The sequence below is a fragment of the Lynx canadensis genome, chromosome B1 (genome assembly GCF_007474595.2).
Source record: "Lynx canadensis isolate LIC74 chromosome B1, mLynCan4.pri.v2, whole genome shotgun sequence".
Taxonomy (NCBI): Eukaryota; Metazoa; Chordata; class Mammalia; order Carnivora; family Felidae; genus Lynx; species Lynx canadensis.
The window spans coordinates 205,496,331-205,564,725 of NC_044306.2; the positions used below are offsets into that span (position 1 = coordinate 205,496,331).

General features: G+C 63.9%; 3 protein-coding genes across 6 annotated transcripts; 1 reads left to right on the forward strand and 2 right to left on the reverse strand.

The window, feature by feature from the left end:
- Positions 1–11,653: 11,653 nt before the first annotated feature.
- On the reverse strand, positions 11,654–28,948 carry FGFRL1 (fibroblast growth factor receptor like 1). The gene is made up of 9 exons (XM_030314407.2): positions 28,874–28,948; positions 28,034–28,160; positions 27,290–27,425; positions 26,615–26,709; positions 15,091–15,363; positions 13,886–13,966; positions 13,509–13,790; positions 13,080–13,433; positions 11,654–12,965 (listed from the first exon to the last, which is right to left on the reverse strand). The coding sequence occupies exons 1-9, from the start codon at positions 28,946–28,948 to the stop codon at positions 12,523–12,525; spliced, it is 1,866 nt and encodes a 621-aa protein (XP_030170267.2). The 3' UTR covers positions 11,654–12,522.
- A 15,508-nt stretch (positions 28,949–44,456) lies between these two features.
- IDUA (alpha-L-iduronidase) lies at positions 44,457–65,437 on the reverse strand. 4 transcript variants are annotated; one of them, XM_030314417.1, is made up of 14 exons: positions 65,131–65,437; positions 58,366–58,506; positions 48,067–48,152; positions 47,770–47,877; positions 47,405–47,500; positions 47,106–47,308; positions 46,805–46,984; positions 46,486–46,702; positions 45,941–46,153; positions 45,739–45,860; positions 45,537–45,662; positions 45,375–45,451; positions 44,867–44,967; positions 44,457–44,718 (listed from the first exon to the last, which is right to left on the reverse strand). In XM_030314417.1, exons 2-14 carry the CDS (start codon positions 58,443–58,445, stop codon positions 44,612–44,614), a joined length of 1,716 nt encoding a protein of 571 aa, XP_030170277.1. In that variant the 5' UTR covers positions 58,446–58,506; positions 65,131–65,437; the 3' UTR covers positions 44,457–44,611. The 4 variants fall into 4 exon arrangements, with proteins under 4 accessions (XP_030170277.1, XP_030170276.1, XP_030170278.1 ...); XM_030314416.1 differs by lacking the exon at positions 65,131–65,437 and adding an exon at positions 59,261–59,503; XM_030314418.1 differs by lacking the exons at positions 58,366–58,506; positions 65,131–65,437 and adding an exon at positions 53,570–55,140.
- SLC26A1 (solute carrier family 26 member 1) lies at positions 54,228–64,277 on the forward strand. The gene is given in 4 exon segments (XM_030314421.1): positions 54,228–54,279; positions 54,772–55,370; positions 64,053–64,083; positions 64,086–64,277. Coding segments are annotated over 3 exon segments (672 nt in total). The 5' UTR covers positions 54,228–54,279; positions 54,772–54,782; the 3' UTR covers positions 64,139–64,277.
- Positions 65,438–68,395: the final 2,958 nt, after the last annotated feature.

The following is a 68,395-nucleotide window of genomic DNA, read 5'->3' on the forward strand; positions in this document are numbered from 1 at the left end:
GGAGGCGCGGGACACCCACACACGCGCGCACACACACACACACGCACACCGCACACTCACGTGTGCACACCGAGCCCCCTCCACACACGCAACTGCAGGTGACAGCTAGGGAGGGCCCCGGAGTCAGCCGCCACCTCGTGGCCCCGACACCCCAGAAGCCTGGGTTTGCTCCGTCTCCAGCCGCACCTGAGTGTGTGGCACGCACAGGGCTCAGTAGCACGTGGCAGTCGGTGGCCACACACCTTGGCCCCAGGGTGCGGCCTGACACAGCCCTGCGTGGTGGGGAGGTGGCCACTCCCCGAACCTCGGCCTGCGCCCTGTGTCCCTCTGGGTGCCAGGGGCCCGGTAACCCCGGGCCAGGCCAGCCGAGGCGCCCCCCGGAGCTGCGGGCCGGCCCCGCCCACCTGGCCCCAGCCTGTGGCTGCGACTGGGCCAGGCGCCCCCCCTCGGTGGGCCCGGCAGAAACAGCCAAGTTCACTTGGTGAGCGCTCGTCTGGAAACTGGATATATTTGCAATTTTTTAAAAGCTCGGAGCCAATGTTCAGAATGGGGCTGTTTTCCAGTGGAAACTGTAACGTGAGCCCAGAACCGCTCCCGCCCGCTCGCCGCACACAGACGCCCCGACGCCCCTGCACTCGAGACTGGCGCCCGGCTCTGCCACCGTGCCCGGCCAGCTCCCGCACCCCGCCAAGGGTGGCCCCCGCGGCGGCACCCGCCCGGCCCTGCACACGCCCAGAGCCCCCTCCTGCCCACAGACGCGCCAGGCCAGGCGGGGGGGTGGAGGGTGAGGGCGGGGAAGACTCCGAAGACGCCCCGGCAGAGTCTCTGCTCCCTGCCCGAGTGAGCCCCCCTCGTGCGCCCCCAGCCCTCTGCCAGGCCAGGCTGGTCCCTCAGCGCCCCGGCCGGCCGGCGGGGGACGCGAGAAGAGGAACCCACCACAGGGGCTCTGGCTTCAGGCAGCTCCTGACAGACAGATGCCTGTTCCTCCAAGGACACCCTCGAGGCCGTGACCCCAGACCACCGGGTAGTGGGCGTCTGAGCCGTGAGCCTGGCGGGGGGGGGGGGGGGGGGGTCAGGCTCCCCAGGGGCCGAGGGCCCTGAGGCTGCCAGGCTGGGCTCCCCGGCAGCCTCGTCCTCCCCGGAAGACACTGCAGGTGACAGACAAGTTACCGGCTTTGCGGCCCGGAGACCTTCCGGGAGGCAGGGGCCCGCGGTGTTTTGTCCGTGTCGGTGGATCAAGCAGATAAGTGGTGGCCCTTTGGAACCTCAGTTGCAGCCCTGCAGCCTCTGGAAGGAGAAGCTTCCCCGAGACTCGCCAGCGGGGTCTGCCCTGCCCCCACCCTTCCTGATCCCCGGCAGGGCTGTCCTCACCAACGTTCCCTTTAGGAACCTCGGTCCCAAGGGAGGACTGAGAGCCCCGGCCCGCTGCCCTGACACCCCGCTGGGGGGCGTCTGTTCCCACCCACCTGGACGCGCAGCCCCAGGCCCCGGTGCAAACGTGTCTAGAAGACAGAGCCCCCCCTACTAGCCGTGGACGGAGCACCCCTGAGCATGCGTGCAGGCCGCCGGGGCCCCTGGTGCTGCGGCTGCAGGGGTGCAGAGGTGGGTCCCTGCCGCACGGACCGCATCCCCAGGCTGCTGCCCCGCCCACCTCCCAGAAGGACACGAACAAACCACGGTCGGTTGGCCTCTGGAGGTGAGCACTGGGGGAGGCGTGTGACCTTTGGACACCCGACCTGCGCTGAGGACTCCTTGCCAGACCCAGCGGCGGCCCCCCTCCGGGCCCAGAGGGTCCTGGGGCTACACGCCAGCACACCTGACTCCAGGTGACCCCCGGGGACAGCGTCTCTGCAGAGGCAGCCTGTCACCTGCTCACCATCCCGGCTTCCTTGGTACACGCCTTCTTGGCAATACTTTTTTACGGATTTTATTATTTTTTTTAAGTAACCTCTACACTCAACGTGGGGTTCGACCCCAAGATCGAGAGTCGCATGCTTCACCAACGCCAAGGCCACCCCTTGGCAAAATTGTTCACCTGTCACATGAAAGTGTAGTCCTGTACACAGTGTGGCCCCACCAGAGGGACATGTGCCACTCCCCTGCCTCACCGAGTCCGTGGGGAGAGAACAGAGCCAGACCTGCTGTGGGATGATCGGCAGCGGGGGGGGAGGGTCCCCTGAATTGGAGGACGTGCTCCTGGGTCCTGAGTCTGCAGTCCGCCTGACCTTCCGCGCCCAGCAGCGGAAGGGGACATTGCCAGGGGAGACCTCATCGGGTTAGGGGGTCGGGCTGGCATTCGACTCAGCTCTGACAGACTCCTGGATAAGCACTGGGCACCAGGGGCTCGACGGGGCCTGAAGGCCACAGTAGGTCAGCCTCGCCTCGGGAGCACTTGGTGCCGTAGCTCCAGCTGCCATGTCACAGCTCGGGCTGCCCGCCCCCCCCCCCGCCCCCCGGCCTCAAGACGGAAGCGTCTGCCGTGGGCCAGGACCCCAGCCCTGGGACCCCCCCTCCATCTGGGCGAGCTCCCTGTGGCCAGCAGGAGGCTGGGGGAAAGTCTGGGGGACCCAGCAGTTGGGAGAGCCAGGGTGAGGCCAGACTGGCCCGGCCGCCCTGAAAACAGAGGCGGGGCCCCTTCTCAGGCGTGGGGAAGGCAGGCCGCGTTGTTTGAGGCCCCAGCCTTCCAAGCAGCGGTCGCCACCTCAGCCCAAGGCCACGGGGCTGTTTGGGCGGGTGTGCGCAGACCCTGGTGCGTGGCAGTTGGCAGGGTCCTTACACACATGCGTGTCCACGCACGTCGACACGTGGCCCACAGGAGTGGGCTCAGGTCTGCTATTGGGTGAGAACTGTAGGCCAGCTGCCACCCGCCCTCCCCGAGGTGGGCGTCCAGGCACCCCTGACGGCGGTGCCACCCAGTTAGGGAGCCAGCTCGTCCGGGACCCCCTGGCTGAGCCTGGACCTTGGGGATACGGCGATCTCCCCTGCTCTGCCCTGGGACAGGCCCTCTCGCCCCCCAGAGCCTTTGCCACTTCTGGGCGGCCTTCAGACCCCAGGCCTCCCAGAGGGCCCGCACCCAGACCCTGAGGGTGGGCACGGTGGCCGTGGGGTTTGCCCCCGGGACCCGCTCCCTGGTGACCCGAACGCTGCCGTGCCCCCGGTGAGGGGCCGCAGGCCAGGGCTCGGGTTCCCGGTGGCACCTGATAAGGCCCCCTCGGGGCCAGCTTGCTGGGCTGCCCAGCCCTGATGGGGACTGCGGCCCGTGAAGATCAAAGCCGGGCCCGGCTGGGCAGAGTCAGCTCTTCCCAGGGGAGAGAAGGGTCATGGCGCCACAAAGGGGCGTGGGGGTCACTTTCAGCCTCTACACAGGTTCAGGCAAAGGCTGCCACGCACCCCGAGACAGATCGGGCGGCCTCGGGCCTCCTCACGGCTCCCCTGAGACCCCAAGGGAGACCCCACCAGCAGCCTCCTGAACGAGGCCCCAGCAGGGGTGCATGCAGTTTGAGGAGGGGAAGGGATGCAAGGGGTCTCGAGCCCCACACACCCGCCCCCCCCCCACTAGTACACATGCCCACGTGTGCACACACTCCCATCCGAGGCCTCGTACCGTCCCTGGGTGAGACGGGGCAGGGCGCTGGCCCTCCCGGGCGCCCCCTCCCCACGGGCAAGGCAGCAAACCCAGCCTGCCACGGGACGGACGGCGGACCCCTTCGCTCGCGTCCGAGGGCGCGCGGCCTCCGCCACCCTCAGCCAGCCCGGCCGCCGGTGCCTGGGAGCGGAGGGGGCGGGCAGGGGAGAGGGCTGGGGTGCACAGAGCCGGCTGCCCAGTCGGGGCACAGGAGGCCGCGGCCCGGGACTCCAGGCCCCTCGCAGACGCCCCTCTGTGCCGGGCCGGAGGGTGGCGAGGCGGGCAGCCGGCCCCTGCCTGGAGCAGCCCCTCCAACCCTCCGCTGGGCCCTGCCCTGGCGTCCGCCAGCCTCTGGCCGCCGGGCCTGCCGGGCGGGTGAGGGCTGCTGGCTGGCTCTCCCTCATTTCCTCTTGGCCCGCAGGCTCCAGCAGCCGCAGGAACAAAGGGTGGATTGTGCCTCGTTCTGGGCCCGCTCCCTGGCCGGGCCACTGCCCTTGCCGGGCCCCGTAGGCCGCGCTCATGTCTGTAGCCACGGCTCCTCCAGCCTGCGAGGGCCCAGTGAGCAGAGGGCCGTGGGCACCAGCTACAGGCCCGGGAGCCTGGGAGTCTGTCCCGGGCCGTCCTCTCCAGTGGCCACCGCACGACCACCGCACGACCACCGCACATCCGGGGACATCAGCCGGGATGTTCTCGGCCGTGCCCTCCCCACGCCTTTCCCTATGCAGACCCTTCCGGTCGCCAGGCCGTGGCTCATGGCTGTCCAGCCTCGCCCCCCCGCCCCCAGCCTGGGTTCCCCGTGGCCTGTGACGGCTGCTGGGCCAGGAGGAAAGCCCCTGTTGTCTGTCTACGGCCAGGTCTCCTGGGTCACTGGAGGAGAGGAGGGAGGCAGACACACTCTGTCTGGTGCCACACCCCACGACATTCTGGGCCCGATCGCTGCTTCTCCCACCAGCATTTAATGAGTGCCACTGTGTGCAGTTGTGGGCACCAGAACCACAGCCTTCCTGAGCCCGAGGTTGGGGGACATCTGGCAGGGGACAGACAACCTAAGGCAGCCAACACCCCTTCTCCCAGGCGGTTCCAGGGTCCTGGGGCTGCGCGCTGCCTCGACAGGCAGTCCGGCCCTGCTGGCCAGACACCCGCGCTTGGGACACTGGCGGGGCCGGGGGACGTGCTCCAAGGCCTCCCCCAGAACACCCGGGGCCAGCGCTGACCGTGTCTGAGCCCCAACCAGAGGAGCCGGAGGGGAGGGGAGGCGGGGAGCCTGGCCACAGCCAGCTCGGCCGGCAGAGCCCGGGGCCCCGGGCACAGCACCACCCCGCCGGGCCGCACAGCCTCCGTGAGGCCTCGGGCGCCCTGCCACCAGCCCCCGCCCCACTGTTGGTTTAGCGCCACCACACCACCACCGTCAAAGGAGCTCTGTGGCTGCCCCGCGGAGCCGGGTGCCGATGGTCTTGGAGGAGCTCCAGGAACGAACAGTGGAGAACGGCTTTTAGAAGAGAGTGGAAACAAAATAGAGGAAAAAGCTGTGAAGGAATAAGGAATTCGCCTCTGCGGAGCCCTGCCCATCCCGCCCCCCTCCGTGCCCAAGGCTGAGTCAGAGCCCTGGGGTAGCGGCCAGGCGCGGGGTGGTGGGCGGTGCTTCCCCGGGGCCACGCGGGGGTGGGGTTGTGACCCGGGACTCCCACCTTCCTGCCCACACGTCAGAGGGTCAGAGCCAGACACCGGCTCACAGAGAGGCTCCGAGAGGGCAGGGGCTCGCGACCCCCAGAGCCCGTTGCCCCGTGCCCCCGGGGGCCTGCCCAAAGCTAGGTGGTCCCCAAGTTCCGGGGTGACCCCCCCCCAAACCAGGGCCCCGGGGCATGGCCCAGAGGACGGTCCGGGCCAGGCAGTCGCAGCAGCCCTGGTGCCGCCCCAGTTGGGGGTCTTCCTGGGAGGCTGCTGGGTTGATGCTGGGAAGGGTCTGGGGGGACAGGGACAGTCATCCCAGGGAAGAGTCACACGGGTCTCCAGGAACCGGCAGAGGCTCATGGTTTTCCAGGAAGGTCGAGAATCTGGGTAGGACCCGCTGCCCCCACCCCCTTATCTCAAGCTTGGGGAGCTGGGCGCCCAGAGCCGGAGTCGGGCTTCCTCTCTTGCCAGGGCCTCCCCCTCCCCCCAGTAGCTCACCTTCTCTGTCTCCCTCCGGGGGCGGGGGGGGGGGTGGGTGGGGGGACACTGCCTTCCAGCAAAGACATCTGCCCACTGCCCAGCCTCCTCCATTCCCTCACCTCCCCTGCTCTGCCACCCTCGCCCCTCCCTTCAGGAAGCCCCCAGACTCTGCGCCCCCGCAAGAGGCAGATGGAACCTCCTGGAGTCCTCAGCCCATGCGCACGGGCCGAGACACCCCTTCCGGCTCCCCTTCTGGAGCCCAGGGCCCGGCTAGGCGGGAGCACAGCAGCTCGGCCTTCTCTAGGACCGCGCAACCCCCTTCCACGGCGACACGGCCCGGCTCCCTGAGGGCCCAGCAAAACCCACCACCCACCCCACCCCCGCCCCTGCGATTCAGGAAAAGGCCGGCGCCCGCCCCTCCGGCCAGCTGTTGGCAGCTGTCACCACCTGCCGGCCGAGGGCCAGATGCCCCCCGCTCCCGGCTGTCGCAGGCAGTGGGAGTGGGCACACAGCTGTCTGGGGGTGTGGGAGCCTCAGGCCCCACCACTCCCTTACCTGGGGTTAGTGCAGACCCTTCGGGGGTCCCCGAGCCCCGCCTGGGATTGTGCGTTTCAGCTCAGCCACTGTGGGGGATGGACATCTGGCCCGGTCCGGTCCCCTCCCTAGAGTCACCCCCACCCCCCCCCCCCCGCCCAGGTCCCTCCACAGCACACTGACCCCCCTTTGAGATGCCCGCCAGGCCAGTGCACTCCTCCCCGGGGCTTGGCTCTCCCCTCGGCCTTTCCCGGAACCCCAAAGGTACACTGCGGGCAGGGGTCACTGCAGCCTCTGGGGGTGAGCCCTCCCCGGCCAGAGGAGGGAGCAAGTCTCCAGCCAGCAGGCACGGCCAGCTGGACCCAGCCCGAGTGGGAGCGAGAGGTGATGCGTGTGCCCGGCGCAGAACCTCGGCTTCGGGGTTCCGGCTCCCAGGAAGCCTCGGGCCCCTGTGCGGGCCACAGGGCCCGACCCAAACACGCTGCCTTGTCCTCCCAGACGAACGGCAGACTCAAGACCCCCCCGAGAGGAACCAGGCGGCACCCTGAGAGGCAGACGTGTGCGGAGGGGCCCCTGACCCCAAGCTGATGCTGAATTTGTGCTGAGTCCCCACCCACCCACGCCCTGAGCTGACCGAGATTCCCAGGGTGGGGGCACAGGAAGCCTGGCTGGCAGGGGACACGTGGTAGACGGGCGGGGGCTAGTGCACGTCCTGGCTCAGCGGCTCCCGCCCGCAAAGCAGCGGTGCTAGGACACGAGCAGCCGGCCAGGCCTCAGCGGCCACAGCATCTGGGCCAGGCTGCTGCCCTGCAGAGGCAGTTTTGGGGGTGAGCTCCTGAGCCCACCGGGCGGGACCCCAGGCCGACCCCGACCCCGGGAAGTGCAGAGGACTGGGTCTGTGAGGCCGGGACAAGCCATCAGGAGTGGCTCCGTGGGGGCTGGCCCTGGGCGGTCTCCACAGGAGGAGCCCAGGTGGGAGGCAGGTTCAGTACTCCAGACCCCCTTGGGCCCGGGGGCGGGCACCAGCTCCTCCCCAGGGTCCCAAAGCACATGGGCCTGTGCAGGGTGGGGGGGTGCTGAGTCTCATGTGCAGGCAGCCGCGTTCGGGGGTCAGAGAGGTGGGGCTGTGCGGCTGCAGTGGATCTGTGGAGAGCTCAGCAGGGCAGACATGGGCCGGGGGGCGGAGTGTGCCCTGGGTGGGGCCTCAGGAAGGACAGAACAGACCTTCACAACGTCCAGCAGGCAGAGCCGGGCCATCAGTGCGGGAGGCTGGGGCCGCCCACGGGTCAGGCCCAGGCTGGGGAGCGGACACCTGAGGGACTGCACCAGGGGCCACGGTGAGGGGCTGGCCCAGAAGCCCCCACCAGGCCTCGTGAGCGTCGTCCGTGTCATGGTGACCACACCCACCTGCGAGGGAGCCAGACAGCACGAGGGCTCGGTGCGGAGCCTGTGGCCCGGAGGCCTTGCACATGCACGGCAGTCCTGCTAGGCCCCCAGACGCCCAGGGGGACGGGCCTTTCCCCAGGGGGTGGCCCTGCCTCCACCAGGTGGGGGGGGGGGTGCGGCCGCCTGCAGACCAGGTCTGTCCCTCCTTCACTTCTGCGGCAAACCGGCCCTGCTCCACCCCGGGGAGCACTCGGACCCGCCCCCTGTTCCAGAGGCCACGCCCACCGGGAGCCCAGGGTGGGGGTTGGAGGTCCGGCAGCGAGCGGGGTCCTCCCTGGGTCCTGCCTGCCCACCAGGGCTGGCTACCGGCGACAGTGGGGATAGGGCCCCCCATCAGCACCCCAGCCACCGCCCTGGGCAGGACCAGTACCCCTGAAGCAAATATTTCCTCAGAGACACCTCATGAGGCCTAAAGATAAACCTTGGACCCGAGGACCCTACATCACCCAGGCCCCCCCAGGAGAGTTTCTAGGCCCCGGGTTCCCCCAGGCCTGGGTGGCCGTGTCCAGCTGGGCACATGCTGAGGTCAGCACGGGGCACAGAGGGCGCCCCTGCCCAACAGGCCCCACCCCCGCCCCAGGCCCCGCCCCTGCCCAACAGGTCCCACCCCCGTCCCGCCCCCAGGGCCAGCTCCCCCACGTGATGAGCAGCCTGCCCTCCCCCCCCCCCACCCGGCCCTGGTCTCCTAGGACTCCCAGGAGGTTCTCACGCCCTGTGCTGGTGCCGGGTGTGGGGCAGGGTCTGCTCCCCTCCCCCCAGCCCAGCTGGGGGACCCAGCTCCCTGAACAGCCTTGGCCCTGTCTGTACCTCACCTCACAGCCGCCCCTGCCCCACAGGCCAGCCTGTCCCTGGGTGGCCTGGCCTTGTGCCCTGGGCCTGGGCCGACATGCAGCCCCTGGTGAGGCCGGCCCCTGCAGCGGGTCCGCGACCTCAGAAGCCCTGCACAGCTCAGCCTCAGAGGCCGGCAGCCTGGCCGTCACCTGTGGGCCCCTAACCCTGAGCCCTGAGTCCCAGGCCAAGGCTGGTCTGTCCCCATCCTGTGTCCTGACTGTATATCCCCATGTTCCCGACGCCTCTCCTGCGTCCCGGATCCTGCATTCCTGTCCCCGGTCCCCTGGCCTGACCCCAGGACAAGGCTCTGATCTCCTGCCAGGCCCTCCCGACCCATCCTTGTCAGCCTGAGGCCCCCACTCTGGACAGCTGTGGGATGAGACTCCCCTTTGAAGCCAGAATGGTGGGAAGAATGCGGCGGGGGGGGGGGGTCACACCCAAAGTGTTAGAGCGCGAGCTGCCCTTTCAAGGTCTCTGGCTTCACGGGAACCGGCTTATCACCACACAGGAACGGATCAGAGGGAAGGGTGACTGGCCCGGCTCAGTACTCAGGCCCCGCCTACCCAGTACACCGGCACCCCCACCCAGAATGCCGGGAGCGTCCTCCCGAAATGGCCCGTCACAAGTCCTCATCCAGCCTGGCTCGGCCGGGGGTCACTCTGAGGGTGCGCCTGCTTGCAGACGGGGCCCCAGAGAGCCCCACAGAGCTGGGGGCACCAGGCATCGTGTTCTTGTAGTGGTCCCCATGGCTTTGGCAGTTGCCCACTGCCTTTCTGGCCGTGCAGGGGTGGGCAGAAGGGGCGGGGGAAGCCCGCTTCCGCACCCACCCCTTCTCTCTGTTCCCAGGGCCCCATCCTGGGTGGGGGACCCCATCCTTAGCACCAACCGAGTCTCCTCCGTCTGCATCAGGCTTGGGAGTCCCCAGAGGGCCATAGGACCCCTGCAGAGACACAGGTGTGGGCTCGGCTGTAAGGGGAGGGGGGCGGAACGGCCAGGCTCCCAGAGAAGCCCACTGCTGGCCAGTCAGCAAACGTCTGCTTGATGAGGCCCGGCCCTGGGACCCCCGGGCTTGTGAGGCTGCGCCCTGTCTTTCACACGCTCTGCAAGCCACAGCCCCCGCACCCGGGACCAGTGCCTACTGTCCCCAGCCCCCCCCCCCACCCTTGACCTACCGGTCTATCCCCACTGCTGTCCCATCGGCTGTCCCTGCATGGGAGAGGACACCAAATGGAGGGGACAGTAGCCGGGGTCAAGGGGCATCCAGGTGGGCACTGATGTCCTCCCAGGAGTGGTGCGACATAGAGCTGGAGGCAGCCCCGGGGCGGGGGAGGGGCGCCCATGGCGGGGGCTGGGGGTGGGCGAGGTGGCCCCCGAGAAAGGCATGGAGGGGGGGTCTGGAGCCACACGGTTGCCTCAAGAGCTGGCAGCTGAAAGGCCCCAGGCCACGGCGCACACGAGATGTGGACACGGGCTTTGGGTTGACAGGGCGGGATCCCCTGCCCAGCCCAGCTTCCCCACGTGTCACAGAGCCAGCAGCCCATCATCAGTGCCTGCCTGGCCTCGGAAGCCCCGAAAGGGCCCTTGGGGTTGGGGAGCCCGGGGCTGCTGGTCCCCGTGAGAGGGGACAGCAGGGTCAGGCAGGTAGTTAGCCCCCAGAACTCCCTGGAGCAGATGACAAGGGCAGTTCCTCTGGGAGCCCCAGGCTGGGAAGCACATGGACACTTTTGGCGGTCCTGGGGGTTGCACCCTCACTGGTGCCAGGGTGGGACTACTCACCCCCGGGGCCTGTGGGTGTCCCGTAGCCTGAGTTCTCCCCACCGCCCAGGGTCCACTCTTTCCATGCCTCCCCTGCCCCCCGCCCCGAAACCCACCCAGGTGACGGCCCCCACTGCCCCCCCCATCAGGGGAACATCTGTTGTCACCAGCTGTGGTTGTCTGAAGCCCCCACGGTTCCCCTCTGGTTGTTACAGCTGGGCTCCCACAGCCGGCTTTCCTCGGTCACCCAGAGGCCACTAGTCCTGCCCCAGCCTCCATCACTGCCTGGGAATCAGGATCAGCCCGGTGGGTCTTCCTTCAGGGCTAGGCCCCCTTGGGGACAGAAGGAGTGGGGTCCATCCTCGGGAGGCCAAGGGACTGGGTGACATCGAGGGCAGGAGGCCCCATCCTGCACCGTTGGGGTCCTAGTGGAGAAGGGCCAGAGGATGGGGCCTAGCCCTGGGATGCTAGAGAAGAGGGGCCCCAGAACCGCCTTTGGCTGGGGAAGGGGGAGGGGAGATGGGGCAGGCTTGGCCCTGACTTCGGGGGGGGGTCCAGCCGCAGGGAGCCGGCGGTACCTGGGCGGGGTGGCAGGTGCCCGGCCCGCAGGGCAGGGCAGAGTTTGCTCTTTGCTCTCTGTAGCACCTTGGACACCGGCGAGGCCTCGTTCCTCCTGCCACACCTTCCAAGGAGCACAAAGCACCTGACACGGGTGCCTTTTCCTGAGAAGGTACAGAAGCCCTGGGCCAGAGGCAGCGAGTCCCAGCCTCGGTTTCCCCATCTGGAGAACGAGACCATTGTTCACAACCTGGCGGTGGCTGGCGGACTCGGGACTGTGCCCGATAGGCAGCGGGCACCCAGACGGAGGTGACGAGGCCCCGGCCCCCCAAGGCCACCAGCTGAGCCCCCAGAGCATAAGCCAGAGGGCCACAGGGGCCACACTGGCAGAGGGGATGCTCCCCGGGCCAGGAATGCAGGACTCCAGCTCCCCAAGGAGGCACCTGCAGGCGTGAGGCAGTCAACGCTGCAGACACGCAGCCAGAGTTCCGGTCGGGGGAGCTGGTGAGAGGCCCCAGGGACCCCACAGTGTCGGCCCCAGAGCCTCAGGCCAACTCGGGGACTCCCGAGAACCTTCTTTGCTCCTGCTTCTGCGGCCCAAGCCTGGTGCACGGACACACGTGCGTGAACGCGGACACACGTGCACAGAGACGCAGACCTACACACAGCTGCACACACTCAGACACACACCTGCACACGTGCTCAGGCCCACAGACGTGCAGACACACACATGCCAAGGACAGAAACGCCAGCTTAGGGGAAAGGATGCACCTTTTCTTGTTTAACAAAATAAATTAAATATACGAAGCTTCAGCTCAAAATCTATATAAAATTACAGAGGTCTGGGGCTGCCACCGGCAGTGGGACATGGGTGTGTGGCCCCCCGAGGTCGGGCCATTGGGTTGGCCATCAGGCCAGGTGCATCCCGGCCCAGGGACAGGCCGGGTCTGTGGCACCACCTTCCTTCCAGCATTAATATTATTAATTTCTTAAATATAAATATCGAGGGCCCTTATCTCTGGCAGTGTGAGGCCGGGCGGGGCAGGGTCACCCCGGGGCCGGGCTCCGGCCTCTCGGGACGCGGCGGGGACCGCTGTGCCTGACCTCCTGGCCCAGGGTCCCCGGGGTGGGGGGTGGGGAGGGGGACTCCCGGACACCCAGACGCGTGGTGGCAGAAATAGCCCCCCCCCCCCCCCCCCCGCGGAGGCCTGGGCAGGGACGCAGGCGGCAGGCACAGGGCAGGGGGCGGGAAGTCTCGGTTCGCGAAGCCAGGGTGCCTCAGATCTCCTGCCAGGCGCGGGGAGGGGTGGCTTGACCATGGTCCCTGTGAAATCCTCACAGGAGCCAAGGGATTCCTTCATCAACGAGCACGCCGCTACATGCACACTGCAAAGTTACAAACACGGGCCTTCCCCAAAGCGTCTCGGTCTGAGGGTGTGTGTGTGTGTGTGTGTGTGTGTCCAGAGCCAGGTCATACGTGTGTGTGTGTCCTACACACCGGGCACCCGGGATGCTGGCCGCGCCTCCTGCCTGTGGTCCGTCTCCCTCGGTGGCCCTCTCCCCCAGCCTGCCCACCTTGACCTCCACGTGCCCACCCCCACGGCACCGAGAGGTGTCGCCGTCTAGCACTGGTAGTGGATGTGCTGGTGCTGGTGAACCTTGCCCTCCACGTGAGAGTGCGTGTGCGTGTGCGTGTGCGTGTGCACGTCCGTGTAGAGCTTGGGGTAGAGTCTGGGACCGGCAGACGGGCCGGGGCCCAGCAGGTGTTGGGGCCCCGCCGGAGGCCCCAGCTCCTCACACGGCCCCACACCGGGGGCGGTGCCGAGGGCGGAGGGCACAGGAAGGTCCTTGTCCCCACCACGGTCGCGGGCAGTCGCGGGCAGACGGTGTGCGGGCAGAGGAGGGGCAGGCACGGGCGCACACGGCTTCTTCTTGGCCTGGCAGAGCCACAGGAGCACGGTGCCCAGGATGAAGACGGCGCCGGCCGGGATGCCGATAACCACGGGCCACGGCAAGCTAGCGGTCGAGGACGAGGGGGCCACGGGCGGCCCTGGTGGCTTGGGGTCTGCAAGAGGGACCGAGGAGGGGGGTGGGGAGGGGAACGGCGCCACGGGTCCCAGCGACGGGAGGCCGGCCCGCGGCACGGAGGGGCCCCGGGGCCGGGAGCAGGCGCACGCACCTGGCAGCACGGTGAGGAAGGCGCTGCGGAAGCTGTAGCCCATGGTGTTGGCGCCCAGGCAGATGTACATGCCCGCGTCGTCCTGGCGGGCGCGGGTGATGAGCAGCTTGTTGAGGTAGGAGCCGTCGGGCCGCGACCACACGTCGCCCGTGGGCAGCACCACGAACTTCTGGCCGCCCACATCGATGGTGGAGTTGTAGCGGCCCTCGGTGCCGTACTCCACGCGCTTCAGCCACTGGATCACCGGCTTCACGTCGCTGCGCACTTTGCACTGGAAGGACGTGGTGCCCCCGAAGTCCACCGTCGTGTTCACGGGGTGCGTGCCCGTGAGGACAGGCTTGGAGCGCGTCCGCTCTGCGCGAGGACGCAGCGCGTCGGCACTCGCCCCGGGCACCGCCAGCTCCCCGCCCCCCCGGGCCTGGCACTCACGGATCACGTCCACCTTGTAGGTTGCGTTGATGGCGCCCGCCCGGTTCGACACGCGACACGTGTACTTGCCGCTGTCCTCGGGACGCAGGTTTTTCAGGCTCAGCGTCCACTTCTTCCTGTGCTCGCCGGCCTCCGAGCCCGTCAAGGCCTGGTCATCCTTCATCCACATGATGTCGGGCCGTGGGTGCCCACTGGCCACGCACTTGAGCCGCACGGAGCTGCCCACCGGCCGCGCGATCACCCGGCGCCTCATCTTGGAGGGCTGTGTGAAGCGGGGCCGTGCTGCGGGACGGGGCGGCACCGAGGTCAGCAAGGCACCGGGCGGGCCAGGCCCCCGCCCGCGCCGGAGGGGAAGGGAGACGCCGGCCCCATCTCACCCCACTGCTTGCCGGCCGGGTCCTCCTGGCCCCCAGAAGGGCCGTCGTGCCCCAGATGCTCCCTTGCCGGGCCAGTGTCATCTGCAGAGACGAGGGCACGTGAGAAGGGCCCCGGCCTTGGGCCCGGCTGGGAAAGTTCTAGAAACACAACTGGGAGCCCTTGGGAGCACACCCACATCTCAGAATCCCAGAGACAGCTGGGAAGAGCGGCCCGCCCAGCCTACCCCCTGGGTGCAGGTGACCCCAACAGAGCTGGCCGCCCGCCCCCCCCCTCCGGCTCCGGGGGGTCTGCAAGGCCAGTGGGAGGAGGGGGCCAGCCCCGCCGGCAGCTGCAGTAACCCTAGCCCACATCAAGGCGCCGAGGCCTTGGTGAGCTGACATGGCTCACATACCACCTAGTCGTCCTCCCCTTTCAGAGGACAGTGGGGGGGGACACGCACAGGGTTCCCATTCCACAGTCCGGAGAAGGGGCCCCGCGGGGGTGGGGCAGGCTGAGGAATGCCCCTCCCGTGACAGCCGCCTCCACCCAGCCCGGGACCCAGTGAGGGGGTGGCACAGGTCAGGCTCCCCCTTTGTGAGACGGCCGCCACGGCTCGGAGGGAGCCTGCCCCGGGGAGCCCCAGCCCCGGGGAGCCCCACCCCCGGGGCCCGTGGGGGGGGGGCCAGCCACGCGCCTGGTACATGTGTACCAGAGGGTGTGTCGCCGGGGACCCCGCCAGTCCCCAAGCCCGGGCCCCAGAGGCAAAAGAGAACAGAAGGCCCTCGGCGGCCCCTCTGAACTCTGAAATCTGAGCCTCAAAGTGAGAGCCGACACCCAGGGCCGTCAGCCCGCCCAGCCCGCCCTTCAGTGGGACCACCACCCTGGGGCTCCCCCACGCCCACTCCTGCCGCCCCCTAGCCAGCCTCAGTCTCCTGGTCAGCAGAACCTTTGGGAGGAGGGGGACCCCGAGGTACAGGCCTGAGAAGGAGCAGGGGCCCCGGGGCCGGGGGTGACGACAGAGATCAAGCCCCCGTCCTGGGCCCGGAGGAGGCAGGCAGGGACGGGTCTCATCCTGGGAGGCAGGGGGCTGAGCTCAGGCAGGGATGGGGCAGGGTGGGGCGGGGGTTGGGGGGGTGGGGGAGCCGGGGTGGTGCTGACTCAGGGCTCACAGGGCGCAGCCCCGGCCCGGCCCGCCCCCACGCGCCCCGGCACGGCCACCACTGACCCATCACGATGAGGGTATAGTTGACGCTGAGGCTGCCGAAGCCGTTGGTGGCCTTGCACACGTAGGCGCCAGCATCGTCTCGCTCGACCTCCTTCACCTTCAGGCCCTGGGGCAGCACGCGGAAGCGGCTCCAGCCGCCGTGGATTGTGCGGCCATCCTTGGTCCACATGGTGAGCGGTGGCGGGTCCCCCTCCACGGGGCACTGCAGCCGCACGGTGCGGCCCAGACGGGCCACCTGCCTCGAAACCACCTTGTCCGCCATCCTCGGGGGGCCTGCGGGCGGGCCAGAGGGCTCAGTCAGAGAGGAGGGGGCTGGCAGGTAGTCAGGGGTCCAGGCAGGCAGGGTTGCTGGGAGCCAGGGGAAGGGGGCCGTCCCCGTCGGGTCCCCACCCAGGACTCCACACAGATACACCTGCCCGGAACAGACCGGGGCGGCGGGGTGGGCGGGGGGGGGGGGGGGCCTGAAGCCCGGGGCCCTGCTCCCAGGCCACAGCAGCTGGCGTTCACCCTGGACCCACCGCACGCCAAGCCCACGCCCACGGAGCTCCCACGGCGAGCCAGGCTCTGGCTCACGCCCCCCCCCAGCACCCGTCACGTACGTTGTAGTCAAGATACAGGTTGGCTGGGGCGGGTCACCCAGGGTGCATGCCCGCAGGCGAGCCAGAGCGGCCCCTCACCGCCTCCCATACACAGCGAGTGTCCGCGCGTGCGGCCTGCCTGTGAGTGAGTCCACGCGGCACGAACAGCCGTGGCCGGTGGCCCACGTTGCGCCCGTGTGTGCGTGGGCCCCATCCGCCCGGGTCCGCCTGCAGGGCCGAAGGCTCTGCTGTTCCCAGTCACACCACACCGGGTGGCTCATCCCTGGGCGGGGGCGGGGGGGGTGGAGCAGGACCCCAAGGCCCTGGGGTCAGAGGGCGAGGAGCAAGGTGCCAGGCCTAAGTGCAAGGTTCCCGTCTGGTGGCAGCCACTGCCCACTGCGCCCCAACGGGAGAAGCCTGAGCTGTGGGCTGAGGCCACGGGCCCCCGAGCAACGAGAAGGCCACCCTCGCCCGTGAGTCTCGGGCCAGCTTCAGCACCTCTGTGCCCGAGTGCAGGGATGGTGGGGGTGACCAGGACGCGGGGAAGGACGCTGCGGGTGTCCGAAAGAAGCAGGGCCGTCTCCTGGCCAACCCTCAGGTCCCCTGTCCCATGCCTGTGCCTCGAGCCTGGGCCAGTCTGCAGCCGCAGGGGTGCCGGGCTCCGACAGTCACCCCACCCACTGTACCCGCCCCCCCCCCCCCCCAGACCAGGAGAGGCAGCCACGGGCACCCGGCTGCCCTTCCCAGCTCCGGAGACCCCACCCTCCAGCTGTGGGCAAGGGGCATTCACCCCACACCGTGGCCACTCGGGCCGGCATCCCATCCCGGCCTCACGGAGGTGCCAGGAGGCGGCCGCTGCTCCGAGAGGCTATCGCCACGGGGCCCGAGGGCAGCATGTGTTTTTAATAAGCAGCTGGTATTCCTTCAACACGCAATTACCAGCTGGCTACCTTAGCGGCCTTTGCGTCCAGGACCCAAAGTGCTTCCGCGGGCTCTTTGGAGGCTCAAGCGGCGGCGGCTTCCTGTCTGTCACCTCCCACCCCCAGGGGACCCTTGCAGAGCACATCCCCTCACCACTGGTCTGCAGGTGCGGGGGGGCGGGGGGGGCTGGTCCCCATGTGGACAGACCAGGGTCCGGGCGGGGAGGGGTCCTGAGCTCCGACTCCAGCTTTGCCGGGGGGACGGGGGAAGTGGGGGACACAGCAACACTGGGCCATTCCCTCTACGACTCCAAACAGAAAGGGGGCTAGAGGTTGTGGGCAGCGGCCTACCCAGCCCCCACCCACAATCTCGCCCACGCCTGCTGCCACACCCCACCCACCAAGCCCACACCCAGACTTGCAGCAACACTTCTTCCCTGCACCCATATTCTGCCTCCACTGGGGTCCCCCTGCTCCTGCCGTGGGGCCCCTAACCGTGCACCGTGGGCCCCAGGCCATCTCAGCACTCCCAGCCATCCCCCTCCTCACCAGAACCCCAGTGTCCCTGGAAAGGGCGGGAAGAACAGGGAGGGCCGCGGAGACCTGCCGCCCCCTGATTTCTCAACCGTCTGCGGGGCCCCCCAACCGCCCAGGGTCCCGGCCTCGTTCCCAGGCAGGCCCTGTCCGACACCTGTCACTATTCAAAGGGGCCTCCCAGGCCGCAGGACAAAGAAGGCACCCCCACCCCCACCCCCCAGCCCCCCCCGTGCCCTGGGCCTCCCAAGCTGACACCTGGGCACACAGACGTGTGCACACACAGATGCACGAACTGCCTGGAAAGTGCAGGGGGACAGAACGCTGCCTGGCCTGAGGGGCAGTGTCCCTCTCCACCTCTGCCTGTCCAACCCCATCCTGGGCGCACGACATGGGGCTGGCCCGACACCTCCCGCCCTGGGAGGAACCTGCCTCAGTGACAGAGAAAGGACCCATCTGACAGCGGTTGAGGGGGTTGGGGGGGGGGTCCACCTCCAGCCCAGCCCCCTCTGCACCAGGCAGGAGTCTGACGAGTTGAGGGACCAGGCATCCACTGGGCCTCAGAGGCCACGGGCCCCCTTGGAAACCGTGGAGAGGGAGGAGGACAGAGCCAACTGCCAGACGGACCGGAAGTGTGGCCCCGAGGGCCGGCCCGCAAGCAGGACAGGGGACAGGCAGGCCGGCAGCCAGAGGCCCCAGCTGGAGCCAGCCTTATCCTAAAGCAAACAGCCCCCTTCCCCTCCCCCGGGCCAGCCCTGCCCCACCCCCACCTGAGCTCTACTGGACCCCAGGCCAGGCCTGCCCTGCCCCCTCCAAGCCCTGCCTTTGCGGAGACCCCAGCAGGCTCACAGGAGGGAGCCCCCCCCCCCCCCCCCCAGATTCCTGGGAATTTTGGCCGCCAGCACCACGGCCACAGCTCTATATTTAGCCTGGGAAACACAAGCCCCCATTGTTCCACCTGGTCAGGGTGTCCAACCCACTCAGCCAGGGGGAAACTGAGGCAAGAGCTGAGAGAGATGGGCGCCTGGAGGGCATGCGGGTGGGGGAGGCAGCCGGTTTCCCATCCCCTCCCAGGAGGAAAGCCTGACAGCTCCAGGGCAGCCTGGGGGCCCTGGCACTGAGGCCCTGGTCTCCTCTGGGGTCCTTCCAGCCAGCGTCAGCCCCTCCTCCCATGAGCACCACCGCCAGAAGGCCCATCCCTGCACACGGCCCCAGCCACAGCCCCGGGAAGTCTGGAGCATGGGGAAGATGTAGACGGTCACACGGGGGGGCGGACGCGGGGGTAAGAAGAGGCTGGGGCTGGGTCTCACCCCTCAAGGGGGCTGAACATCAAGGCAGTAGACAGGGTCACCACATCCCCCTTCCTCCCTCCATCCTCCCTGCCCTCCTCCCCCACAGCCGTGAAAACATGGCAGGAACAGGGGTGCCCGGAGAGGCCAGGGTGCGGCAACCTGGACGGCCCCACACATCCAGGCTTCCTAGCTGCCGTCCAGAACTCAGGTGTCAAGGGCACATCCCTTCACACCATCTCCCCGACACGCCATCCCTCAAGATGCACAGGCTGTCCCCCGGATGCACAGGCTGTCCCCAGACGCACAGGCTGTCCCCCGGACACTGTCCCCCAGACACACAGGCTGTCCCCAGGTGTACAGGCTGTCCCCCGGACACTGTCCCCTAGACACACAGGCTGTCCCCCGGACACTGTCCCCTAGACACACAGGCTGTCCCCCGGATGCACAGGCTGTCCCCAGACGCACAGGCTGTCCCCCGGACACTGTCCCCTAGACACACAGGCTGTCCCCAGATGTACAGGCTGTCCCCCGGACACTGTCCCCTAGACACACAGGCTGTCCCCAGATGTACAGGCTGTCCCCGGACACTGTCCCCCAGACACACAGGCTGTCCCCAGATGTACAGGCTGTCCCCCGGACACTGTCCCCTAGACACACAGGCTGTCCCCAGATGTACAGGCTGTCCCCGGACACTGTCCCCTAGACACGCAGGCTGTCCCCAGATGTACAGGCTGTCCCCCGGACACTGTCCCCTAGACACACAGGCTGTCCCCAGATGTACAGGCTGTCCCCGGACACTGTCCCCCAGACACACAGGCTGTCCCCCGGACACTGTCCCCTAGACACACAGGCTGTCCCCAGATGTACAGGCTGTCCCTGGACACTGTCCCCCAGACACACAGGCTGTCCCCAGATGTACAGGCTGTCCCCAGACACTGTCCCTCAGATACACAGGCTGTCCCCCCAGGTGCTGTCCCCCAGACACACAGGCTGTCCCCCGGACACTGTCCCCTAGACACACAGGCTGTCCCCAGATGTACAGGCTGTCCCCGGACACTGTCCCCCAGACACACAGGCTGTCCCCAGATGTACAGGCTGTCCCCCGGACACTGTCCCCTAGACACAGAGGCTGTCCCCAGATGTACAGGCTGTCCCTGGACACTGTCCCCCAGACACACAGGCTGTCCCCAGATGTATAGGCTGTCCCCAGACACTGTCCCTCAGATACACAGGCTGTCCCCCCAGGTGCTGTCCCCCAGACACACAGGCTGTCCCCCGGACACTGTCCCCTAGACACACAGGCTGTCCCCAGATGTACAGGCTGTCCCCGGACACTGTCCCCCAGACACACAGGCTGTCCCCAGATGTACAGGCTGTCCCCCGGACACTGTCCCCCAGACACACAGGCTGTCCCCCGGACACTGTCCCCCAGACACACAGGCTGTCCCCAGATGTACAGGCTGTCCCCGGACACTGTCCCCCAGACACACAGGCTGTCCCCAGATGTACAGGCTGTCCCCAGACACTGTCCCTCAGATACACAGGATGTCCCCCCAGGTGCTGTCCCCCAGACACACAGGCTGTCCCCCGGACACTGTCCCCTAGACACACAGGCTGTCCCCAGATGTACAGGCTGTCCCCGGACACTGTCCCCCAGACACACAGGCTGTCCCCAGATGTACAGGCTGTCCCCCGGACACTGTCCCCTAGGCACACAGGCTGTCCCCAGATGTACAGGCTGTCCCCGGACACTGTCCCCCAGACACACAGGCTGTCCCCAGATGTATAGGCTGTCCCCAGACACTGTCCCTCAGATACACAGGCTGTCCCCCCAGGTGCTGTCCCCCAGACACACAGGCTGTCCCCCAGACACTGTCCCCCACATGCACAGGCTGTCCCCCAGACGCACAGACTGTCTCCAGATGCACAGACTGTCCCCCGGACACTGTCCCCCAGACACACAGGCTGTCCCCAGATGTACAGGCTGTCCCCAGACGTACAGGCTGTCCCCAGACACTGTCCCTCAGATACACAGGCTGTCCCCCCAGCTGCTGTCCCCCAGACACACAGGCTGTCCCCCAGACGCTGTCCCCCCACACATGCCGTCCCCCAGAAGCAACATCCCTCAGGTGCTGCCCCCCAAGATGCACACACTCTCCCCGCAGACAGTCCCCCAAGTACACACACACACAACCAGACACACTCCTACAGTGGACGCAGACCCCTCACCCCAGGATGCAGCACACCTTGGAGCACTGCGCACACACCCCGAAGCCCACACCCCCTTACCCCATCCGGCTAGGAGCACCGCTCCCCCAGCTATAGCACAAGGAGGTCCCGCTATCACCCAGACGACGCCTCTCCCATCCCGTGGGCCCCGGCAGGGCCAAAGGGTAGGGACGCTGCGGGGAACCGAGAGACAGGGACAGACCCTGACCGTTTTCACAGGCCCTCGGGGGCCGCCTGAAACTCAGCACGCACACCCCCCTAACCCTCCCGGCCTGTGCGCTGCCTGCCCTCCTGTTACACCTTCCCAATCGAGCCCCGGAATGTCAAATACCGATGTAGTGCAGTTAGTGTTTTGAAAAAGCACACGCGTGCAGAAGATTCTACGAGCCGATACACCTTCCCAACACCCCCCCCACCCTGCCCTCCCGCGGGGCCTGCCATGCCCCTTTCGGGGTGGCCCGCCCTGGCCACTCCACCTGTACCACCCCCAAGCCCCCTGCTCTGTTCAGGTCCGTCTGGGGCCTCTAGAGCCTCTGCCTCTCCCCGCTGCCCACAGTGCTTGTGATCTGCTGACCCCGAGCCCCCTCCGTGAGGAGCCGGGCCAGACGCCGCCCCTCCCAGGGCCCACATGCCAGGGAGCCTCACATCATCGCAGCCCCCAACCCCGCGGCCACGGACGCAGTGGCAGTGAGGGTGTGCCAGAACCACTTGGCCGGCACGCCACGGCCAGCTCCACTCCTGGTAGCCCCTGAGAAGCCCCAGAAATTTCCAGCCGGCAGGTAATTCTCTGGCTGGGGGGTAGGTGGTCGTCAGGCTGACCACACTGGCACTGGCTGCGAAGTGACTTCGGGCAGCTGCCAGCGGCCCCCGGAGGCCTCCCTCCTGGAGAGGTCAAGCGGCCCCAGAGGGAGGGCAGGGAAGGGAGGCAGGTCCTGCCCAGCCTGTCTGGACACCCGACACCAGGCAGGCCAGGTGGGCACTCTCTGCGAGACAGGGGCACCTGTGCCGTTCTCCCATGGGGAGCAAGCACCGGCAGGGGGGTGGCTGGGAGGGCCCGGACTCGGTGGCCCTGGGGCCAGTGCCCTCCCCAAGGAGGATACCAACAGGAGGGGCCACAGGTGAGGACCACCACACGGTGGAGATGAGAGGCAGGGGCCAGCCTCTGCCCTGGCTCCGAGCCACTCGGGCGCACACACACACACACACACACACACACACACACGTGCACACGCACACACAGGCCCCAGGGCGGCCCCTGGGGGCTGGACCCACAGGGTCTGTGCTGGAACCGGTAGGACCCGAAGGACAGGTGGTTGCCCCAGAAACCAGGCCATTCTGGGTGCAGCAAAGGGACAGACTGACCCACCGAGCAAGGAAGATGGCGGGGGTGCCCAGTCCACCCCACCAGGAGCACGAACTAAGGTGACAGGCTGGATGGGGCCCACCGGGTCTGTTCCCTTCCCTGGAATCCCCCCGGGGGGGCCTCCGGCAGACCCCCGGTTCCAGGGCTCCTCCTCTTTGCCACTCCCGGGGCACACACAAGGGCCACAGAGCATCACCCTGACAGTCCCGCTGCCCCGGGGGAACCCCGCGTAAACCACCAACAGCTGGCGGCGACCGATCCAGTGCCCAGACCCGCTGCCACAGAGCCCACCGCGGGGGCCCAGCCGGACACCCCGGTGGCTGTGTCCAGATCTCGCCAAGCCCGCCGCCCAGACTCCAAGCCGACCCCTGCCCGAACCCGCCACCCATCCCCTCTCACAAAAACATCACTCACCGAGAACCCGTACGGCATCACCACCTCCCCAGAGGGGCCCGGCCCCACCCCCAGCTGCCAAGGAACCAAGAAGGACCTTGTCCGCTGCGCCTCCCTCACATGCTGGCACTGGACCCACAGGACAGGGTGACAGGACCAGAGGCCCAGACCACCCAAGGGGCCCTGCCCCGTGGGCTCCGACCCGCACGGCCTCGGAAGAGTGACAGGATGTCTCCCGGGGGCCAGAGGTTGGCCTCTGGGCAGAAGCAACGCTCCACCTACCGTGAGGGCTCAGGCATTAGAGAGCCCCGCCCACCCAACAGCCCGGGCAAGCCCCAGCCAGAGAGCCCCACGCTGCCCTCCACGCCCGCACTGCCCCCTCCCCCTGCCCACAGCCCGCAGCCCTCTTCTTGAGGACAGGCCAGAGGGCATGAAGCTTGGGCATGCTGGGACCCCTAGAGTCCCTGCAGGCCGCAGGGTGGGCCACCCACCTCTCAAGGAGCACACAGCACCCGGCGCCGGGTCCCAGAGCGAACCCCGAAGTCCCTGTGGGAGTGGGCGGGCCACTGCAGCAGCACAGTCCCTGGCCGGTGGCCCCCTCTCCTGGGGCTCAGCCCTGTGGGGGCCAGAGGGCATCACTGCCCCGTGGGGTCCCAGGCCACAGTCTGCCCCAGGCACCATTATTTTTCCACAGTGCGGGGCTTGTGTGAATCTCTAACAAACTGGGGCAGGAAGAGAGCGATTGTTTCCTGCCGAGATGGCAAGCCCTGGGTGTCAGAGGCCTGAGGATGAGGCGCCCTCCTCGTCACAGCTGCCTCTGACATTGCGGGGACAGCTCCCAGAAGCCCCTACCCCACGCGGGCTCTCCCCAAGGGGGCCGGTCCTTGTGGGGCAAAGGCCTGCCAGCCCCCAGGCCTGCCCCCCGGCCACTCAGTGGAGACACGGAGTGTGGAGACCCCAGGACTCCCCACTGGGGGCAGGAAGGCCAGCGCCCTGCCCAGGTGGGAGAGCCCCCAGGCCACCCCCAGCTGCTCCCCCGGTCCTGGCCTATCCCGACAGATGCCCCCAACCCAGCTGCGCCAACGCACCCGCGGCCCCAAGATGTCCACCCCAGCCCACGTGACCTGCCCACCTCTGCCCACACCACACCCCTGCAGGCCTTCCCCCTCCTCACCCGGCCAGTGCCCACCTCTCCTTCCAGGCCGTGGTGCCTGTGCCTCACCCCATCCCCCTCCCCCAACCTCCTCCCGGCCTTCCTGGACTGTGGACTCCCGGCTGCCCAGGACAGTGGCCCCTGCTCTCTTGGGCCCCAGGAGGAGCCCTGCTGGACACCTGTGGGGCTTGTGCAGGAGCACCCAGTGACCACCACGAGGAAAAGCAGATGGCAGGCAGGGTGGGCCGGCAGCACCGGATGGGGCATCTCTGGGGTCTGGGCACACCCTGCTCTCCACGTGCTGGCCCTGCCAGGGCTGTAGTCACTGGGAAGGCACAGAAGGCTAGCAGGTCAGCAGCAAGGGTCCGGGCCTGCAGGGCCACCGCCTGCCACCCCCCCCACCCCCCCGCACCGTAAGCAGTGCCGGAACCCCAAGCCAGAGGCTGAGGCCACTGCCGGGAAAAACCAACATTTCCCCATGGCACTGGGCGGGGGCTGAAGGCCCATTGATTCCCGCACAATGAAGAAGGAGCCCGCGGTAGGAGTTTCCAGGCCCAGCTAAAGGCGACTTTGTTCGCAGCTCCCTCCTCCCCCCAGAGGGGACAGTGATTTATTTTCTCTTCCAGGAGTGGGGCCCGAGACATAAATGGGGCGGCTGGCCGACATCCCCCCTCACAGAGCCTGGGCCCCGCTCCCGTACATCTACCTCAGCTGGGGCTGCACACTGGCCAGCCGCTGCCTGGAGGGGCGGGGGGGGGGGAGGCCCCCTGCGGCCTGGCCGGAGGCCAAGGTCAGCCGGTGCACACGCACGCCACCACAGCCATCCCGAGGCCCGCACGCCATCCCGCTGAACCACGCACTGGCGGACCCTTCCCCAAACAGCCCTGAGGGTAAGAGGGCACTGTCCTCGCGGAGAGCTGCACCGGCCGGCGGGCACCCAGGCCCTGGGGTCAGCACTCAGCTCACCCAGGGCACAGCAGCAAGGTCCAGAGGATGGGGAGTGACCTCGAGGGCTGGCTGCCTCATCCTTGGAAAAGCTCAAACGCGGCCACCCTTAAACGGTTTCTTCCAGCGCCGTTTGTGAAAAGGCACTTGGTTCTGAGCCTCTCAAGGTCCCGCTGTGAGAAACCCAAATCCTATCTTTCCTTGAATTTGGAAAAAGCTGTTTGAGACAGACCCACCAGGATTGTGAAACTTTCAGAAAAGGAAACTTTAAAAACACGAGCTGAGTCTAGAGACACAGTGACTCCAGAAAGCGTGACGCACGGGGAGAACGGCTTTCAGGAGCGGCCGGGCTCCCTCTGTGCTGGTCGGCCGGCCTGAAGGTCCGCCGCGCGGCCTGCTTAACCGCAAAGGAGGAAGCGCCCGGGGTGACCTTGCCCCTCAAGTCCAGGTCTGGAGGAGAGGCCAGCACGGTTCAGGGAAAGGGGCTCTCCCCAGCACCCTGCCCCCGATGCCACAGAGGACCCTGCCCTTGGAGAGTGGCGCTCAGCCCCTGCTGCTGCCTGGGCCCCGGCCGCTCCCGGACAGGGCTAGGGCCGGGGCTGGATCCCAGGCGCAGCCCCAAGGCCAAGGCTCAGGGGAACAGAGCCGGGTGTGGCCCCTCCAAGGGCCCCTCGGCACTGAGGCAGGCCCCGCTGCCCACTGCTGCCCACCATCCACCACTCCGCCTCGGGCTCCGGCCAATGGCCAGCCCAGGCCAGCGGGCTCCAGGGCTCCCGGCTCTGTAGCCAGAGGACAGGCAGGTGTGGGAACGAGGGGAGGCCACGAAGATAAAAGAGGAATCAGAGTCCAGGCCGCCGGCCACCGTGGGGGGTGGAGGGGCCTTGCCGGGCATGACCCGAGTGCCCGCGGTGGCCAGGACGCTGGCGGGCCCAGCCACGCCTGAGCAGCCCCCACCCTCAAGCCAGCCGGCCAGTCCCCGGCCGGGCAGGCGGGGGGGTGCTGTGGCATTAGGCCCACCTGGGCTGCCGCCTGCCACCCAACACCCAAACGTGCCCATATAAGGCCGGGTTGGGCTCGGTGTACCCGCTGGGTGGCGGGGGGAGGGGTGCGAAGCCTCAGAGGACTGGTGGACAGGGCAGGGACAATCCTGAGTGGTCAACACACCCAAAGGGCTGGCCTGGCCCAAGGTCCCGCCTAGCTGAGGGGAGGCCGGTGCGGAACATGGCGGGCAGGAGTCCGTGAACACGTATCTCCCATCATCCAACAGCCAAGGATGTCCCTTGCTGAGCGGTTGGGTGCGGGGGCAAAGGTCCCTCGGGAGACATTCCAGGCCTGCCTTCTTGGGCGTCAGGTGTGTGAGTGCGCATCTAAGTCCTGGCACGGCACACGCCGAAAGACAGTGTGCGGCCTGAAGCAGCGGGTCCTCCGGGCCTGCCTTGAGACAGGCCCCCACCCCCCACACCATGCCGCACCTCCAAGCTCCAGAGACTCAGCGCCCCCCCCCCCGGCCGGCCCACACCCCGCACCTTCCTGGGGTGGGCAAGCTCGGGGCACAGGGCTGGGTCACAAGTCCCAGACACCAACAAGGTCGCCTCTGCCCCCAAACCGCACCCTGGCCACTACGGGGGTCTCTGCAGATTCCGCTGTGGCCAAAGAGCCTGCTCCACAAAAGTCCCCAGAGTAACCAGCTGCCCTCAACTTCAGGGACACAGATGGGTGTGTGTGTGTGCCCTGAGGGGGACTGAGGCCAGAGCCTACTCAGCCAATCGGTGTGGGGCCCCACAGGTGAGCTGGGGGTGCCGTGTGGGTTAGCATGCAGCCCCAAGGGTGAGCAGGGGGGGGGGATCTGAGGGGGAACTGGGGGACCCTACAGATGAGCTGCGGGGTGGGGGGGCGGGCATGGTGAGCCGGGGATGCCCTGTGGGTGAGCTGGGGGCGCCCCATGGGCAGTGTTGGGTGGGGGACCCTGTGGGTCAGGAGACCCGCCAAGCTCTGGGCCAGTAGGGGCGGGGCGCAGGCACGCGCGCCAGCCGGGCACTGTGGCAGGGTTCAGGGCCGGGAGGGAAAGGGGCGGCGCTGGCGCAGGCCGGGGCGCCGGGCTGGGCGCCAGGACTCACCTCGGGCGGCGGCGGCCGGCGGGAGGGCCCCCAGCAGCAGCGGCGGCAGCAGGAGCAACAACGTGGGGCTGGGCGTCATCTTGGCCTGTGCGGACCTGGGGGTGTCGGGGGTCAGTCACTGGCAGGCGGGGTAGGGGTCGCCCCCCTCTAGACTAGGGCCCCGGGGCCGCCGGCACCCCGGTCCTGGGCCGCGGGTTCGGGGTGCGGGCCGCCCCGCCCTCCCTGCCAGCGCCCCGGGCGGAGGAAGCAGCGGCGGGGAGCTCCGTGGGTATCAAAGGCAGACAAAGGGTTTACACTAATTACCGGCCTCCCCCGCCGCCCCCCGTCTCCAAACACCGTCTGGATTCCTGGCGCTTGTAACTCGGGCCCTGCCCGCGGGACACACAACACCGGCGGCCGCGCAGATAATCGCCTGCGCCATTAGCGGACAAATTTGCGCTGGGGGGGGGGGGGGCCCACGTGGGGTGCAGGGGCGGGGGCGGGGCGCGGACAGGACCACTGGCCCCGCAGGGGCGGCGGCGGCGCGTGCCGGTGCCCCGCGGCCTCGCACCCGGGCGTCCGGCACTCCCCCCACCCCCCAGCCCCGGGCCGGATCGGGGACCCCGGACCCCAGTGCTCCCCACTCGGCCCTCCCAGTCGGCCCCCCGGGGGTCACGGGCGCGCGCAGAGGCTCACCTCGGCGGGGGCGGGCGGGCAGCGGGGCTCAGGGCCGGGCCCGCGGGACGCGCTGCGCGGTCATCGCCGCCCCGGGCGCCGCACCCCCGGCGCCCCGCGCCCCCCGGGCCCGGCCTCGGGACGGGGGAGGCGCTACCTGGGGCGCGGGGGCTGGGCCGGGGTCCGGGTCCGGGTGGCCGGGGCCGGGGGCCGGGGACCAGCGCGGGGCGCGGGGGTGGGGTCCAGGGGCCGGAGGCCGGGGCCGGGGTCCCGGGGCGGCGGGGCGAGGGGCCCGGGGCGCCGCGCCGCGAGGCGTCCTTCCCTGCGGGGCTTTGTCAACTCTCCCGGAGCGAGCGCCGAGCCCGCCGCGCGCCCCGCCCCGACACAACTTCCGTCCAATCGGCGCGCCCCGGCTCGCCCCGCGCCCGCCCCGCGCCCGCCCCGCGCCCAAACTTTCCCCCAATCCGCGCGCGCGCGCCCCGCCCGCCGGGCTCGCGACCTTAACCCTCGCGGTGCGGGCGGCCTGCGGGCGGGGCGGGCTCCCCGGGGCGCGGCCCCGCCCCCAGCCCGAGCCCTCCGCCCGCCCCCTGCCGGCCCGACTCCGCCCAGCCCCCCCCAACCCCGCCATCGTCCCGCCCCCGCCCCAGCCACGCCACGCCCCCCCACACCCCGCGCGTCTCCACCGCCCCGGCCTGGCCCCTGCCACCCCGCCCCGCCCCGGCCGGCAGCTCCCCGCCCTGTCCCGCCGCGGCGCCCACCCCTTACCTGCACCCAACCGTGCCTGCGTCAGACGCCCACTGCCGGTGCCCTGGTGGGGCCCGCGGCCAACCCTGACCCCAGGAGGCGCGAACCGGACGGCCGCGGGGCTCTCTGAGAGATTCGAGACCCGGCTCTGACCCCACGCGGCTCTGGGAGGGGGGCACAGGTCTGGGGGATGTGGAGCTTCGAGGTTCAGCTTACCCAGCGGCCGTGAGCGAAGGCAGGTATGTTCCTGCCACCCACCCGGGGGCTTCAGGCCTGTCACCCACTGTGATGGCAACAAGGACATTAACAAGAACGATAGAGAACAGCGCACGACCCCCAGACCAGGCAGGGGTCTGCTGTCACCTGAAGCAGAGGAAGAAACGCCCGCACAGAGAAGGCAGGTAATTTATCCGAGATTTCCCAACCAGCAGTTGGCGCGTCCAGGACCGGAACCACGTGCTGTGGAGTCCAGCTTCCCTGGGGTTCTTTCTGCACACTGTCCCCCCGCCCCTGCCTGGCCCTACGCCGCACCCTGCGCGCTCTGACCGCCACACCTCCCCTGCCTGCACCCAGCACGTCTCTCTGACCCTTCTGCACACCGTCTCTGGCCTGTGACTGAGCCTCTGCCCCACTGTCACTTCGCTTGAATGGAGAAATCACCATTTTTCTATAAATTTTTTAAAATTTATTCGTTTATTTCTGAGTGAGAGAGAGAGAGCACGAGCGAGTGAGGGGCATAGAGACAGGGAGAGAGAATGCCGAGCCCGGAGTGGACTTGAGCTCACCCAACACAGGGCTCGAACTCGTGAGCAGTGAGATCACAGCCTGAGCCGAAGGCAGATGATCAGCCGACTGAGCTACCCAGGCGTCCTGAACAATCACGGTCACGGTGGTGCTCCACAGCAGCCTCTCGGTCTCCCCTGGACTTCCGTCCATGCTGTTGCATCAGGAACCCCGACTAAAGCAACCTCTATCCTCGAAGGAGTCCCCTCTTCCAGGAAGCCTTCCAGAAAAGATTGCAACAGCAGAGGGCTTGGAAACCAACATCCCCAAGGCAGAGGAGAGCTGGGTGAGGGAGTGCCAGCAGCCAGGGTTTGGAGCTATCAAGGCCCACACTGCCCACCCTTCCCAAGCGAGTGAGAAGGCAGGTTCCCAAATCCTGTCTCCAGACCAGGTAGGCACTTCGTGAGTGGGTGGAGGTGAGCCCAGCCCAACCCTGTCCCGCGTGCGCCCTGAGGGAAGGCCTCAAGGGCAGACCTGAGTAGGCTTCCGGCACTTGGCCTCAGGCCCCGCAGGTGGGGAGGGAGCACGGAGAGCTGGTTCCAGCCCGCCTGAGAAGGAGGGCGTGGGCGGGGGGCTGGCACTGGGGGTACAGACAGGCGTTCCCGGACAAGATGGGCAGGCGGGCGGAGGGGTTCTCGGCTACTGCAAAGGCTGCCCTGGACTTCAGGAACAGGTCTGTGAGGAGACACAACCAGAGCGTGAAAGCTCCGGCAGGCGTGTAGGCCACCAAAGGCAGGTGTGTGGAAAGGTGGCTGTGACGTCGGGGGAGGTCACACACAAGGAAGTAGGCTGAAGGCGCCGCAGTCAGTGCGGGTGTGAGGGCCAAGGTGGATGCTGGGAGGGGTTACAGGCCGATGAGCAGCCCCGGGTGGGGCGGCAGTCCGGGCAGGTGGGCGAGGAGGTGTGGCCGCCCAGTGGGTACTGGTAGGGCCCCAGAGAGCTGCTCTGGGGTTCGTCCCGCGGCCCTGTGCAGGGAAACGCTGCCCCCTGGCGGGGGCACAGAACATGGTGGCCCCCACTAAAGAGTGCCCAGGTCTCCTTCCCAGCCTCGCCACTTCCGCACCCCCAGGCCCACCTTTCGGGGCTCCCCAGGCAGGAGCCAGGGCTGCCTGAATGCCCAGCCCAGGCCACTTCCTCCAGGAAGCCCTCCGGCCGCCAAGCTCCCACTGCCCCTTCCTGACAGCTGCCCTGAAACACCAAACCTGTTTAAATCCTCCCCCTTTAAGACTGAGACTTAGGGCAACTGGCTAACCTCTCTGTCTCGGTCCCCCCATCTACCATCTGGTCACACGGAGTGGCGGAGTTTCTGTCTCTCACCTGCCTGGCACAGGTGAACCCCCCAAAATATGTTGTTCTTCATAGTATCGTTCAAGCATGACACAATGAGCCCTGGCTCTGTGCCAGGTTCTGTCAGGGGGCTAGAGATGTGGGGTTTTGCCAGGAGGATGAGGCCTCAGCCCTCACACACACGGCATCGTAACAGCAGGTGTAAGGACTGAGAAGTGCGTCAGATGGCGGAAAGCGCTTGGCAGGGAATTGAAACCAGCTGATGTGCAGGCTTCCGCTTCGGCTCCAGATGAAGTAACAGGGGCCAGATTCACATGCTCTTGCCCGAAACAGAAAAAAAAAAAAAAAAAAAAAGACAGAAATAAATATATGTGAAAAATAGCACCCAAAACACAGAGCATCACACAGCAAAGGATAGTGATCCTTGAGAGATGGGACACAAGTGAGAAAGACTGCAACCATCCCTGCTCCCCTGCTTGGAGACGGTTTCCAGGGTTCAGTGTAGGCAGTGGGGACCCAGGCAGAGCCCCGAGGTCTCCCTCAGTTGAGGGCATGGAGTGGGGAGTCCCGGGAGGACAAGACGACCAGAGTTCACAGGGCAGAGTCCTGGAGAGGAAACAGCTGTGCAGAGAGGGAGAGATGCCCCAGGGATGCACAGAGGGTCAGCCTCCTGGCTTCAGCTGGCTGCAGGCTGGTACAAGAATTAGAAGGAAAAAACCCACCCAACTTAGAGGAAGAACCATCCAGAAGGAGGCAAGCCCATAGATGGTGGGAATAGTGTCTGTGTCTGACAGCCAGAGTTGGGAACCTCCTAATTGAAGGGGCATCAGTTAAAGTAGAAAGAAGGGTTTTGCTTCGGTAGCAGAGAAAAATCAACCTTAGACTACACATAGTTCTGGTCCTGCCCAACAGAGCTCAAAGACAAAACCCAAAAGGGTCACACAAGCTCCAAGTAACTTAACTGCATCCCAGAAACAAACATAAGGACACTTACAGAAATACAAAACTATCCAGCACCCGAAAAGGTAGAATACACAGTGTTTGACATGCAACCAACAATAATTAGGCATGAAAAGAGGCAAGAAATTATAACCCATAATGAGGGAGAAAATCAATCAAAACTAACTCGGATGTGACAGAGATGATAGAATTGTTAGGCGAGAACATCCTTTACGCTCCCCGTGACCATATTCCACATGTTCGAGATGCTGGAGGGAAGCCTGAATATGTTAAGGACAGATATGGATGATTTTTTTAAAGCCTCAAATTGAACTTCTGGAAGTGAAAATTACAAGGTCTGAGATAAAGAATACGTTGAATGGGATTAATAGAATCTTGCACAAGAAAAAAATTGTGAGCTTGAAGTCATAGCAATAAAGACCATCCAAATGAAACACCAAGAGAAAAGCGACTGAGAAGGAAAATGAACTAATTGTCAGTGAGCCACTGGGCAACTCCACAAAGGTGAGCTACCGGTGGAGTTGGAGTCTCAGAAGACAGGAGGTGGAAACAGGAAAGAAAATACATTTTAAGAAAATGGCCAGGTTTTTTTTTTTTTTTTTTTTTTTACAAATGTAATGAAAAACATAAGCCCACAGTTCTCAAAGCTCAACAAAACTTAAACACAAGAAACATGAAGAAAACGACATTAAAGCTGGTACATCATTCTCAAAATGCTAAAGAACAGTTAAAAAGAGAATAGCGTAAAAGTTTCCAGGGGAGCGAAAACAATCTTGGAAAAGAAAACCAAAGCTGGAGGCATCACAATCCCGGACTTCAAGCTGTGTTACAAAGTTGTAAGCATCAAGACAGGATGGTACTGGCACAAAAACAGATTAATGGAACAGAAGAGAGAACCCAGAAATGGACCCACAAACGTACGGCCAACTACTCTTTGACAAAGCAGGAAAGAACATCCAATGGAATCAAGACAGTCTCTTCAGCAAGTGGTGCTGAGAAAACTGGACAGCGACATGCAGAGCAATGAACCTGGACCACTTTCTTACACCAGACACAAAAAGAAACTCAAAATGTATGAAAGACCTAAACGTAAGACAGGAAGCCATCCAAATCCTCGAGGAGAAAGCAGGCAACAACCTCTTCGACCTCAGTCACAGCAACTTCTTACTCAATACATCTCCAGAGGCAAGGGAAACAAAAGCAAAAATAAACTATTGGGACCTCCTCAAGATAAAAAGCTTCTGCACAGCGAAGGAAACAATCAGCAAAACTAAAAGGCAACTGACAGAATGGGAGAAGATATTTGCAAATGGCATATCAGATAAATGGTTAGGATCCAAAATCTACAAAGAACTTATCAAACTCAACACCCAAAAAACAAATAACCCAGTGAAGAAATGGGCAGAAGACACGAACACACTTCTCCAGAAGACATCCAGATGGCCAACAGACACATGAAAAGATGCTCAACATCACTCATCATCAGGGAAATACAAATCGAAACCACAATGAGATAGCACCTCACACCTGTCAGAATGGCTAACATTCACAACTCAGGCAACAACAGATGTTGGCGAGGATGCGGAGAAAGAGGATCTCTTTTGCATTGTTGGTGGAAATGCAAGCTGGTGCAGCCACTCTGGAAAACAGTATGGAGGGTCCTCAAAAAACTAAAAATAGAACTACCCGACGACCCAGCAATTGCACTACTAGGCATTTATCCAAGGGATACAGGTGTGCCGTTTCGAAGGGGCACATGCACCCCCATGTTTATAGCAGCACTATTGACAATAGCCAAAGTATGGAAAGAGCCCAAATGTTGATCGATGGATGAATGGATAAAGAAAATGTGGTGTATATATATACAATGGAGTATTACTCAGCAATCAAAAAGAATGAAATCTTGCCGTTTGCAACTACGTGGATGGAACTGGAGGGTATTATGTTAGTGAAATTAGTCAGAGAAAGACAAAAATCATATGACTTCACTCATATGAGGACTTAAGGAGACAAAACAGATGAACATAAGGGAAGGGGAGCAAAAATAACATAAAAACAGGGAGGGGGACAAAACAGAAGAGACTCATAAATATGGAGAACAAACTGAGGGTTACTGGAGGAGTCGTGGGTGGGGGATGGGCCAAACGGGTAAGGGGCATTAAGGAGGGCACTTGTTGGGATGAGCACTGGGTGTTATACATAGGGCATGAATTTCTGGAATCTACTCTTGAAAGCATTGTTACACTATATGCTAACGTGGATGTAAATAAATAAATAAATAAATCTTGTTTTAAAAAAGGTATCCAGGGGAAATTTTTTATATACAGGAGCAAAGAAAAGGATGTTTTGTTGATGTCCTGTTGGGTGAACACAGTGCGTGCAGGAAGACAGTGGCGCAAGATCTTTACAATACTGAAAAAAAAAAAACCTGCCAACCTTCATTCTTTACTGTCGATAATGTCATTTGGGAACAAAGATGAAATGAGGACTTTTTCAGACATAAGGAGCTGGAAGAATTACTTACCAGCAAATCCATACTAGAAGAACTGTTAAAGGACATCCTCTGAGCAGCAGGAAGGTGGCACCGGATGGAAACCTGAACACACACACGCACACATGCACGCACATGCACACGGACACACACGTGCACGCGCGCGCGTGCGCACACACACACACACACACACTATTAATAATAATAAAGAGCACCCGAGATGGTAGCTTCATGAGTAATAATAAGAAATGTTTTTCTTATTATTTAAATCTCTTTAAAAGACAATTAGCTATTTATTGTTTTTGTAGGCTCCACATCCAATGTGGGGCTTGAACTCAAGACGCTGATATGAACAGTCACGTGCTCTACTGACTGAGCCAACCAGACACCGTGAGAATCAGCTGTCTAAAGCAAAAACAACAACAGTGTATTGTGGGGCTTGTATCATATGAAAAAGTAAAATATATGACCACAAAAGTACAAAGTCTGGGAGGAAAAAGTGAAAATACAGTGTAACAGGGCTCTTTTACTACATAGAGATGGTATCATATCATTGATAGGAGACATTGCCAAGTTAAAAACATGCGGTATAAATCCCAAAGCAGTCACTAAAATAGTTGCACCTAATAAAGCAACAAAGGAGGGGTGCCTGGGTGGCTCAGTTGGTTAAGCGTGCGACTTCGGCTTGGGTCATGATCTTGCGGTTCGTGGGTTTGGGCCTCGCATCGGGCTCTGTGCTGACAGCTCAGAGCCTGGAGCCTGCTTTGGATTCTGTGTCTCCCTCTCTCTGCCCCTTCGCCGCTCATGCTCTGTCTCTGTCTTTCTCTCAAAAATAAATAAACATTAAAAAAAATTTTTAAGCAACAAAGGAGACAGATTGAATGAGGGTTTTATTGTTTGTTTGTTTGTTTGTTTGTTTACTTTTGAGAGAGAGATTGTGACCTGAGCTGAAGTCAGACACTTAACCGACTGAGCTACCCAGGCTCCCCAGAATGAGTTGTTTTTTTTTTTTTTAAGACAGAAAGTAGGAAAAGTGGGGAAAACAATAGACAAGACAAATAAAAGATAAATAGCATGATGATAGATTAAACCCAACCACATCAATAATCACACTAAATGTAAATGGCCTAAACATCCCAATTAAAAAGCAGAGGTTGCCAGATTGGGTAAAATAGCAAGATTCAACTCGGTGCTACCTATGTAAACACACTTCACAGACACAAATCGGGGAAAGTAAAAGCATGGGGAAAGTTATCCTATGCTGACGCTCATCAAAAGAAAGAAAACCCACAGTGAGAGTATCACCGGGGATAAATAGGTTCATTTTGCGATAACAAACTGATAACATCATCAAAAGGACATAACAACCCTAAATGTGCATGAACCTAATGACAGATGATAAAAGTCCATGAAGCAAAAACTGATGGGGGAAATGGGCAAATCCACAATTATACACAGAGTTCCACTCTCTTCTCCCAATATTAGATTCCACAAGTGGGCACAAAATAATTAGGGACATAGAAGACTTGAAAAACACTGCCACCTAACTTGGCCTAATTAATATTTATAGGAGAGTCTTTCATTTTCTGGGCCCAGGTCTCAACATATATAAAATAATTCAAGTCATTAAAAGAATGCTCTCTGACCACACTACAATTATATTAGAAATCACTAACAGAAAGCTATCTGGAAAATTCTCAAATATTTGCAAACCAAATAATCTGCTTCTTAATTTCCCATGTATTGAAGAAAAAACAAAATGAAAATTAAAAATTATTTTAAACTATGGGGCACCTGGGTGGCTCAGTCAGTTGGTCAACCGACTCTTGATTTTGGCTCAGGTCATGATCCCAGGGTCATGGGATCAAGCCCCACATTGGGCTCCATGCGGAGCATGGATCCTGCATGGAATTCTCTTTTCCTCTGACCCTTCACCCAGCTTCTGCTCGCTCTCTTTCTCTCAAAATAAGTAAATAAACTTAAAAAGTTATTTTTCCACAAAAGAGAACATGAAAATGCAACTTAAAAAGTTATTTTGAACAAAATGGAAATGAAAAGACAACATGTAAAAAAAAACCTGTGGAATGCAGTTAAAGCAGTACTTAGGGAAATGTATACTACACGTGTATTTTAGAGAAGACATGATTCATTGACCTTAGCGTCCATCATGAGAACAGATGAAACCCAAAAGACAGAAAAAGAAATAATAAAGGTCACATTAGAAATCAATGAAATAGGGGCGCCTGGGTGGCGCAGTCGGTTAAGCGTCGGACTTCAGCCAGGTCACGATCTCGCGGTCCGTGAGTTCGAGCCCCGCATCAGGCTCTGGGCTGATGGCTCGGAGCCTGGAGCCTGTTTCCGATTCTGTGTCTCCCTCTCTCTCTGCCCCTCCCCCGTTCATGCTCTGTCTCTCTCTGTCCCAAAAATAAATAAACGTTGAAAAAAAATTAAAAAAAAAAGAAATCAATGAAATAGAAAAATAGAGAAAAATAATGAAACCAAAAGCTGTTTTTTTAAGAAAATCAGTAAAATCAATAACTCTCTTACAGATGGATCTGGAGTTAAAGAGAAATGAAACAGGAATTGATATCAGGAATGAGAGAGGCTACACCACTATGGGTCTAACACATGTTAATATAAAAACAGGAAATATTATTAATAACTTCACACCAACATATTCGACACATTAGATGAAATGGAAAAATTCACTGAATATTAAAAACTGCCAGAGCTCATTCTACAAGAGATAGGGAGCCTGAATATATCTATTAAATAATTTGAACTTATAGTTAAAAACCTTCCCACAAAGAAAACATCACACCCAGAGGACTTCACTGAGAAATTCTACAAAACATTTAGGGAAGGGGGAGCCTTGCTGCCTCAGTCAGTGGAGCGTGTGACTCCTGATCTCAGGGTGGTGAGTTCGAGCCCCACATTGGGTGTAGAGATTCCTAAAAACAAACAAAGAAACAAACAAACAAAAAGAAAAACAAACAAACATTTGGGGAGGAAACAAAACCCATTTTACAAAAATGCTACCAGAAAAGGGAAGAGAAGGAAACACCTCCCAACTCATTCCACGAAAGCAGCAAGTATGAAAAGGGATAACATATGGTGATCAGGTGGGGTTGAGCCTAGGGATGCAAATTCACATTTGAAAATCCGTTAGTGTAATTTACCATATGAACTGAAAGAAAAGCCGCAAGATTATCCCGATAGATATGGAAAAAGCAATGGACAGAATCTAATACCTGTTCCCGATGGAAAAAAACTCTCAGCAAACTAACCCTGGAGAAGGCTTCTCCGGTCTGAAGAAACATTACTGTTGACCTCACACTTAATTATTAAAGACTAACGCTAAAGCTCACTCTAAAATCGGAGCAAGGCGGTGGGTTTGCTCTTTCCACTCTGCTATTCTACGTTGTACCTGGAGGTTCGAGCCAGTACGGATTGGAAAGAAATAAGTAAAATGGCCTTGATTTGTAAATGACATGATCATCTATGTAGAAAATTCTATGTAATCCGCAAGAAAAAAGCCACTAGAACTAATATTAGCGCACTTTCCGAGACGCAAGATCAACGTAGGCGTGCGCTGAACAGAGCTCCCCACGCGGGTGACACGACCACTTTGGAAAACAGTTTAGCAAGCGTTTTCAGAGGTGAGCACACATCACGTCTAGTCCTATGATCTGGTCGTTCTACTCCCAGGTGTTTACCCGACAGAGAAGAAGGCGCGTGTCCGTACAAAGACCGGTGCACGGATGTGATAGCCCCCAACCGGAAACCACACAGATGTCCCACAAGTGAGTGGGCACCCGGACTGCCCCACACCCATAGGACGGGACCTAGTCAACAGTAGAATGAAACAGGTGTCTCAAGGGAAAGAAATGTTAGAAGTAAAGAAAAGAGTGCACATTGCATGATGGCATCTGTGTAACATTCTAGAACAGCCAGTGGCTCTGCAGGGACAGGGCAGGATCCGGGGACGGGGGAGGCGTGGGGACGTCTGGGGGTGATTGATGATGCTGTCTGGACTGTGGTCTTGGCTGTAAATGTGCCAAAACGTATCCAATTGTACACTTTCGATAGTGCACATTATTGGTTCCGTTATGCTTCAGCAAAGGCGTTGTTTTAAAAGACAATCCAGGTTGACGTGCTGGAAGGACAGAGGAGAGCCCTCCACGGAGCGGTCGGGTCAGGACACGGCTGAGGGGACAGGCCTGCAGCACACGGATGCCACATCAGTGTTTGTTGAGTGAGTACATGAATGCCTGACTCGGGGATGTAAATCGTTTTAGACGTCTTAACACGCGCACAACCTCTTTGGTTACGCTTTCCCTCCTGTCACTGCTCTCTCAACTTGAGAACCTCACTGGAGCTTTCCCTCAACAGAGCACAGGGCTGGCCTCCTTCCTGCATCTGTTCTGGAACCACTGTTTGGCCAGACCGGGATCCACTTACTCCTTCCTCTTCGAGGGACACTGGGGGTGCTACCTGTGACTCTCAGCCACAGACAGCGTACGGGGGGCGGCCCCACGCACATCCCTCTGAGAGGTGAGCTCGGAGGAGCAGCCCCCGGTCTAAGCCTTGACCTGGGAGCCCCTTCCCGGGGTTGGCTGTCCCCACAGAAGGGTCACCGGGTGTGGGTGTGTGACACCAGTCCTGCTTCACGGCGGGCTGTCCCAGGACGGGGCGAGAACTCCTGGGGCTGACCAACACTCCTGCCGAGAACCAGCCTCAGGCCCCTGCGTATGTGCACCCCTGGTCCCTGAGGGGATCCCCCGCCCCTGCCCCCGGCCTGGGCAGGCCAGGCCATCCTGAGCAGGGCCGACCGGTGGACAAGCCTCCCTGGTGGCGAAGCCCAGCTCACACTGTCATTGGCCCGGGGTGTTCCTTCTCAGGCTTCTCTGTAGCTCTCCCCAAGGGTCGTGGTCTGGAGCGGGAGGCAGGAGCTGGGGACGGTGCTGGCATTCACGGCCCCCTCCCGCCTACCACACACGACGTCCCCTGGAGGGACGGCCATCGTGCCAGCCCGCCCGGGGCCCCTGTGTGGCCGGTGGGCGACGGGGCTCTGACCACCTCTGGCTGCTGAGTGGGGGTATCCACAGCCCAACTTGGCTCAGGCGGGGAGGGGCCGCCTGCAGAGGCCTTCTCCTCTGCCAACCCAGGTGGAGACCCTCGACCAGAAGGGTGTCGGGGGGACTTCTGGCCTGGTATCAGGGTGCCTGGGCCGCGCCCCAGTGGGCATGGCAGATGGTGACGTCTCGGTGCTGGGCCGGACAGTGGCACGCATGAATCCCGGCAGCCACACCCCGCACTCACCCGGCCTGGGAGGGGTGTGCATCCGTGCCGTCCCGTCACGCCAGAGGCCAGGTTCCATCCACACCCTCCCACTGCCCAAGCTGCCCCAGCGCCCTCTTTGGGCTGTGAGCGAGGGCACCAGGCTCAGGGTGTCCCTCCTCTGCAGCCGCGCCACCGCTCCCACGGCCCTCAACGGGGTCCCCCTCCCCTCCCCTCCCCTCCCCTCCCCCAGCAGGCCCACCGCCGGCCCCTCCCTGTGCTGGACTCCAAGTCATGCCTGGTTTGGTCTATGCACAAGCTGGGAGGAGTCCAAGGGCAAGGTTAGAGGCCTCGGGCCTGCGGGGCACCCCTCTCTTCCTCCCTCGCACCTGGAAGGGTAACACCCCTGCCTGGGGCTCCCTTGGGCTTTCTGCTTCCTGACCCGCCTCCGCAGCCGGTCCCTGCGTCGAAGCCGGAGTGCGCACGTCCTCCCTGCCGGGGCCCTGACCCACGGGGCCATCAGCACTGGCAGTGGCCCCAGGACGCGGACCTTCCACACGGGCTCCTGGCACGAGGCGGCTCAGCTCTGAGGAGTTGGGGGTCGACCTTGTGGCTGGGAAGCGGCGTCACGGGCACTCAGGCTCCCCGAGCACAGCGCAGGTGGAAGCAGAAAGGGAAGACGGGAAACTGAGCGGGGCCACGTGGGGCCGGGTCTCCGTGGCCACTGGGTGGTGCAAGGCCGGACTCGCGGAGGTCCCCGTTTGCCGAGGAGTGGCGTTTACGACTCGTAAACTGCTTGCAAACTGTCCCTCAGGAGGGACACCCGAGACTTGAGAAGGACACGGGGCCAAGGCCGCTCGGTCCTCTAGCCCAGGGCCATCAAGCCCTCGGCCGTCACATCCGTGCCCGATCGTCCCTCCGCCTCCAGAACCACGAGGAGGTGCGACCCTAACACACACACACACACCCCCCCCCCCCCGGGGCGAGGAAGCCTGGGTCTCCGCGGCTGCCCTGACAGGAGCCCGAGAAGCCTCATGGCAGCGTATCTCCATCGGCACACAGGTGCGTGACGGTGCGGCCACGGGGACCGGGTGTGCGGAGCCGGCCCGAACGCCTGGAGCGGAGGAGGCTGGCTGCCCACCGGCAACTACAGCGCCACCCGCCTCGGGACCTGCGGTCCTGGCCGCGCCCGAGACAGGCCAGTGAGTCGGATCAAGTCCTGAGGGGCCCCGGGCGGCCCATACGTGGGTGCCTCTGAAGTGGCGGACCGCAGGCGTCTTCTGCAAACAAGAAGCGACCGGTTTCGTGCAGGGCGCCAAGAGACGAAGCAGACGTCAGCTTCCGAAGCACCTGCTTGGGGCATCTGCAGGCAGATGGTGTCTGGTGGGCCGTTCTCAGACACGACCGGTCACAGTGACGCTCCAGAGCCCTTGATGGAGGGGCAGGTCGGGTCCCCTAAAGGAAGAGCTCGTAACGCAGTTGCTGGCACGTGTCCCCAAGTGCATACGGGGCACTGTGACTGCTCTCAGACCTCTGGGGGTTACTGGATAATGGCCCTGAGATGATGCCAATACCATCACCTGAAAGCCATTACAGTGGTGGCGGGGGGGGGGGGGCAGTAGAGGTGGCACTGGCCGAGTCCGTGAGCCCGAGGGCTCTGCAGACTCTGCCTTCAGGGCCTTCTGTAGTCCCCGGAACGTAGGGAGGGGGCGTTTCTATGTAACCAGTAGCCCGGCCATTGCGGAAGCCCCCAGGCTGGCCCCTCCCTGCCCAGCCCAGCCCAGCCCAGCCCAGTTGTGCGACACCCGCAGAGATCGGTTCCGGCGTCAGACCCTTGGGAGCTGCCAGGGGGCGGATCCCTTCTGTGTTCACACAGCTTGCCGGATGCTGCCAGGACAGGTGACCACCACGTATCCTGTGGCGAGGCCGATCGTAGCTGAGAGTACGGAGAAAACCACATGCGGTTCCGTCACCTGATCCACGGCTAACCTGCATATGCTTTTTCTATCCTCAGCGAAGAAGAAAATCGGAACAGCCAGTTTTCGCACAACGCAGAGGCCAGCACGCTCCCACGGTGCCCCTTGATGGCACCACTCCCATCTTAGTCTGGCCCTTCAGGGATCTTGGTTTCCTCGAGGACACTGCCCGGCCGGCCGGCCGGCCGGCCGAACTTGGGCAAGTACCCTGCATGCCCTGGTAAGACCCGTGGTGACCACAGGGTGGGAAAGGCCAGGAGCTTCCAGGAAAACCTTCGGGATCCGATGGTCTAGGAGATGCCGGCACGTCCCATCTGAAGTAAGGTAATTTGCTGTGCCCGACAGCACCTGCTTCTGCGAGGCCCAGTGCTCGATGACACTCTAGACTTGGGGTGCGGCATGCACCAGCACACGCACTCTTCTCTAGCCGCTTTCCTGGGCATCGGGCAGTGTCGGCAAGAGAAGTCCCTGCAGCTCATCCAGGCAGGACACAGGCCACTCGCCACTTGGGTGGATGGCCCGTCAGGCCCACATTGCCGGTGGCAGGTGCCCACAGGAGAAAGCCCTCCAGCCCAGACTCCTGGCGCCCTGGGGCAAGGCCACTTCCTCCTGATCAAAATCAGTTATGCACTCGAGGGGGCGCCTGGGGGGCTCAGCCGGTGGAGCGTCCGCCTTCGGCTCAGGTCATGATCTCGCGGTTTGTGAGTTCCAGCCCCGCGTCGGGCTCTGTGCTGACCGCTCGGGGCCTGGAGCCTGCCTCGGAGTCTGTGTCTCCCTCTCTCTCGGCCCCTCCCCAACTCACTCTGTCTCTCAAAAATAAACATTGAAAAAAATTAATTATCCACTTGAAAAGCGGCCCTGAGCTGGGGCCAAAGTCTGACCCCATCTCCCCAGGGGCCATGTGACCCAAGTGCCCCCTGAGGACCAAGTGCATGCAGTGTTCCGTCCCGAAGGGAAACTAGTAGGGACTGGCCCAGGAACAGCTGGAAGTCAGCGGTACAGACAGGAAGTGCCGGCCCCCCTTGCTCTCAGCCCACCCGGGGCTTTACCGGGGGAGGGGGCGGGGGGAGGTTCCTGCTGGCTGTTGGGATACGAGAACGTGCAGACACGGTTGTGGGCAAAGGCGCACACGTACGGTGCCTCAGCGGGCCGAACCCAGCCCACGCACCTGGCCCGGCCCGGCTTCGCACAAGGTATCGTCCAGGGGGGCGGGCGGCTGGCCAGACTCCCGAAGCCCAAGATGGGAAACTTAAGGACGAGGTCCGGGGAGGAGCACGGAGGGAGGGTGCTGTGTCCCACGGACACACCTGCCTGGATCTGGGGGTGTCCCCGCACCTGGGACTCAGGCCTCCCTGCCACCCCAGTGCTATCCCCCCGAGCCCAGGCAGAGAGACTGCGTGTGGGCCAGTCACGAGGACCCCCCGGCTCTCGGGAAGCCCAACCACAAATCCGCAAGGACCAAAGCTACCCGGCAGTGGGTCGGAGAACGGGGATGCGGCGGCAACCTGACAACACGGAAGTTGCAGTCACGGTGGGGACACCACGACCGGCAGAGGGTACGGCGGTGCCGTCCTGACTGCCCCGGAGCCACAGCCACCTCCAAAGGAGGGACTCCTCCGACCTCCGGCTTGAGCTAGGAGCTCAGGGCTGAGGTGCCAACTCTGTCCGTGTGCTGCCGTTCCACAAAAGCCAGAACCCAGGGCCGGGGCCGGGGGGGGGTGGGGGCAGCCTCACTGCCCAGGGAATCTCAGCTCTTCCAGCTTGAAGGTCCTGGCATCCAAGGAAGGGCCTGGCCCACCGGGCGACTCAGTCCCCCTCTTGTAGGCCGGGAGCCCGGGGGCTCCATCGGGTCCTCAGACCACTGAACCAGCAGGTAGAGAAGACGCTGTTTTGCTAGTGGGGGATGGGTGCCAACCACCAGGGGAAAATGGGGTAGTGCTCATTGGGAGTTGAACCGTATGCCCCCCCCCCACGTTTTTCCCCTTTACTTTTTATTTTTGAGAGAGAGAGAGGGAGGGAGGAAGAGAACACGCACAAGCACGGGTGGAGGAGGGGCAGAGAGGGAGACACAGCATCCGAAGCAGGCTCCAGGCCCCGAGCTGTCAGCACAGAGCCCGACGCGGGGCTTGAACCCACGAACTGCGAGATCATGACCTGAGTCGAAGTCGGACGCTCAACCGACTGAGCCACCCAGGCCCCACTATCCCCCACAAATTCTTATGTTGAAGTTCTAACCCCAGGGTCTCAGAACAGAATTCTATCTGCAGGTGGGGCCTTTACAGAGGAGACTGCGATGAGGTCAATCCACGTGACTTATATCCTTCCAGGCAGGGAACACAAGGACACAGACACGTGCAGGAAGGAGGCAGCTGTGCACGAGCCCAGGAAAGAGGCCTCAAAGGAAGCAACCCTGCCCACACCTTGATGTCAGACCGGCCTCCGGGGCTGGGAGAGAACGCGTTTCTGCAGCTGGAGCCATGCGGGACTTTGTCACGCTCTGTCGTGACCACTGAGCTGGCTGAGACAGGTTTCATGAAAGGACGGGAAGACCATGCCCAGAACCCGGGGACTGCGCCTTGGGTGACAATAGCACTCAGTGGGTAACGGTGCCCCACAGAGACACACGGACCGGGCCCCCCAGGCACTGAGGCACCCACGTGGGGCAAGAGGAACAGGTAAGGACTTTGGGGTTCAGAGGGATGGACAGTCATGCTGACTTCCCGCGATCCGGCAGTCGGGGGGACCTGGTGGCTCTCGGGTTTTGCGCGTGGACAGGGGACCGGCAGGTTTTGGAGAGCCAGAGGGGCTGAGTAGCTCTGGTCTTCCTCTGCCCTTCAGACCTCCCCCCGTCCTGAGCCCCCCGTCCTGAGCCCAACGTAGCCCCGGAGGGCAGCAGAGGAAGGGAGATCAGAGCCACCACACCCGCACTCCTGCTCACAGGGCCCCCTCCCCGGCTGGCTGCGACCCCGGGCTGAAGGTCTCTGCTCCTCGCCAGGTGGCCTCTCCACACCTTTCTGTCTCTGGACCGGTAAGGGTACCCCCACCCGCTCCATCTGCCTGGGGCGGGGTATGGGTGTGGAAAGGGGTCCCGGGGTCCCGTACAACCTGTGCAGCTTCCCTGCCCGCGCCACACCCCTGCAAACGGTCCCGGGTCATCCTGGTCTCAGCATGCTGTTTCCTTCTGGGCTCAGGTATAGAACTGGGATGATCATGCCGGCAGGCGCAGCCTACAGGTGGCGCTGCAGACCCTTTCGGCCGCTGGCCACGGTTGGGGCCAGATAGCTTGGAAGCCCCACCCGACCTCCCACCTGGGGGTACAGGGGACAGCCTGTCCGGGCTCAGGAAGGGGGTCCCCTCCTGGGCTCCAACCTGACCCAGGCAGGACGCCTCCAAGCACAGCCTCAGCCCCTGTTCTGCAGAACGGGCCGGGGACAGCAATGGGGCCCCCACACCCAGCAGTGATGCCAGAGACCCCAGGCAGGCAGGGCAGCTGTCCTAATGGCAGCCGGAACTCGGTCCCCCTGTGCTCAGCGTGCTCCCCATCCTGGCTCCCGCGGTGGGGGAAAGCACTCTGGAGGGGGGGGGGGGGGGGGGAGGCGGGGAAGGCCTTACTGGAGCCAGGCCCCGACTTGGCTGCACGCCCATCCACAAAGGCCAACCCCAAGACTGATGAGCGGAAAGGCACTTTAAGGAGGCGAGCAAGTCACAGGACAAGGTGAACAGAGCCAAGTGACGGCCGGTGGTGGTCCGGCCCGCCTCAGCTCCTGGCCGCCCGGGGTCACCGGTCAGCTCCAGCTCACAGTCACTGGGCAGCGGCAGCCCTCATGGGGCAGGGACCTCCACGTACTGCACAGGGTTCGAGAAGGGGCCTGGTCGGGCCCAGTAGTCCACCGCTCGAACCCGGTAGGAGCCAGATGTGACAGCTGTGTCTGAGGCAAACAAACACGCGTGTTCTCGAGTGGGTGCCTCCTTGAACCCGCCCCAGGTTCCTGGAGTCCCCTAACCCTGGCCTTTACGAAGCCCTGGACCCCACCCCAGGGAACACCGTGCCGAGGCCAGGGCGATGGGTGAACATACCTGGGCTGAACACAAAGAGGTTAAAGGTCGACGGCTTCCTGCTGACGGGGGCGTACCCCTCACCACCTGCAGAGAACTGGACCTCATACGTCCACAGGCACCTGGGAAGGTCAGTCAGGACCGGGGCTGGCGTCCAGGTGGGGCGAGTGTAGACACCGCAGAGTTACAGCCCTATTGCCTACAGCCCCTTTTCTGACTCCTCCCGGGTCCCTGTACTTTTCCGGCAACGATGACAGGCCAGCTCGATGAAGAGAAGGGACAGGGGCTCGACTGCCACCTGTAAACGTCCCCTGTGGGCACCCCGCTCCCCCATCAACAGCTGTGGCATCTTGGGCCATTTGTGTGGTTGTGCGAACAGCGGTGGCCAGGGTGTGAGGGGCAGAGGGCTTGGAGGACCACAGCTGAGTGACCACGTGGGCACTGCAGCCTCCGGGGACCAGAGTGGAGGGCAGGGGGAGGATGAACAGAACTGGGATTAGGGGTACCAGGAATGAACCCACTCACGCACTTGGAGACCACATGCTCATCTGACCAGACCAAGAGCACCTGCCCACTGGTCAGGGGCAGAGCCCGGAGCTGGGTCACCTGCAGGGAGAGAGGTGTGGTGACTGGGGGGTGGGGGTGGGGGGCTGGAGGGACCCGGGCAGTGGGGGAGGGGGCCACCACTTGCCTGGCCTGGCGGCTTCTCTGGGCGTGCGCACACGTGCACCAGCAGGAGTGACGGCAGTCGGAGCTCCGGCCGAAGCGTCAGGCGGCCGCCGGCAGGGAAGGGGCGCGGCGCCGCAGCCACCGGGTCCTAGGGGCAGGGACTGGTACTCGGGGCCTTGGGACCTTGGTAGCCTCCCCGCCCCGTTCCCACCCTGCCCTCGGACCTCGGCTGCGCGCATGTGCCGGAACTCCTCTGCCGAGGGGAAGACCGGCCGGCCGAGGCGCTGCCACTCGCCGTGAGGGCTGCAGAACCGGTTGTCCAGGTAGAGTGTGACGTAGACGAGGCCTGCGGAGCCAGACGCTGGGGCCACGCCTCGCCGGGCCCGCCCCCTCCAGAGCCACCCCTTCCCGGGGACCCCAGCTCACCCGGCCCCGGGGGCACCCCGTGCAGGCGCAGGGTCAAGGCGATGCTGCGGTTGGGGTGGGTGCGCGTGTCGTCGCTCGCGTAGACCAGCACCGTGGCGCGCCAGGCGTCAGCGGGGCCGGCCGGGCGGTGCGCGCTGGCCAGGACGCCCACCGTGTGGTTGCTGTCCAGCAGCGTCCCGCCCTGCCACACCTCGGCCCAGAGCTGCTCGCCGTCTAGGGGGCGTGGAGCGGGGCTGTCGCTAGGCGGCAGTCGCAGCCCCTCTGCCCTCCTGGCGCCTCGCTTCCTGCCACTCAGCCTCCCCCCCCCCCCCCCCCCCGCCCCGCCACTAGGGGTCCCCCACCGGGAGGCGCCCCGCCCGCCACAGCCGCTGCGGCCCAGCGCACTGGGGTGGGGGGGGAGCTGGACCGCTTGGGGCAAGGGCCGCCCCCACCCCCGGTAGGGCACGGTCACCACTAGGGCCTGGAACGACCCCCTGCCTAACCGAGCCCCGGCCCGGGTGCACCGGCAGCCCCGTGGGCGCGGGGAAGGCGGGGCGGGGGGTTACCCAGCAGGGCCAGCAGCGCCATGGCCGTGAGCACCGGCTTGCGCAGCAGCTGCACGTGCGGCGGGCGGGTGTTGTTGACCTGGAAGCGCGCCGTGAGCGTGCGCTGCGTGAAGGGGTGCGGGTGGTAACTCAGGAAGGCGTTGTCGTTGCTCAGGAGCGCGTAGCGCACGGGGGAGCTGGTGTTGGCCACCAGCAGGTTCTGGTGCTGCGCGATGACCTGCGGGGGTCCAGGGGGTCGGGATGTCCCAGGCCGCCCCCCTGGAACCCGCCCTCCCAGTAAGGAACGCCGCCCTGGGGGGAGGTCCTTGGACGGGCCTACCTTCACCACCAGGGCCGCGTAGGTCACGTCGGCCCTCCAGGGCTGCGGCAGGGACCAGCCCACCAGCGGGTCAGCTTCGTCGTTGTAAACGGGGGTGTCGGCGAACTTGGGGAAGAGCCGCTGGATCTGTTGCGCGGCCGCCTGCTCCTGCTCCAGGATGTGGATGGAACTGCCCGCGCCCTAGGGAGGCGGGCTTCAGGACCTCTGGGGCCAGCGCACGTGACTGCCGCTTAAGCGCGGGTAGGGCTGCGGCTGGCGGGGGTGCCCGGCCGGGGGAGGGGCGGGGGCCCGGCGCTTGTACCTTCTTGTGGAGGGAGATGTAGTCCAGCCGCACGCCCAGCTCTCCCGTGAAGAAGTTGGTGCCGTTGTGACAGTGGCCCAGGAGGCCCCAGCACAGCGGGGAGCGCGGCCAGGGGTGGAAGGAGTCCCCAGGGCCGCCCAGGCGCAGAGCGGGGCTGACGGCTCGCAGGCCTTCGGAGCAGGCGTCGTAGTAGTTCAGGAAGCCTGGGTGGGGGAGGGACCTCGGAATCCACACGCCAGCGCCTGAGGTGATGCTCCCGCCCCTTCTCAGCCCACAGGACCGCAGGAGGTGCCCCCCACCTTGCAAGGTCATGGACACGTTGTCAAAGTCGTGGTGGTCTGGCTCGTTCCACGTCTCGAAGTTCCACTTGGAAACGTGGGCGAGTCCGTACCTGTCTGCAGAGTGTCCCCACTGCACACGTGCCCCCCAGGGGCAAGGCCAAGCCTATCCCAAGTCCCAGGGAGACGGGCCCACGGTCGGAGGCTTGGAGGTGCTGACGACATCGCATTCCACGCGGGCCCACTGCACCCTGCCCGGCCTGCTGTCCCCATCGGGGGCCCTGGCCCAGGGTCCGTGACAGAGGCCAACAAGGTGGCCGGGTGATGCGGGAGGAGCCTCCCCAGGAGCACCCCCCCTTTCCCGCCAAGGCCTGTGCCCTGCCCACCAACGTATCTCCCGGCCAGGAGGGAGACCAGCTCCTTCCACTCAAACACCTGCTGCTTGTCCTCAAAGTCGGTGAAGCGTTTGGAGGGGCTGCCCATCAGCTCAAAGCCTGCGACACAAGAAGGTGGCTGTCCTGCCGCCCGCCTGCCGCACGGCACCCGTGCTCCACCCAGCCTGGGCTCCACCGTGCCGGCACAGAGGCCGGCCTCCCTGGTGCCCCTCACCAGTGCGGACGCAGAGGAGCCGGGTGGGGGGGGGGGGCAGGACTGGCAGACAGAGGGTGGGGTTGGCTGCTCACCTGGGAGGAGCTGGTTCTCTCGGAGAAGATCCAGGAACCCATCCAGATGGGTGAAGTTGTAGCTCAGGCCTTGCTCCACTGACCCCCTATGCAAGGACACTCGATGTCAGCGCAGAGAGAAGTGGGCCCCAGGCTGGAACTGAGGGCACGTGCATGCAGGCAGGGAGCCTGCAAGGTGCCACACAGGGCTCAGATCCAGACTCCTCAGGGGTCCCCGTCTTCGGAAAACGCCAACGACGGAAGCCTACCAGTCATTGACAGCCTAGTATGAACTGGTGTGCCTGTGCCTGAACCCCATGCCCAAGCCTTTGGGCTCAGGCATGGCACGAGGCAGGCAGGTCTTTTGGAAAAGATACAACGGGACGGAGTAGGGGAGGACAAGGCACACTGAAGACAGCTGGCCGTGGACTGGGGAGCCATGGGAGAAGAGCCTGGTAGGACCTGGTGGGTGCCATGCCTGCGTCTTGCATCAGCTGGAGGTCAGGGCTCCAGAGTTGTCTCGACGGTACTCCTCTCCCCTCTCCCACACTCCGAGAGGCAACATGGGCAGTCAGAAAAGGGGGAAGGGCGGCCTCCCCCACCCCCCCACACCCACCCCAGACCGGGGCCCAATTTCCTCCGGGTTCACATTCTGACTGACAGGGGACAGAAATCATCAGGCAACTATTTGAATCTTTAAGGACACATCAGATGTACCACGAGGGAGAAGTGACAGGGAGCCAAGGGTCAGGCAGGGAGGGCCTCTCTGAAGTAACAACCAAGTAATGAGGCAGGCCAGCAAGAATGCCTCGGGGAACAGACAGGCAGCACGTGCAAAGGTCTTGGGGTAGGAATAAAGTTGTGGTTGTCAAGCAGCAGAAAGCATCAAGTGTGCCTGGGGCAGAACAGGGTGCGGGCTGTGACAGGTCACCGGAGGCCTTGTGCCCATGGTGAGGACGGGACTGACTCACGAGGAAATGGGGCCCCTTTCAGAGGTCCAAGTGGAGCACTGCCACGACTTTAAGACTTTTTTTTTAAGAGCAGTTTTTAATAAATTTTTTTTAAATGTTTATTCAGTTTTGAGAGAGACAGAGTTTGAGCAGGGGAGGGGCAGACACAGAATCCAAAGCAGGCTCCAGGCTCTGAACTGTCAGCACAGAGCGCGACGCGGGGCTCGAATTCAGGAACCACGAGATCATGACCTGAGCGAAGTCGGACGCTTAACCTACTGAGCCACCCAGGAGCTCCTTAAGAGATCTAGGCTCACAGCAAACCTGAGGGAGGCACGGGGCTGCCCGACGCCCCCTGCCCCCCCAAAGCCTCCCCCGCGACCCACATCCCCACCAGCTGGTGCACCTGCTGGAGCTGATGCGTCGTCATCGCCCCGAGTCCACGGCAGGGTCACCCTTGGTGGTGCACGTCCCGTGGGTCTGGACGAGCGCGTGATGGCAGGCGCCCACCACCCTGGCGCCACACGGAGCTGCTTCGCTGCCCTAAAAATGCCCCGGGCTCCAGCTGGTCACCCTCCCCGCCTCCCCCTGACAATCGATGACCCTTTTACTGTCCCCGTAGTTCTACCTTGGTTTCGAAAGGGCCCCAGGCAGAGGTGTAGTGCCAGGACTGGGTCGTGGCCACAAAGGCAGCGGGAAGGACCTACAGCAGATTTCCGGGGCGGAGGGACGTCTGCTGATGAACAGGGGACATCTTACACAACGCTTCGGACTTCGCTTGAGCAGCTAGGTGGGCAGGGGTGCAGGTGGCAGAGGCAGGCAGGGGTGAGCCCACACGGAGGCGGACATCCAGGGGTGGAGCTGGCATTGGAAGCCGGCGGCCTTTCGGTCAGGCGCGGCGGGGGTGGGGCAGCGCAGGAGCCAGCGCTGAGCCTGGGGTGGGCCTGGGCGGGGGAGGGGTGTTGCCTAGTGAGGAGCACAGGCAGGCGGGTGGCAGGGGCTCAGGTGTGAGAACACACCTGCTCTGTGGCTCCATCTGCGGGAGGGAGGTGCCAAATGTCAGGAGGGCCTGCCCTGCGCCCTCTTGTGGCGGCCGGGCTTGTCCTGCGCGGTCGGCAGTCCGGCCAGGTGGGGGGTCACGACGCGATCCTGCCCTGGACAGCTTTTCATCTGTCAACCTCCCATCCCACGCCCCAGCCTGGCCGGCCCAGCGTCGTCTTCCCGGACACAGCGAGGACATGGACGAGTCAACGCCCCCCCCCCATCAACGTCCTTCCCTCCCCCACCCCTCACTTCATACGAGGTCAAGCCCGGGTCTGGCTTCCGAAGCCCACCTGAGGGACCAAGTCCAGCCAACCACGCGCAAGTGCCCCCTGCCCGTCCTGGGCCCCGCACCCTGCCTCCCCTTGCCGGCTGGCCCCTCCGTGTAGGGGTGCGTCTTCCCACCAGGGGCTCAGCAGGACGAGCTTTTGGGCAGCGGGGATCACCTCCCTCAGCCTCACCCGTTTCTCCCGCATCCAAAGGTCACAGCCGGTAGCAAAGAAAACTAACAAGCAGTTGGGTAAAAATTAAATGCACACAGCAGACCGTTCCAAAGTCCCACTACTGTGGGGGAGGGGGCGTGGGCCACGGGTGGTGGGGTGACCCGGTGGAAAGTGAAGGCATATGCAGGGGCTCGGGGCTTTCTCTGCACACCCTAGCAGCGGTAATCCCGGCCTGCTGAGTTTACACTGGGTAGGGGGCACCGCGGGGCTCAGATCAATGCTCCTGCACTTGGTGTCCTGGGCTGGGGGGTGGTACCCCGAGGGGAGCCCCGGCGGCAGAGGCATCCGTAGCCTGTCACCCTGAGTAGATATGAGTGTCCCCTTCTCCAGCCAGCCTCGGCAGCCAAGGATAATCTGGGGGCTAATACACCTGCCCCAGGGGCCAGAAGGCCCGACCTCAGAGGCGACCCCTGGCCAACGAACCCCGGGGAACGGTCCTGAGGCCCCGCCGTCCGCACCTTGGTCTCCCTCTGCCCGGCCCCGTTCAGAGAGAGGTTTGAGAAACCTAATTTAGGGAGGGGGCTGAGCAGCGAGGTGAAGCGTGCAGCCCGCCCCAGCACTCCCCCTGCAGCGAGGCGCGGCTCTCGGAGGGCCCGGCCTCCACTCCGCGGCCCCCCGCAAGGGCCCGAACGTGGGCACGGGGGCCGGGGCTGCGGCGGCGGCACAAAGGCCTCATTCACGCACGCGGCGGCGGGCGGCGGCTCCGGGGGCCCCCGCGGCAGGGCCTGAGCGCGTGCGCCGGAGGCAGAGCTGCGCCGGGGCCGGTGAGTGCGCGGGGGGGGGGGGGGGGGCGCGGGGGCGGGGGGGCACGAGCGCGTGAGCGCGGGGCCGCGGCCGCGCGTGCTCGGCGGCGGGGGCGCGCGCTCCCGGCGCAGACGGACAGGAGGGGAGGGGAGCGAAGCGCACGGCCGGCCCCGGGCGGCTCGGAGGGGGAGATGCAGCGCGGATCCCCCGGCGCACCTGCAGCCTCGGTCCGGGGATGGGGGTAGGGGGGTGTCAGGCTCCCGGCCAGCGCGGCAGAGGCCGCTTACTCTCCACCTTGCCACCTAGAACCTCGGGGCTCACGGTAGGCGTGTCTTTAGGGAGAAGCTCGCGTCCGGTCTCCAGGGCCCCGGAGGTGGTCGGCCCCGCCTCTTCGCGCTTAGGGTCAGGATGCGATGTTTCCTTTCCAAAGGAGTGTGTTTGATCACTTGAAACGGTGATTTACGGGCAAATATTAAGGAAACAACCATGTGGCACAGAGCTGGGCAGCGGTCCCCCGAGGGAGGTTCCTGCCGATCTGTACTAGACCCCACGGCCCCCGTCCCAGTGAGGTCTGCAGCTCCCTCCCGGCGCCCACCTTAGCGCCGGTGTGGGCGTCAGCAGCCCCTCTGGCAGGCAGGGGCCCAGAACCACAGGTCCCTCTGTGCCCCTCCAGACCCCAGGTGAAGGTCGCCGGCCTCGATGCACAAAGAAAACAGGCAGAGGGACGCGGTGGGGGCAGGGTTGGGGGTGGTGTCCTGAAATTCTCTCAAAGGTCACATGTGACCTCACTGTTATCTCCTCGCCTGATTTAGGCAGGCAGCCTGGGCAGGGGCTGCAGGGTTATGAGGTCCGATCCCTGCCACCAAGGCCAGCCCAAGGCCAGCCTCCATGCTGCATCTGACTGGACAGGGGCTCTGATGGGCCAAAAGAGCCCCTCCCTGAAATATCTCCACCTGCCACGAATCTCACCCCAGAACCTCCAGAGACCCCTGCCCCCCCTTCCTAAGACAGAGGAACGGCTCCTTCCTACATTAGGTCCCCACCCCAGGTACTCCCTTTCTTACACCAGCACCCAGGCCCCATCCCCCACCCCAGCATGCACACACGCGTATCTGGCCTGGCCTCCGCTGCTCTGTGCCCGAGTCCTCTGTGTCACACAGCCTGCGCTCTGTCCCCCATCTAGGGAGACCCCCAAGGGCGATGAGGCTCCCGCCTGGCAGGCCACCCAAGGAATTCTCTCTCTGCCCCCTTGCCAGTAGCTGGGACAGGAGATAAAGTTTATATGACCCCCTCAATAGCTACCCTCCTCTCTGCACCCTGAGGTGAACCTCATCTGCCCCAGGGAGGGGTCCGAAGCCCGGAACTGCTCTAGCTTGTCCCCCCAGCCCAAAACACGGCTTCTGGTCTGGGCAAACAGCTCCCCACCAGGGGCCAAGCGGGTCCTGGGCTGGACTCTGGGGGGGGTAGGTGGAGGGAAGACCCTCAGCTCTGTCCCGGGTAGACGGGAAAGCCCCCTGGGACAGGCCCTTCCCACGTAGCCCTTCAGCATGGCGGGAGGGGGGCTCCCCTTCACTGGGTGTAAAGGTGGGGAACCTGAGACTCAGAATCGTGTTAAAAACAGCTGTCCACCCTTTGTGGGGCATGAGAGTAATCATTTAAAGGGATCGCCTTCACTCCAGCTCTCCCAGGCAGACCCCACCTGCCTCAGAGAGACTGGAGACGCAGCAAGGCCGGGCACCTGCCAGTCACCGGGGGTTGGACCCGCACCCCACGGCAAGAAGGGCAAACCTGGCTGGCAGTGTGTCCCGATGCCTGGCGGCCCCCCCCCCCGCCCCGCCCACAGCAGTCCACGCGCATGTGCACACACATACTCAGCAACAGCCCCGCGCCTGCTTTCCACACGAGGACACAGAACAGAGGCTGGGACACGGCTGCCCGGTGCCCGGCTGGCTCAGGTACACTTGGCCCGTGCTCCAGAGCAGACCAGAACCGTCTCATGGCGGAATAGGGAGGATGTCCAGGGATGGGATGAGGCGACCAGCCCCGACCCGGGTACCCCTCTCATCCTTGCCCACCCTTGGTCAGTCGTGCGACCACGGCAACGGGCCCCAGAGCTGCAGGCTCACATCCCAGGGCTGGCTGGGCTCGCGCGCCTCCCGCCCCCCAAAGGACCCCAGGACCCACGCGCCCTGCGCCAGCTCTTTGCTGCCCTCACCCACGCTGCCCCGTACCTGGAGCCCCATGGGGGGATGGGAGCTTACCAGAGGTGCACACACTCGCACTTACTTGTGAGCTGGGATTATAGCACAACTCCCTGGGTTAGCCGCTCAGGTGACGCTCATCTGGGGGAAACCCATGACTCAGCAATCTCTGGGGTAAATAATTGAACCGCAAACCCAGTTTGGCTAAGCAGTCACATGGTAACCACAGAGCGCTGCCCGCGGTGGGCGCCAGACCTGCCGCGGCCTGGCTCCTGGCTCCGGCTCTGCGTCAGAACCCGCCGTCCACACGTCCCCACCGGCTAACAAGCCAGAGAGCTCTGGACGTGCGGGCGGCCGGCGGAGTCGGGCCTTGGAGCGCTGACAAGCCAGGGGCCTCGCTACCCTCCCGCCCACCCAGCCCGTGAGGGGCTCCCCAGGTAAGAATCATCCCGGGGCCCCGCCGCAGGGCCGTGGAGCCCTCAAAGCCACAGCAGAGGCCGGCTCCCTGGGTGAAGGGGAGGGGCAGGACGATTCTCGGGTTTCCTTTCCGGCCCCTCAGGCACAAGGCAGATGCCATTTCAACAGTCCTCATGCCACACACCCAGACCCTGGGGGGCTGGGGGGGGACCCTTGTGTGGTGAGGTCTCCACAGGAAGGAAACACAACTCATGACGTCCCCCTAGTGCTCACGGGGGGCTGTGCCTGCCAGGCCGTCCTCCACACCCCAGCGAAACTGCGGGCCGCGTGTCCTGGGCCAGCGAGTGAGAAGTCAAGGACGGGGCTGGGCCCCAGCAGGTGAGGCGCCCTTGGGACACAAGGGACAGTCCCAGACTTGCGCTCCATGGTGCACCTGTGTGGTCTGAGACCCAACCCAGGAGTGTGTCCCACAGTCCCAGGTGGGACACAGACGGGGCAGGTGACAGACGCCAGCCACCCCCACTTCCCTCCCGGCTGGCCTCGTCTAAGATCAGCCTCCCAAAGCGCGTCCCGGGAATTCTGCCACGAGGACCGGGGGGTAGAGCGAGTGCTGCTGTGTGAGCAGCCCCTCCGGGAGCAAAGATCTGGGGTCTCCCTATCTTCGAGGTTCAACAGGGGGCACCAGGAGGCGCTCTTCCTCTAAGCCCCAGGGCCCATGGTGCAGCTTGGGTGGCGGAGAGGGGGGGCCTCTGGCGTGGACGTGGGCACGGGCAGGTGGGCCGGGAGCAGCGGAGCTGGGTCTGGCCACATGGGAGTCTGGGTCTCTGTGCCGCCCGCTGACCCCAGCAGGGATGCCCACCTCTGTTTCAGGTCTTCCCAGGATGGACGTGTCCCCCGACTGCACGCAGCAGGGCGGGGGGCTGGTGCTGGTCCGCCGGCGGCCCCCAGTGCCCCCGGGCCTGCGCGAGATGCTTAAAGCCAGGCTGTGGCGGGGCTGCGCCTGCAGCACGCGTGGGGCCTGGGCGCTGGCGCAGGACCTGCTCCCCGCCACGCGCTGGCTGCGCCACTACCGCCCGCGGGAGGCCCTGGCGGGCGACGTCATGTCCGGGCTGGTCATCGGCATCATCCTGGTGCCGCAGGCCATCGCCTACTCGCTCCTGGCAGGGCTGCAGCCCATCTACAGTCTGTACACGTCCTTCTTCGCGAACCTCATCTACTTTCTCATGGGCACCTCGCGCCACGTGTCCATGGGAATCTTCAGCCTGCTCTGCCTCATGGTGGGCCAGGTGGTGGAACGCGAGCTGCTGCTGGCTGGCTTTGACCCTGCCCGGGACGGCCCGGGGTCCGGGGACAACGGCACCACCCTCAACGCCTCGGCCACACTGGTGCTCAGGCCACGGGACTGCGGGCAGGACTGCTACGCCGTCCGCGTCGCCACCGCCCTCACGCTGGTGGCTGGGATTTACCAGGTGAGGGGCTGACCGCACTGGGGTTCTGCAGAGCCTGGGCGCGGGTCCGGACCGCCCGCTCAGCCACTCAGAGCAGGCCCCTCACTCGCTCGCCACCCCCAGAAGGGCCAAGGCCAGGGCAGTGCGGGGTCAAGGCCTCAGAGGGCAGCGGGTTTAGCCAGCAAGGGCGGGGCGGGCATAGGCGCAGGTGGGCACGGGGTGGCGGCCCGGACGGGGCACCCGAGGGTCTGAGGGTGCCCGGGAACAGGGACCCCGTCCAGGGATGGCTGGCCGGGCACGGCCTGGCCTGTCCGCCCTGATTTCACACCCTCCCAAGGGCCGCAGGTCTCTGGGGAGAGGGGACAGTGCCGCCCGCAGGACAGGAGAAGGGAGCCCGGAGCCCGCACGTGTGAGAGAAGCAGAAGGGAGCGTGTAAGGGCCCACGTGCACCTCCGTGTCTGCCGTGCCTGTGTGTGCACGCGCGTGGGCAAGGGACTCCAGACAGAGTCCGTCCGGGAAAGCAGCGGCAGCGGCAGCGGCGAGAAGGGGTGTGGGGCTCTGTGCCGCGGCCGCCCCGTCGGCGGCACCGCTGCCCTGACGGCGCTCTGTCCGCAGGTCCTCATGGGCGTCCTCCGGCTGGGCTTCGTGTCCACCTACCTCTCACAGCCCCTGCTCGACGGCTTTGCCATGGGGGCCTCGGTGACCATCCTGACCTCCCAGCTGAAGCACCTGCTGGGCGTGAGGGTCCCACGGCACCAAGGGCCGGGCATGGTGGTCAGCACGTGGCTGAGCCTGCTGCGCGGCGCCGGCCAGGCCAACCTGTGCGACGTGCTCACCAGCGCCACGTGCCTGGCCGTGCTGCTGGCCGCTAAGGAGCTGTCGGACCGCTGCCGCCACCGCCTGAAGGTGCCGCTGCCCACGGAGCTGCTGGTCATCGTGGCGGCCACGCTGGCGTCCCACTTCGGACGGCTCCACGAGCGCTTTGGCTCCAGCGTGGCCGGCGACATCCCCACCGGCTTCGTGGCCCCCCGGCTGCCCGACCCCGGGCTGATGCGGCGCGTGGTGCTGGACGCCGTGCCCCTGGCGCTGGTGAGCTCCGCCTTCTCCGTGTCCCTGGCGGAGATGTTCGCCCGGAGCCACGGCTACTCCGTGCGAGCCAACCAGGAGCTGCTGGCCGTGGGCTGCTGTAACGTGCTGCCTGCCTTCTTCCACTGCTTCGCCACCAGCGCCGCCCTGTCCAAGAGCCTGGTGAAGACGGCCACCGGCTGCCACACGCAGCTGTCCAGCGTGGTCAGCGCCGCCGTGGTGCTGCTGGTGCTGCTGGTGCTGGCGCCGCTGTTCCGGGACCTGCAGCGGAGCGTGCTGGCCTGCGTCATCATCGTCAGCCTGCGCGGGGCCCTGCGCAAAGCGAGGGACGTCCCGCAGCTGTGGCGGCTCAGCCCGGCCGATGCGCTGGTCTGGGTGGCCACCGCGGCCACCTGTGTGCTGGTCAGCGTCGAGGCGGGGCTGCTGGCGGGCGTCCTCCTGTCCCTGCTCAGCCTGGCTGGCCGCACGCAACGCCCACGGGCCACCCTGCTCGCTCAGATTGGGGACTCGGGCTTCTACGAGGACGCCGCGGAGTTTGAGGGCCTGGTCCCTGAGCCGGGCGTGCACGTGTTCCGCTTCGCGGGGCCGCTCTACTACGCCAACAAGGACTTCTTCCTGCGCTCGCTCTACAGACTCACGGGGCTGGATGCGGGGACGGCGGCCACCACGAGGAAGGAGCGGGGCCCGGAGGCCAGGGTCAGCGAGGGAGACCCCGTCGAGGGCACGGACCCGGGCCCAGCCAGCAGCACGGCCGCACGGCTGGTGCCCCCGGCGGCCGGCTTCCACGCGGTGGTCATCGACTGCGCTCCGCTGCTGTTCCTGGACGCGGCCGGCGTGGCCGCGCTGCAGGACCTGCGCCGAGATTACAGGGCCCTGGGCATCGCGCTGCTCCTGGCCTGCTGCAGTCCCCCCGTGAGGGACACCCTGAGGAGAGGCGGGTTCCTCGGGGACGACACGGGGGACGCCGCCGAGGAGGGGCAGCTGTTCCACAGCGTGCACAGCGCCGTGCAGGTGGCCCGAGCCCGCCACGGGGAGCAGACGGCCACCGACTCCACCCTCTAGCGCGGCCGGTGCCCGACGCCAGCCTGACCGCCCTTCCGGGAGCCCCGGGCAGACAGCCTCACGCCATCGGTCACTGACATCAATGAGCACAGTCGCCACTGCCCCCCCCCCCCCCGCCGCCCCCGCCCCGAGACCGATGCTGTGCCCTGGAAGAACCAGGGAACACACAAAGGACTCGGACACTTGAACATCCAGGAACTACGCCTTTGAAACAAGCCACCACAGCCACCCCGGGCCCTGGTGCTGTGTGTACGCGGTGCTGCAGGGCCAGTCTGACGCTGGCTGTCACCGTCTCGTTTGAACAAGGGCCCGAGGCAATCACGAGGCCTCCCTTGGCCCGCCCGGCCCCAGTCCCACTGGCCACAGCGGGAGGGTCTGTGTCTCTGGGAGCCCTTCCAACACACACCCAAGTGCTCCTTACATCTCACGCCTCGGCCAGGCTGAGCTTTGAAAGGCCAAAGGTGGGGTGATCGACCCAAGTTCCGCTCAGCCCTTGGGCGGCGCTCCTGCAAAGCCTGACCTGAGGACACGGGGCACCAGGTGCGTGGGCGCACGCTCTCCGGGGCTGGCTCCAGCCACAAAGCTGGCACAGCGGGACACCCACCTGACCCCGAGCCTCCAAGTCCCGTCCGGTGGGAAGCCAGCCGTGCCCAAACTCGGGGCTGCCCCGGCAGCCCCCACGGCCCCGCGCGGCCTCCTCCACCGAGGACGTTTTGCCAGGAGGTGTCAGGGCACCAGGACACCCCCTCCGCTCTGCCCCCCGTCACAGCCCACACTGCACCACACTGTCCTCCCGGACGCTGCCTCCTCTCGGCCTTGGTCTTCGTCTCCAGCAAGGGGGCTCCGCCCAGCTGCCCCCGTCACTCACCTGGCCGTGATGAGCTCCAGCAGCCAGTGGGTCCGGACCTGCTCGATGCCGCCGTGGGGGACAGCGCCCACGTAGGCCATGTTGAGCTGCTGGTCCCAGCTGAGGTCATACTGGTCAGCCTGACTGTGAGGCAGTGGGGGACTGGGGACAGAACAAGGGGGGATGGGCCATTAGTCCCCAGGGGCGGGGCACCAGAACAGCCCCTGCAGCTACAAATCCAGGGCCCCAGATTGCCCCGGGACACCAGTCCCCAGCAGCTGGACCCTGGAGTGCCCGCCGATGAATTTTACTGTCCCCGATGTAATAAAATGGCCCCTAACGCCAGGAATGCCACGGAGGCTCATGTTTATGGAAATGGGGGGCTCCCTGAGGAGAGAGGACCACATCCCAATACCCTGTTTCTTGTCCCACCAGCCAGGTGATCTTGGTTACAAGAATGACACGGGGGGGGGAGGGGAGATAGGCAGACACGGAGAGGGGGATGGGGGTTGATAGGCCCCCTACAGGCGTGTCCGACTCCGCTGGGGCTGCCCCCTTGGGAGGGGCCTGCGCCGCAGCCCCTCCTGCAGCCTGGCCTGCCCCCCAGCGGCCACCGGGCAAAATCAGCGAGCGTCCGCAGGCCTCCACCACACGGGGTACCCGCTCAGAAAAGCCCGGGGCGCACGCAAACACCGCGTGGCCCAGGCCGACAGAGGAAACCCCGGTCTGACTGCAGGACGGCTCCACGAGGAAGGAGGAGGCGGCCGTGGGCGCGGGAGCCCGAGTTCCTCCGATGCAACAAGGGGTCCAGGGAGATGGCGGGCGGGGAGCGCGTCCCGGGCCTGGGAGAGGCGCGCGGCGGGATGCAGGCGACAGCGGCCTCTCGGGCCTCAGTTTCCCCGCGCGGAGCGCTCACCAAAAGCCGGTGCTCCTCCAGAAGGGCCGCAGGGGCCGCAGCGCTCGGGCCGCGTCCACGAGCACCAGGTGCGGGGCCTCGGCCAGGGCCGGGGGCGCGGCCAGCAGCGCGACCAGGAGCGCGAGCGGCGCGGCGCGGGAGCGCGGGGGCCGCATGGCCGAGCGCGGCGGGGCCGGGGGGAGAGGCGCGCGCGGTCCCTTAGGCCCGGCAGGTCCCCCGCGCTCCGGGAGCCGAGGTCGGCGCAGCGCAGGCCGGTTCCGCCTCCGGGTCGCACGCCACGTGACCGCCACCTTGGGGGCGGGGGCCGGGGCGCCGGGCCGGGTCCGGGTGGGTCCTCGGAATCTGGGCGCGGGGGGGGGGGGGGGGGGGGGCGGGGCCGACGAGCGGGCGGGGATTAGGGGGCCGGGCCGCCGCGGTGGGGGTCCCCGCCCGGCTCCAGCCCCGGGCATCCCCGCACGCCGCCCCTTCCCGGCTGGGTCGGTCCCTGGTGCCGGTCCGGGTTCCCGCTCGTCGGCTGTGCGCGGGCGCCTCCTGCAAGCGCGCCCCGCCGTCCGTCCGGGGGCTCCGGTGTAAGCCGTTGTCTTGGTCGTGCTTCGGGGGATCGCCCCGGAGGCCGGGAAGTAGCCCAATGCGCGGGTCAGGCGGCCGCTTGACGGCTCAGACTTACGATGGCCGGACAGTGGGCACGGGTGGTCAGACGTGGGGCACATTTGGAAGGTGAGCGCTAGGACCTCCGATGGATTGGATGCAGGGGCGGGAGGAAGGAGCAGAGTCGAAGGTGACTCCCTGGGGCTTTGGCTTGGCACAGCGGGGCGCCCGGGTGGCTCAGGTCATGATCTCACAGCCTCTGAGGTGAGGTGAGGTCGAGTTCCACGACGGGCTCTGTGCTCACAGCTCGGAGCCAGAGCCTGCTTGGGATTCTGTGTCTCCCTCTCTCTCTGCCCCTCCCCCACTCTCTCTGGTTTTCTCTCTCTCAAAAATAAATAGACATTAAAAGAATGAAAAAAAAAAAAAAGGAGGAGCAGGTGTGGTCAGGGGATAAGCTGCCTGCCAGGAGCCAAGTGAACATTTCGAACAGACAGCTGGGTGATCGGGCCTGGGTGTGGGGCAGGTGGCCTTGAGGCGTTAATGTTTACGCTTTAAGCTGTACACGTGCGTCTCCAAACACCAGAAGTCTCACCACACGGGGAAGACCCCTGTGCTGACACCACCCTCCCTCCGTCCACAGAGCCCAAGGTACCAGTCCCTTCGGTTGGTGGCACAAAGTACATCTGAGGAGAAAAGAGCTGGCGATCTTTTTTTTTTTTAATATGTATTCATTTTTGAGAGACAGAGAGAGCGAGCATGTGCGCAGGTGGGGGGCAGGCAGAGAGAGACGGGGGACAGGGGATCCGAAGGGAGGGCCGCGCTGTCAGCACAGAGCCCGACGCGGGGCTTGAACCCATCAACGATGAGATCATGACCTGAGCGGAAGTCGGACGCTCAACCGACTGAGCCACCCGGCGCCCCAAGAGCTGGTGATCTTCTAAAAGTGAGGGAGGATAGCCAGCTACAAAATCAAGACGTGCCGCGAAGCCCAAGAGGAAAGGCACGAAGGAAGCAGGACCCGAACACGTGGTGACGGAGTGCTGAAGCCAGAGACAGATGACGTGCCCCCAGAGCACCCGGACTTTTCAACAGGAGCCACCGAAGCCAGCGGACAAGGAGTCCTGGAAATAAACAAGTGGCAAGCTGGAGTCTGAATCCGGCAAGCAGTGCCCTTCAAAAGAGGTCAAATAAAGACGTTTTGGAGAAACGAGCCCTGCGGCCGCCGGCCGCCACTGGCCCTCACTCGAGGAAACAGCACCTGGCGTCCGTCCTTCAAGCGGGAGAACGACCCAGCCCGGCCCAGAGGCAGAGGACGAGTGTGCAGCATACAGATCTCACGGGGAGCGGTTTGCAAAACGGTAACGTGACATCTGGGGCTTCGACACGGCAGAGAATTGAAGTGCCCGACGGTAGCGCGGAGGTCGTGAGCGGAACGGACGCGCTGTGGGCGGCTGGCCCGCCGCGGCGTCCACGGGCCTAACCCCCAGGGCCTCTGAGGGCGACCTTACGCGGTGAAGGCACTCGCAGGTGCGATTAAGCTAAGGATCTTGAGGTGGGGAGATGATCCGGGATGATCCGAACGGGCCCTACACGTCACCACGGCGTCCTCGCGAGGGGGGCCGAGGGGGATCTGACAGGGAGGAGGCCGCGCAAAACCTCAGAAGAGAGAGGCGGTCAGATCGTTCTCAAGTGTGTGCTCGGGGCGTGTCGTCACTGCTGTGCTAAGACAGGGAAATGATGGCCGTGAGGGAACAAATTCACGCTCCCGTCCCGAGAAGCAGGAGGCCAGACGCGTGGTTCGGCGCCACACAGAGACACGAGGGCGGGGAGAGATCAGTGAGGGGCCTCACACGACGCGTCTCCATTGCACAGAAGCTGGACGCTTCCCTCGGGTGCAGGGAAGGGCGGCGGGGAAGCTGTTAAAGTCGGTGTGAGTTGGGCAAAGGGCCCTTAACGAAGGGAGCTTAAGGCCCGGGGCGAGACAGTGACTGAATGGGGTCCATTTATCGGACTGGGATACGAAAGAGTGAGGAGCTCACTACGTGTGTCAGTGAAAGCGGCTCTGTGGAAGGTCTCGGGGATGTGACAAGTGACCTGTGTCTCTATTACCGTGTTAGTGACGCCTGTAACTCCAAAGGGAATGAGTATGTCTTGGCAGCACTCGTATCGTGGCCTCGGCATACCTGGAGACGCGTGGGATTTTTGGTGGTGTTTTCGGCATCTGTGAGGCACGAGACGCCAGCCTTCTTCACTCCGAAGGGGACGGTTCTCAGGCAGCGGCCTGACGGTGCGGAGTCAGTGTGGACACGGGCCGTCGTTGGCCAGAGCGTCCGCTGCTGAGACAACCGCGTGGAGTCTGGCCAAAGGACCGGCCCTTGGGTCCCGTCCCCGCTCAGGGACGCCCTGGCAGCCGCGCTCCCCCAGGCGCCACCGCACACGGTGGCCCGTGGCCCGCCAGCTCCCGAGGGGCTCCCGGGCCGCCGGGGGGTCTGGGGAGGAACGTGTTGCCGGCGAACCGTGAACAGGACCGAGAGCTGCTGGCCCCTGCGTCCTAGGGACTCTGTCCCAGGAGTCCCCCCGGAGGAGAGCGCAGGCTGGGTCAGGGCCTGCGGGCCCCGGGCAGCCTGGAGGGGGCACGGGGTCCTTCCGGGTGTGGAAGCGGCTGCGGCCGGTGGGCCGCTGAGACGGGCCCAGATCCGACGTCTCGGGAAACAGCACGGCGTTGACCCTGACGGTCGGGCTGCGGCACCGGCTTGTGCAAATGTACTGTCAGCTGCCCTCAGGTTTTCCAGGTGAAACAACAGGCAAATTTGGGCCTGTATTTTCTCCCTTATGTGGTTTTTTTCTTTCTTTTCTCCCCCCCCCCCCATTTTAGGCTTTTCATTCCTGCGTCAGGGGGAGGCGGGGAAGGGCCTGTGGGGGCCTCCCCTGGGCGGGCCTCAACTGCAGCGGCTCCCCTCCCCCCTGCTTCTCCTCTTCAGAACCTTATTTTTCCTCTTTTTTACAAATATTTTTTATTCAAAACATGTTTTTAACATTTATTTATCCTTGAGAAAGAGACAGAGACAGAGGGCAAGCAGGGGAGGGGAGAGGGACAGAGAGAGAGGGAGACACAGAATCCGAAGCAGGCTCCGGGCTCCGAGCCGTCAGCACAGAGCCCGACGCGGGGCTCGAACCCACGAACCGTGAGATCGTGACCTGAGGCGAAGTTGGATGCTTAACCGACGGAGCCCCCCAGGTGCCCCTTTTCTCGTAAACAAAATCTGGCTTGTATCTCTGGGCAGGTAAAACCTTTTTCCCCCTGACTGTTTTTGCTTACTTTCTCCATTCTCGATGCTCTGGCATTTGGGCCTTGGGCCTGGAGAGGGTGCCCCTCCTGGGGCTAGTCAGTTCCTGGAGAGGGCCTTCGCTGCAGACGGACCAAGCCAAGCCCGCACCCCCACACGCCCTTCATCTCTCTCACGCGCCAAACCAACAACCCCTCCCCCAAAGTCACCCCACGGCCAGATGCCGGACACCCAGGGACCACCGCTGTAGCCTAGGCCTGACGAAATGGTTCAAACTACCCAATCCTAAACTTACTCCCTGAGCCTGCTGCCCACCCGTCCCTTCCCGCGAGAACCCCAGTGAAGGGCAGTTGTTTCCATTTCTGTCCCCTTATCGTATCTGATTAAAACGAATCCCGGGAACAAATTTCAGAGCAAAGATGCCATACTTTGATGACGGAGGAAGGGGTCATGAGCACAGGAACGCAAGGAACACAGCTCTAGAAGGTGGCGAAGGCCCGCCGTCTCCTCTGTGGGGGCGTGGTCCCGCCCACCCCTTGAGCACACGCAGCGGGCTTCTGCTATCAGATCTGGACTGTGGAGCCACCACGGGAGGCAGCGTGGCACGGGCCAAAGACGGACAGGCACCACAGGGGCACAGCAGGTCCACACAACGGCATGGCTTCACACAGGGCCTTGGTCATATGGTCGTATGATTTTGGAAAGCTTGCTAAAGGGAGATACTATGAGCACAGCAGTTCCCACACTGCCTCAAGCTCCCCGGTCACTTCCCCTGTCACCGGGGTGGTTCGGGGGGGGGGGGGGCTTTTCAGGATCCGGTCAAGGGGAAGCTGAGCTGTGAAAACACGAGTCGGGGTTTAGCGGAGTATATGTATGTCCTTCCTAGTCGCTTCCTCGCACAGCAAAGTTAATGCCAGATACCCTGGCACAGAAAACACTTCCAGGAACACCCTGGCAATTAACCAAAAGGAGTGAATCACACGGACTTTTGGAGCGGGATTAAACGTTCCGCTGATTTAACAGGAAATGTTGACATCAAGATAACGTAGAACCCTGACAGCCAGTGGGGCGAGGACATGATGGAAGGCGGTTCATCGGATCCGTAAGGGCTTTTGAGATTAGTCACAACACAAGAAAGTGCACTGTCCCAAGACATTCCAGCTTGTAAATGAAACTTGTCAAAGTTCTCTCCAAATTTGTGGTCGTAACAATGGATATGAGCTGCGAGTAATGAGTTGTCAAGTGAGGACTTTTGTAAAAGAGAAGTCATCATTTTGTTTTCAATCTGCTGCGTTAGAGACACTGAGTTCTCCTTCTCTTTTGTCCTCGGAAAGTATATCTCAAAGTTGTTATGAGACAATAGAAGCACGTGGGGGGCTCCGTCAGTCGAGCATCTGACTTCGGCTCAGGTCACGATCTCACAGTTGTGAGTTCGAGCCTCTCATCAGGCTTACCGCTGTCAGTACGGAGCCCGCTTCAGATCCTCTGCCCTCCCCCTCTGCCCCTCCCCTGCTCGTGCTCTCTCTCTCAGAAATAAAAAATAAACACAGAAAAAGGAAGAGACAATAAAAAATGTAGATGATAAATGTATCATAGTGGAGTGCCATGCAGTTATGAATAAAAATTGTACTTTCTGGATTTGGGGATGTTTGTGCTATTGTCAATTTTTTAAAAGAGTATTATTTTTTCTCTCATTCTGAATAGATACGTATCTACTTGTATCATAATTTGCATTCTTTCCTAAAGGGAGGGGCTGTCCCAGACCCGGACAGGCTCAGCACCATGCTCCCCAGGGGGCGGTCAGGGGACCCTGCCTCGCCCACACTGCCCGGGCAGGGGCCGGCCTGCCGCCTCGGGAGAGGCAAACGCTTCCGGAGCCAGCAGCATCTCCGTGGCCTGAGGGCAGGCGGGTGCTTGAACAGAACACAAAGGCCCTCACCAGAAAGAAAAGGCTCGTCCGTGGGACGAGGCGAAAACTTAAGAAGGCCTACTCACCCACAGCCACCAGTGAAGGAGTGACGAGCCCATCCTGGCGCGGGGGAGGCGGAGCTGACGCGGTCAAGCTTCGATATTCGCGGACGCTCCAGTCACGATTCACCTGCCCGCGGACGCTCACTGGTAACCCCACGACTAACCGTGCCGGCGCTTTCCGGTCATCCGGGGACCGCACAGAGCAGCGAGGAACCAGTGTCGGGACAGGCACGTCGCGGCCCGGACGGAGGCGGCAGGAGGCCACGCCCCGTCTCCTCGCTTCGGCTCACGCTGTAAACACGGGTCCTTTTCGCTGTCCGTCTAGCGCGACGTCCCCCCGCAGTTTTGTGCTTTCTGTTGGTGACTCCACGGCTTGACACGGCCCCCCGCCCCTGCCGCGTGCCGCTCGAGTCCCCCCAGAGGCCGAGATGTGCCCGCGGAGGAGACCCCGTGTCAGGTGGGCTCCGTCGGGGCGCGAGGTCCGCTGACGCCGGCGTGGGGACTCTGTGTGAACGGATCGACCACATGTTAGATAAAGTGTCTTCAGACGGAAGTACGCACCGGACACGGCTCCGTGCTGAGCCGCGGATGAAAACGTGACCCGACGCTCCCGGGGAGCCGACCCTGCGTTTCCCCGGGAGCCGGTGTTCCCGCGTGGACGGAGCCCGGCGGCCGCGGACGCCACCAACGGACTGTAGCCGGCAAAATAATAAACATGTGAAGAACTACGAGCCAATAAGAAGAAGGTGCTCGAAACACAATGATCCGGATACCGAAGAGCAGGGCTGCGGGGGCGGAGGAGTCCGGGACGAGGGAAAGGCCTTCCTCACCACCAAGGGCAGGAGCGGAAACCAGCCAGTTCCTCTGCACTCCTCCCAGAAAGGTGGAGACGGTGGAAGCCGTTAGTGTCTGGGGTTGTCACAAACGGGCAACACGGAGAAATCTACCCGCTGGCGGACGTGGACGTTTTTACTTCTGTGCAGACTTATTCTTGTCCAGGATTATCTTCCAAGGTGAACATGGCACGTCTCACGGCCGAGCAGTGTCATTCCCGCGGGCGTGTGTACCCGTGGCACCCAAACCCGTGGATCTCAAACCCGTGGATCGGAGCTCCTGCAGGGATTTCACACAGCAGCCGAGGTCTGGCACCGGTGCGCAAGCCCGTTAGCAGCAGAGACAAGGCACCGTGACAGCTGCAGTAGGACAGCCGTTTCTGTGCGAGTGTGCACCAGCAACAAGGAGGCCCACGAGCGGAGCTCAAAATAAAACAGGTTTAGAAGGCGGTCACCAAATAACGTGCAGCGGGCCCATTTCTGTGCCTGGTTTGACGGGGTTCCTGTAACAGCCCCACAAGCTGGGTGGCTTCGACAGCAGACGGTTGTTCTCCAGGGAGAGAATTCGCGTGTCAAAACTCCAACCCCCATGGGTTGGTATTTGGAGGCAGGGCCTCTGAGGGTGAATCACGTGGGATGGGGTTAAGTGCCCTTATAGACACCGGGCAGCGTGCTTGCACTCTCTCTCCTGCCACGTAGGGAGTCACAGCGGGAAGGCCACAGTCTGCATGTCAGGAAGAGAGCCTTCACCAGGACCTGACCGTGCGGCCCCTGGTCTTGGACCTCCAGCCTCCAGAACCATGAAAAGTCAAGTGTGCTGTTGGAGCCCCCGAGCCCGTGGTGTTGTGCTACGGCGCCTGAGCCGACCAAGCCAGCAGGGGGGGAAGGGGAGAGAGACAGCCTGTGGACCCGAAGCTATCCCCAGGAGCGTGGACGTGGAGCGGGCCCCCCAGATCCTCGAGGGGCACCCTGTTCCAGGAAGAGACTGTTTCAGCGTCAGCCAGAAGCTGGCGACTATTTTGGAAGGTGTTCCAAGAGGCTGGGGGCAAGGTTGGTGGAAGCGTGTGTCTGCCACGTTCACAGGCATGCTGTGTCAGAGAGCACAGTTGTGGCTCTGCAGAGCCGGACACACGCGATTTCCTTTCTCACGGTGTTGCCCCCGCCCTCCACTTGGTCACGAACGGAGAGAGATCTATCCTTCAGTCCTGTTTCCTGAGAAGTCAGCGGTAGTCTAGATCCCGTGGAGCGGTCTTCCGTAGAAATCTCCGCCTTCTCACAGGCACGTGGGTCGTAGTCCCCTCGGGGCCAAGAGGCAGGTCGGTTCTGGGGCCTGGCTCCCTGGCCCGGCCCTCACCTATGACCTGCCACCTGGCTGAGGGCCGGTTTGGGGAGCTGGGTGGGCTGAAGCCAGAACGGGGGGGGGGGGGGACGAGGAGACCAGGAGAGGACCAGGGCCTGTGAGCCCTTTGTTTCCTCTGCTGGGGCGCCTTCCTGCCGCCCCAGGCCTGCCCCTCCCGGGCACTCAGTCCTGGCTCCCTCCGACGACAGGTGGCACCAAGACACAAACTGTCATTTCCAGGCTATTTTTCAGTTTGTTGTCGGTCCCCCCCAGAACTCAGCTCCAGGAGGGCAGACGTGCCAGCCCAGTGCTTGGGATGTGCAGCGGGTGCTCTGTGAAGTTTCTGGACAAACGAAGCCCCCTCCTGGGATTGAGGGCCGGCATCCTCTGCCTTCTCAGGACCCCGACTCTGGCACTGCCCTCCCTCTCCCTCTGCTGTCCGCACCTGGACCCCCTCAGCCAACCAGGGCAGTGTAACCCTCTCTGTCCCTCCCTCCACAAGCCCTGCACACATCCAGCCGTTTCCTTCGTAGCATTTGTGGTCACTACGCCCTCTCCTGGGACATTATTCTCCCCCGGCTGTGTCCCCCACCCTGTTTTTCTGCTCCTCTGGGACCCTGGGGCTCTACTCTTCCCTACACCCCTGGCCAGTCCCTCCCTGCAGCTCATTCTTATCCCGCCCGGGTGGGTGCCTGGCTGGAGAACCACCCAGGAAGGCACGGTGCGGACCAGGTGGGCCCCCCAAGAAGCCCCTTGGCCCACAGCTGCCAGCTTGGCCGTGGGCATTGCAGTCTGCGGTCAGGCCCACAGAAGAAGGACCCCAGAGTGCTGGCAGGAAATGGGGTCAGGGCGACCTTCATGGACACGTCCCCTACACCTCCCCAGCGCCACCTGGACAAAACAAAGCTGTGCGTGCTGGGGTCGCCCCTTCGTAGCCAGCCTTCCGGGCAGGGCTGGCGGGTGGAACTCATTCCTTTCCCTGGGAGTGCGGTAGGGGCGGGTCTTTCCTACCAGGAAGGAGTCCAGGAGGCCTCTGAGCGGTCACGAAATCTCCATCCCCCCCCCCCACGGGAGCAAGAGGCCAGGGCCCAGAGGGAGGGATGCTGGCCCCTCAGGC

Coding starts and splice junctions, on each gene's coding strand:
- FGFRL1 (XM_030314407.2), bottom strand. CDS start 28,948: ATGGACGGAAGTCCAGGGGAGACCGAGAGGCTGCTGTGGAGCACCACC. Junction 27,426..28,033: donor GCAGGCACGGTTGGGTGCAG/GTAAGGGGTGGG, acceptor CCCGCGCCCCAG/GTAGCGCCTCCCCCGTCCCG. Junction 13,791..13,885: donor CCCGGCCGGCAAGCAGTGGG/GTGAGATGGGGC, acceptor CCCGTCCCGCAG/CACGGCCCCGCTTCACACAG.
- IDUA (XM_030314416.1), bottom strand. CDS start 59,415: ATGCGGCCCCCGCGCTCCCGCGCCGCGCCGCTCGCGCTCCTGGTCGCG. Junction 47,878..48,066: donor AGAGAACCAGCTCCTCCCAG/GTGAGCAGCCAA, acceptor CTTGTGTCGCAG/GCTTTGAGCTGATGGGCAGC. Junction 47,309..47,404: donor CGTGTCCATGACCTTGCAAG/GTGGGGGGCACC, acceptor TCCCCCACCCAG/GCTTCCTGAACTACTACGAC.